Source organism: Arachis hypogaea, chromosome 13, assembly GCF_003086295.3.
Source record: "Arachis hypogaea cultivar Tifrunner chromosome 13, arahy.Tifrunner.gnm2.J5K5, whole genome shotgun sequence".
Lineage (NCBI taxonomy): Eukaryota > Viridiplantae > Streptophyta > Magnoliopsida > Fabales > Fabaceae > Arachis > Arachis hypogaea.
This window is the reverse complement of record NC_092048.1, coordinates 125136623-125208711: the sequence shown is the minus strand read 5'-3', so window position 1 is coordinate 125208711 and position 72089 is coordinate 125136623. Positions and strand designations below refer to the sequence as shown.

Genomic DNA, 72089 nt, shown 5'->3' with positions numbered 1-72089 from the left:
CTACAACTGTAAAGAAACGGGGCACTTCAAATCTGACTGCCCTAAGTTGAAGAAGGAAGAAAAACCGAAGAAAGGGAAGAAGAAGGGACTGATGGCATCATGGGAAGATCTTGAAAATGACTCTGAAGACGATGAAGAATCTGAAACAAAGTCTCAACCATGCCTTATGGCTGACCATGTTGAGCAGGTAATCGTTCCCAACCCTGATACTGAATCTCTTCATCTTATGATAGATCATCTTTCTAAAAAAATAAGATGCTTTTTGCCGGATAATCAAGAACTTGAATAACAAATTATCATCCTTAAAGCAGAAAACGGATTTTTAAAAGAAAAGCTAAGGGAGGCCGAAACTGCTTGTGATCTTGTTGAAAGAAAATAAGCAGTTAAAAGCCCAACTTAGGAGCTGTGAAAGTGACCATTCGGTTGTTGCATATGTTGATTGTTTTAAAAGGAATGAAGAGTTGCTTAAAGAGGTCAAAAGGCTCAAAGAAGACTTAGCCAAGTTCACATAAAGTTCTGAAAATCTGAATCAAATCTTGGCTAGCCAAAAACCTCTTTATGATAAAGATGACTTGGGATTCTATAAATCTGTTGAAAAATCTCATTTTGAAAATATTGCTTCATCTTCCAATGATACAAGATTTCAAAACCCAAGAAGCTTTAACAAAACAGGAACTCCAAGATTTTGTAGGCTATGTAACCGAGATGGACACTTTCCCATACAATATTTTTTTGGTGAAAGGATGATAGGAGATAAAGTTTACAAGGTTGTTTTTTATTATAATGGCTTAGGACATAAGAGATGGTTTAACGTGAAAGGATCCAAGAAAATTTGGATACCTAAGGTCACTTGAGATTATTTTGTAGGTGTGCCTAGCATCCAAACGGAAAGAGAATATGTGGTATATGGACAGCGGATGTTCTAGGCATATGACCGGAAAGACAACCTTCTTCATAAAGCTTGATGAATATGATGGAGGACTTGTCACTTTTGGTGATGATGCAAAAGGAAAAATAGTGGCTGTTGGAAAAGTTGGTAAAAGCTTTTCATCTTGTATAAATGATGTTCTTCTTGTAAATGGTTTGAAACATAATTTACTTAGTGTTAGCCAATTATGTGATTTAGGTTTTGAAGTTATTTTTAGAAAGTTTGTGTGTTTGGTTGTTTGTGAAAAAACTGGGGATATTTTATTTGAAGCTAAAAGGTGCAATAATGTGTATAGATTGACTCTTGAGGACTTGAAAGAATAAAATGTAACATGCTTTACTTCTCTTGAATCTGAAAAATGGCTATGGCATAGAAAGTTGGGTCATGCTAGCATGTACCAAATTTCTAAGCTAGTTAAGAAAAATCTGGTTAGAGGAATTCCAAATATCAAATTTGATAAGGATCTTACTTGTGATGCTTGCCAATTGGGCAAACAAATAAAATTCTCTTTTAAACCAAAAGATGGAATTTCAACTAAAAGGCCATTAGAAATGTTACACATTGATCTTTTTGGTCCAACAAGAACTCAAAGTTTAGGAGGTAAACACTATGGTCTTGTGGTGGTAGACGATTACTCTAGATTTGGTTGGGTACTTTTTCTTGCTCATAAAAATGATGCTTTTCATGCTTTTTCAACTCTTTGCAAGAAAATTCAAAATGAAAAAAATTTAAAAATTGCCCAATTAAGAAGTGATCACGAAAGAGAATTTGAAAACCAAGATTTTGAAAAATTCTGTGATGACTTTGGAATTTCTCATAACTTTTCATGCCCTAGAACCCCTCAACAAAATGGGGTGGTTGAGAGAAGGAATTGAAGCCTTCAAGAGATGACTAGGGCCATGCTTTGTGAGAATGAGACTCCTAAATTTCTATGGGCTGAAGCTGTAAATACAGCTTGTTACATTTTGAATAGGACAATTATTAGAAAAGGATTGAAGAAAACCCCCCTATGAGCTATGGAAAGGAACCCTCCAAATCTTAAGTATTTTCATGTTTTTGGATGCAAATATTTTGTACTTAACAATAAAGAAAACCTTGGAAAATTTGATCCAAAATCCTATGAAGGAATGTTTGTTGGATACTCCACCACTAGCAAGGCCTATAGGATTTATCTCAAAGAGCATAGGACCATAGAGGAATCCATACATGTTACTTTTTGTGATTCTAATTTAATTCCCAGTAATGTGATAGATAATGATTCAGATTGTGAAGAAGCTGGAATAAGTAAAGAACATCCCAAATCTGCTCAAAATGAAGAATCTGCCAGTCCAATTTTGTCTCGTCAGGTTGAAGGAGACATTTCTATTTTATCTCCTGAGTAGACACGAGAAACTGAAACAATGAGACCATCAGAAACTCATCAAAGCTCAACACCACTCTGGAAGCCTAGAGAATGGAAGTCTGTGAGGGGTTATCCTCATGACTTTATAATTGGTGATCCCTCTCAAGGTGTAACAACAAGATCCTCAACCAAAAGGCAATCCGAACCAAACAACTTTGCCCTCTTGTCACAAATGGAGCCCAACAATGTCAAACAAGCTCTTGAAGATCCATCATGGGTCAAAGCAATGCAAGAAGAGCTTGCTCAATTCGACAAGAATGAGGTTTGGACACTAGTACCTCATCCTGATGGTAAAAAAGTTACGGGTACTAAGTGGGTGTTTAAAAATAAACTCGGTGAGGATGGACAAGTTGTTCGTAACAAGGCTAGATTAGTGGTCCAAGGTTACAATCAAAAAGAGGGTATAGATTTTGATGAGTCTTTTGCTCCGGTAGCTAGAATGGAAGCAATTAGGTTGCTTCTTGCCTATGCTACCCATAAGGGGTTCAAAATGTTTCAAATGGATGTTAAATGTGCTTTCCTTAATGACTTTATTGATAGATAAGTGTATGTGGCACAACCCCCCGGTTTCGAACATAAAGATTTTCCAAATCATGTTTTTAAACTATCTAAGGCTCTTTATGGTCTTAGACAAGCTCCAAGAGCTTGGTATGAAAGGCTTAGTGCCTTCTTGTTGGAAAATCAATTTCAAAGGGGTACCACCGACACTACTTTATTTATTAAGGCATCTAATGATGATATTCTCCTAGTTCAAGTTTATGTGGATGACATTGTATTTGGTTCGGCCAATGAGTCCTTGTGTGAAGAATTTGGAAAACTCATGACTAGTGAGTTTGAGATGAGTTTAATAGGAGAGCTTACTTTCTTTCTTGGCCTCCAAATTAAACAAACTTTCCTAGTGGTACTTTTATTCACCAATGAAAGTATGCAAAAGAACTTATCAAAAAGTTTGGCCTAGAAAATTCCAAACCTATGGGAATACCAATGCATCCTAACACAAAACTTGAAAAGGATGATGATGGCCAAGATGTGGATGAAACAAGGTATAGAGGAATGATAGGTTCACTTATGTACCTTACCTCCTCTAGACCGGATATTGTTCAAAGTGTGGGTGTATGCTCAAGGTTTAAATCTCACCCAAAAGAATCCCATCTTTCGGTCGTTAAGCGCATCATTAGATACATTAAGGGAACTAGTGACTATGGCTTGTGGTATCCTAAATCTGATGATTTTTGTGCAGTAGGATTTTGTGATGCAGATTATGCGAGAGATAGGGTGGATAGACGGAGTACATCTGGCATGTGTTGCTTCCTTGGAAGCTCACTCAACATGTGGTCAAGCAAAAAGCAAGCCACAGTGGCTCTATCCACAGCTGAAGCCGAATATATTTCCGCATCTGCATGTTGTTCACAATTAATTTGGTTAAAAACGCAGTTTGAAGATTACAAATTAAAGATCAATAGTATACCCTTATTTTGTGATAATATGAGTGCTATTAATATCTCAAAAAATCCTGTTTTGCACTCAAGAACTAAGCACATTGAGATAAAATATCATTTCATTAGAGAACATGTACAAAAGGGTACTATTGATATTCAATTTGTAAAATCTGAAGATCAACTTGCTGATATTTTTACAAAACCCCTCTGTGAAGAAAGATTCTGCACTTTGAGAAAAAGTTTGGGAATGTTTGATTTAAGTTCCATTGACAACTTGTGAAATTTTGATTATGCTCAGTTTTATCTCGTAGGAATGGACGAGATAAAAATAAAAGTGATTGGAAGGGCTGTGATCAAGGGGGAGACAGTGCCAAAAAATTAATTCTCATGGGCCCCACCAAATTTTCTTGACCCCACTCTGACCGTTTTATTAGTTTCTCTCTCTGAAAATCACAATGTCCTTTTGTTATCTCATCAAATCTTATTGGAAGTGGTTATTATCAAATCAAATCCTTCTCTTCACCTAATCCCTTGATTCTAGAAAACCACCTTTCAATTTATTTCAAATAAAAGAGAAACTCCTTAGGTATTAACCGCCACTTAATAGACATTTAATTCCCTTAATTCTCTCTCCACTTTACATTTATTGCTTCTCTAACCTCCCTCCTCCCTTACTCCATTCGGTTTCTACTCAATCCCCTCATATTCCACTTCTCCATTTTCATTACCATGAAAAAGAAAACTGCTCCCAGGAAAAGCGAACCCATTCTCTTCTCTCAAAAACCGTCCACTCCACAATCTCATACCCACATCCATATTCACTCTACATCTTCCCTCACCTCCCTCAAAGAAAACCAACACCATGCGTAGGAAGGTCATAGCTATAAAAACTTCTTCAAGGAAGAAGAAAGAGAGAGTTCCCGTGGAGGAAGAGGAAGAGTCTCACACATCACCCATTCCGTTACCACCACCATCTCCACAGAAGAAAGCCACACCCGAGAAGAGTGGCCAGAAATCAAAAGGATTTGCTCTGCACAACACCAAGGAACCTGCAAACCTGGAATCTTTGGACTTCAAGAACAAATTCAACAATACACACTCTCACTATGACCCTGCCCGATTCAACTCTTGCGCTTCATATGAATTCCATAAAGAAGTCCTGGAAAAGCGTCATCTCTGTGCAACCTACCTTGTCAACCTGGACTCTCTCACCAGCAAGGGGATAAATGTGTCTCCACTCTTTGAACTGCTTCAATGGACTTCTCTGCTTCACATCCAGAAGCCGGTTTATCCAGGTTTAGTTCGAGAGTTCTACGCTAACATGAGACTTATTGATGGCACCATCCATTCATATGTGAAGAGAGTTCACATCACTCTTAACACTGTCACCATTGGGACGGCTTTGGGCTACAAAGAGGAAGGGCCGAGAGCATACATGGCCGAGAAGTGGGACTCACAGGTCGGCGTCACTTATAAAGTTGTTCTTCAATACATTTGTGAGAATCTCTCTGGTTTGGATGGCACTACTCCTACCCACAAAACTCTCGGACCAACCAACTCCTTACTTCACAGGATTATCACACATATTCTGACTCCTCAAAGTGGCTCCCATAATAGAGTAACACTCTCTGATTCTCTAATCATCTTTGCACTTGTTACATCTATTCCAATATCTTTTGGTTATCTTATGATCCGACATATATGGGAATCGGTAAAGAGCACCAAAAAGGCAAATCTGCCCTATGGTATGTTCTTAACCAACATCTTTGAATACTTTAAAGTTGACCTTTTGAATGAGGCTGTAGAGAACAAAGTGTCAATGATCAAGGGAGGTGGAGCGGTTAAGGGAACAAAGGGCAAGAAATCTGGGGCTTCAGAAAATGATTATGAGAGTCGGGCCGAATCTTCCAAGACGACCGAATCCATTAGGGAAATTCTCACTGAATTTGCAAATATGTCAGAACTCATGACACAATTCCATAAAGCAGGATGCAAGTTAGCATATGAAAATGAAAAGGCTTGGGGAAGATGCAAAGATAAAGTCAGTTTGATACTAGAAATTCTTGATGAGGATCCAGGAATGGCAAGTGACGAAGGGGCTGAAGCATCTGATCTTCAGTTCTCTGATGACTAATCTTCTGTTTAAGTATTTGATATTGGCACACCTAGGCTCAATTTGATACTTTGTTTTGGTTTGGTACTATTAGCACCATAACTCTGTGATACTTTGTGGACACTTTTTAAAATATTTTGGATATTCTATCTGCTTTGTCATATTCTTTTTGCAGGTGCCCCTTGATGCCAAAAGGGGGAGGAATTGGTTCTGAAAATTGAAACTAAAAACAGGGGATGAAACTCTTTTGAGAGTTCATGATCGCCCTTGTTGAAATGATACACTTGATGTTTGATAATGCATGTTGATAATGCATTTGTTTTATCCTGTGATTGCTGCTGTTGATTGATGTTTATCTTGGTAAAATGCTTGGTTGATTATAATTGTGATATATTTGTTTTACCTTGATATAATGATGGTTGTTTTGGGTTTATTTTTTGCAGTTCCTTTAAGTTGGAACATGTACATAGCTGCTATGTTTTGAGATAAACTTGCTTGTTTAACAACTTTTGTTGGTTATGATTAACTTATTCTGATGTGATGATTGGAAAATGTTTATACAACAATTTTTTTTTGTGTGCATGTTTGAGCAGAAAATCATATTATTGATAACAAATGAGTTTTGATTATCATCCATTTCTGCTCATAAATCAAGCCATTCAACATTGCATATTGAATATGTTGAAAAACATTGTTGCCTTAGGTTTGATAAAAATTATTACAGGTATGAAGCTTCCCTTGGTAAAATAAGCATACACTAAGGGGGAGCCATGTGATAATTAGAAAGGGAGAGAAATTCAAATATTCAAAGGGAGTATTCTATACTTCAATCTTTAATTTCTTTCCATTTCAATTTTTATAATGTTTGTCATCAAGGGGAAGATTGATGAGTTTGGAAAACTCCATTTTTAATTTAAGTGATGATCAAACATTATAAATGTGGTTAATTGCAAGATTATTATTTTGATCTTAATTTTCATATGTTGATTAAATAATTTTTTAATGCAGGTTTATATTGGGACAGTTTTTCAGCCTTAATATTAAATTGATGAGACTATGGCTGAAATAATTTTTGTTTCTTGGGCCGAATATAAAAGGAAAACCAAAGGCCTGTATGAAATCAAAATTCAGCCTTATAGGAAATAAATGGTAGCTGAATTGTTTAATTGGGCCAGTTTCTATCAATATCATCATTAAGCCCATATTAAACCAAAGATCCAATGCTTGGTCCGAAACATATTGAGGGAAAGCAATTTTTTGCTTCCAACAGATCTCAATCTTTTACCAAATGGTGAAATTCAAATTTCATTAAAGTAAAGTTAATGCATTGGGAACCATGAGAGAGAAAATGTGATTGACATGATTGATTGCATCTAGCTACACGCTACTCAGCAAAGGGAGTAGAAAAATTAATTCACTTTTACACTCTTTCTTTGTTTCATTAATTGTTAATAGCTTTTCTTTTCTCTCTCTCATTTCTTTCTTCTCTATTCGGTCATTACATAGCAAACCATGGAAGAAAAAGTTTTTCACCGAAAGGAAGGAGATGCACGTCGAAAGACCATCACAATGATGGCAAGAAAAAGCAAACTAAAAGTATGTAGTGGCTGAGATTCTCACCAAGAATGATAAGATTTGGTGAGGTAATCTCAAGCTCTTCATACCCAAAAAGAAAGAAGAAGATCTCGGCCAGCAAGGAGAAGATCCTTGGAGAGGATGGCTTGTCTCTGATTCTGCTCAACCACCACAGGAGGTAGCTACAGTAGCTACGTGATGGAAGAGGCAGAGATTGGAGCAGATGAAGCTATCATCATCATGAAGCATCAAGGGCCAGAAGTTCATCTTGGAGAGCAAGGCAAGAATGAAGGGCTCGGATTGATGAAGAGTGGTAACCAAGGAAGGACTAGAGGTAATTGCATGTTGGGTTTTGCATGAGTTATCTCTTCTCTCTCTCTGGCCGAACCGGTTCAAGTTGAAGAAGAAGAAGATTGGCTTGGTTTGTTTGGTTTCAACCTTGAAGGCTTCTCCCTATAAGTAGGGGTGAACAGTTAGGGTTGATTCAAGGGAGTGAGAGTGCAAAGCATAGGGTTCTCATAGACAGAATTTCTTCTCCTTCAATGTTCTCATTTTGTAATTTTTTTGTTTAATTTTGTCATGTCTTGAGTCTCATTGAAAAGACAAACAGTGAGGTTTGTATGAAAAAGCCATAGAGCGGAAAAAGGCAGAGTGCAAAATTAAAAGAAAAATCCATAGATGTCCTTAGAGTTCCTTTGTACATCTGTGTTGTGTCTCATGATTCTGTGGAAATCCCCTTGTAAGTTGGGTTAGCACTTTACAGTTGAAAGCTTGGCAGTGACCAAGTCAAGTTCAGTTTGGGATTAGATTCTGGACTTGTCCCAGATAGGAAGGGTAGTTCCTAGGGAGAATTGGTGTTTGTAATCAAGGATGATTATAGTGAAATTCCATCATTGTTGTGATGGAGACTGGATGTAGGCTGCCTTGCACTTAGCAGCTGAACCAGGATATATCTTAGTGTAATTTTCTCTCTCTTCTACTTTATTTCTGTTTCTGGTGACCAGAAGATAAAACTGAAAATATCCCGTGCTGACTGACGAGACAAAAAGAAAAGTCTCGTGGCTGGGGACGAGGCAAAAGAAAAAGTCTCGTGGCTAGTTACGAGATAAAATGACAAAAAGTTTCCAGAAGTTGTTTCAAAGGCCAGCAAGCATTGTCAAGCAAAAAAATGGGCTAAGATTCAACCCCCTTCTCTTAGCCACGGATAACCATCATTACCCATTAAGAATGATCCAAAAACTCAATAATATATTTTTAAACTAATGTAAAATCATAAATTTTTTTTTTTTACTAATTTTATCCCACACTCATCCAAATTTCTTCTTCTTCTTCCTTCAACTCACTCACTTTAAACTTCTTCATACAAATATTTTTTCTCAATCTCTTACACACTCAACTTCGTCCAACCTTCTTTGTCAAATGCAAATATAAAGGGCTCTCCAAGCACACGTGTCCAACATGCAACGAAGCTTGATACTGGGAGCCTGAAAAACGTAAATTGCGTTTGTCCCTAACCACCTGCAAAATGCAGAATGCGTTTGGAGAGTTCCAACGAGTCAAAGCCTACTCCGGTCTGCATGCAAAGGACAAAAAAGATACGTTTCGCCTTCAGGTTGGCCTCCCTACCAAACGCATGTTTGGTAGCCATGCACAAAACCCTTTTATCTTCGTTTTCAACATAACACAGGTTGCATTTGGCATACTTACATACCTACAGATCCACATCCATGAATTACACCCCCATGCACTAATATTTTGCATTACACGAATTTTTTTCCCATTACTAAATTAATTTTTGGAAAGAATTCAACATAAACTTTTTTGAAAAATTATTATCAACAAAAAATTTTTATAAATACATAATAAAGATATTAAAAATAAAAATTTTTTATTGTTCTTGTATGAATAGACTAAATTTGTATGAATAGATTTATGATGTACAGTTCATCCTATCTAAGAATAAATTTGTCTACACCTAAGATGATGATATGATGATATAGAGATAACAAAGTCAAATGAGGGATTCAAGGTAGTCTTGTCAACAAAGATACCACCAGGACAAAGGCCGACAGGGCACCAGAGTGGGGTCAAGGAGGACAGAGCAAACATCAGAGGGGTAGCCAACGATGGAGAAGACAATGTCAGAGTCGGAGGCGAGGAAGTGGGGTTTCCAATGAGTATTTTAGTTTATAGCAAAGATATTATAGTCATTTTAGTCTCTATTTTTATCTTAAACCAAATAAAATATTAAGACATAATTTAATTATATACACTTTATATCAAATACAATACAAAAACTTAATTTAATCAGTCTTTTAATTTTTATCTCTCAATCTCTATCTAAACATTACTTTATACATAAATTTTTATATTAAATATTTAATAATTTTATTTTATATTCAATTAAACTAATTTAATCAATTTAATTCTCGTTACTCGTTAGACTAACCAATCTGAATCTCAACCTTTGTTTTTACTTTCTGGACTAGACTATATTTAAGAATTAACATCATTCTATTAAGTCGTATTTCGACATAAATCCTTTGCACAGTTCATGTCCACAGATCTGCGTTTGAAAGGAAGAAAATTAGTATAGCACTATAACAAATTAACAACTCTGAAAAGTTAATCAACAAAATTTTAAAAGAAATCCACAAAACGATCGCTATCATATTAGTCAACGGGAAAAAAAATGCAGCCGTCCGTCAACAATTTCAATTTATGATCTTAAAACTGCAGATAAGATTACATGACCCAGTTCCTCATTGAAAGTAACAACCCAGCAAAGAACCACCTTTGCTGTTGTTGAGATAAATTCTAAGACTATTTCTTAACATCTTTAACCCTTTGTAATGTAAGGTGATGCAATTTGGAGCTCCATCGTCCACGGGTTAAAAGCTCAGAAATGACTAAATGAGTGTTTCTCTGGAGTTCAAATAAACCAACATATATTTTACAAGCAAAATTACATATAAAGTTTACACGCGACAAAAATAAAACTATACAAAAAGCTCTAAATAGTATCATTTAGAAAGCTTAAAACTATCACAGGGAGACTTTGAATCCCAAGTGGTTTAACGTGTACAAGTAGAACATCACTTGAAACCTCACCAATTTGGCGTTACTTTTCAGCTTCCACAAGCCAAGCACTCTTCTCGGTTTGTTAAAGAGCAAACCATCTGTGCCATCTTGGTCTCATCATCCTCCACCTTAGGTTTTTCCTGCATTCCCAACCAAAAATAAATACTTATTACCTGAAATGACTAAATCATATGAATGGAAGATTGAGCACAATGAATCTTTTTTTACTTTGAGGGCAGTGGTGTCGACAGTGAACTTGATAGCATCAGCTGCAGCTCGTGATCGGAGATAATACATCCCAGTTTTCAGACCCTATAAGCCCAAAACCAGAAAGCAACATCAATCAGCAAAAAACTTCGGGTCAAAAATTCCACATTGAAAGAGATGCATTTTCTGAGAGATGAGATTTTGAAATTACAAAAAAAAAAAAAGAAAAGTTGATACCTTGGACCATGCATAGAAATGCAAGGAAGTCAGCTTCCCAAAGTTGGGCTGATCCATGTGAATATTTAAGCTTTGACTCTGATCTATATAACATCCTCGATCAACAGCCATATCAACCAATGTCTTTTGCTTAATTTCCCAAACAGTTCTGGTCATTTCAAACAGTTACTTAGAAAAATAGCTGAGTCTGTGTTAGTTTGAAAAATCAGAAATAACATACTTGTATATGTCTTTCAAGTCCTCGGGAATTTCTGGGATTTTCTGAACTGAGCCATCCTCGTAGATAATCTTATTCTTGATTGTAGGAGACCACATTCCCATTTCAGTTAAGTCATTAAGAAGATGCTTGTTCACAACAACAAATTCACCACTGAAGCAAAAAACTTGGTAAGCTTGACAGGATCACAGGAAAATAATATAATAAGGGACAACATGGGATGGAAATCCAACCTTAAAACCCTGCGACTGTAAATATTAGAAGTATACGGCTCAAAACACTCATTATTGCCAAGAATCTGGCTAGTAGAAGCAGTTGGCATAGGGGCAACAAGAAGTGAATTTCTCACACCCCGGTCTGATATCATCTGCCGGAGTGCATCCCAATCCCAGCGGTTTGAGGGCTTTGCACCCCACATGTCTGGCTGAAGAATTCCCTGCACAAAACAAAAAACACCTAAGCACACAACATATTGGATGCCTAAATTTCAAACTTTAGGCCAAAATTCTAAGTTTATTATATATGTACATCTATGTTCCACTGCAATAGAAGGAAACCAACTAGTCAAGCCAACTACATAACTGGACTTGCATTAAGAACATTAAAAGGAAGAGAAGACATGCATCACAGTTTCATTCATATACCTTGCTTACAGGACAGCCACTATATGTTTCATAAGGACCTTCTTTAGCAGCCAATTCAGAAGAAGTCTTTAGAGCATGGTAGTATATAGTCTCAAATATCTCTTTGTTTAACTGTTGAGCCTACACTCATACAAGCAGACAATCAAATTGAAGATCTAGCCTAAATTTAAGGTATATTAGCTGCACCAAAACCACTGTTTACCTCAGGTGAATCAAATGACATGCCCAACAGTATGAATGTATCAGCAAGACCTTGAACACCAATACCAATGGGTCTGTGCCGTAAGTTTGACCTCTTGGCAGTATCAACTGGGTAGTAATTGACATCAATTATTTTATTAAGGTTCGTTGTCACCAATGCAGTTACCTATAAATACAAAATCAGAACCATAATTCCAGTCTCAATTATTACACCAATAAAAGAGTACACTACACAAATAATCAAGAGCACAACAAGAAACTGCACCTCTCCAAGTTTATCAAAGTCAAAATATCTGTTTCTTGAGCCTCTACTCCCAACAAGCTTAGATGGTTGAGACTCCATGGGAACTCCCTATAATAAGTATAAAACCTTTGTGAATCAGAAAGAAAAGATTGGCAATGAAACCAAATAAACAAGAACCTAAGACATTATGTCTTCAGGAAATTTCCCACCTTCTCTCTGACATATCGTGGTAGTGCAATCGATGCCAGGTTACACACAGCTGTTTCTGTTGGACTTGTATACTCAATTATCTCAGTGCACAAGTTTGATGACTTTATTGTACCCAGATTTTGCTGGTTACTTTTCCTATTACAAGTGTCCTGAGACATGGAAAATGCATTAGTTTTCAATTATAATAAATAAATACAAAATAGATTAAAGAAGACTTCCGAATCAGATCATTTGTAAACCACCTTAAAAAGCATGTAAGGGGTTCCAGTTTCAATCTGCGACTTAAGAATTTCAAACCAAAGATTCTGTGCCTGAACAACCTTCTTTGCTTTCCCCTATACACATGCATATGATTAGAAAATCTGATGCAAGGATCAGTGCAAGAACAAACCAAGACATGCAAAACAAAAAAGACAAAAGAATGTCAAGAACTTACATCTCTTTCATACTTATTGTACAACCTCTCAAATTCTTCACCCCAACAATCTGCCAAACCTGGTGCCTCGTTGGGGCAAAACAAAGACCATTCTCCATTAGACTGAACCCTTTCCATAAAGAGATCAGGCACCCAAAGTGCATAAAATAGATCTCTCGCACGATGCTCTTCCTGCAAAGATAACATTATTAACACAGTAACAACAAAAGACAATTCATCACCTAGCATAGATTAAGAACTAGTATCATAATTCATAATTAAAATATTTGAATAGAAAAAGAATTGTTAGAATTTCATTGAAGACAATTAAATTATATCACACCTTCCCATGATTTTTCCTTAAATCCAAGAATTCAAATATATCAGAATGCCATGGCTCCAGGTACACAGCAAAGGCACCTACAATGCGCAAAAATACACATGAGAAAAGGTAAGTTGCAAATACCAGTTAAATATAGAAGTTATAGAACATGGATAAACTATTACCTTTCCTCTTGCCTCCCCCTTGATCAACATAGCGAGCAGTATCATTGAACACACGTAGCATAGGAACAATACCATTGGATGTCCCATTCGTTCCACGGATGTAGCTGCCAGTGGCACGAATGTTGTGAACAGAAACACCAATTCCCCCTGCTGATTTGCTGATGACAGCACACTCCTTCAAAGTATCATATATTCCCTCTATACTATCATCTTTCATACATATGAGGAAGCAACTACTCAACTGTCAAGCATATAAACATAGCCAATTAAATCAGGCCTCCAATGATCAATTCACCACACCAAAATAATCTTACACGAGTGGGAAAAACCAAAACACAGGCTCACAAAAAGACAGGGGAAACCTTACTTGAGGCCTTGGTGTTCCAGCATTGAAAAGTGTTGGGGAAGCATGAGTGAACCATCTTTGAGACATCATGTGGTAAGTTCTGACAGCGGATTCTATGTCATCCTTGTGAATTCCAACAGCAACCCTCATCAACATGTGCTGGGGCCTTTCCACAACCTTTCCTTGAACCTTCAAGAGGTAGGACCTCTCCAGGGTTTTGAAACCAAAGTAATCATAGTCGAAGTCCCTATCATAGATTATCTCACTGTCCAAACGAACAGCACTCTAAAACCAAATATATTATGATAAAAAGTGAGCAAAATTCAAAACACAGTACCATGGTCATAATCATAAGAAAAATGATATCAACACACATCATGAGCTATGACAAGTGTTTTCAAATCTTCAAGAAGAAATCCACAATAGGCAGGAAAATATGACAAATTGAGGCACATGTGTAAGCAAAGACAATCCAAGACACACACAGAACAAGGAGAGGCACCTTCATGATAATTTCATAAACATCATCAGCAATGAGTGGAGCCTTCAGACCAGACCTCTCGTTAACATGATTGTACATGATCTTCACCCTGAAACCACCAAAAATTTTACTAGTGTCAATGCAAAAAAACCAGAACAAACCAATCAAATATGAACATCATTTCCTTCGACAAACTCACGTCTCAGAGAACGACTTCTTCGTGTTCTTATGCAGATTAGAAACAGCAATCCTAGCAGCCAACTGCACCAAAACAAGTTCAATTTCAATAAATCAGTGACCAAAACTTGAAGGACACATGAACCCTAAGTCATCACTCGATAGTTCTAAAGAGATGAACTGACAGAAGCATAGTCAGGGTGGTTTGCGGTCATGGCAGCCGCAGTCTCGGCGGCGAGTTCATCGAGTTGGCTGGTGGTTACACCCTTGTAGACGCCGGCGCAGACCTTCTGAGCGACGAGAACAGGGTCGCAGTGATCAGTGCTAAGCCCATAACTGAGCTTCTTGAGGCGCGCAGTTATCTTATCGAAGTGAACGGCTTCTTGACGGCCATCCCTCTTCACCACATACATTTTTCTCGGAATCGGAGTGTATTTTTCTGAGTTGGGAATTTCTTCGAACAGTTTTGGCGCACCAAAGTCGGGGAAAGTGGGTTCAATATTTATAGCACTGAGAAATGGAGATTAGGGTTGTAATGTAAAATTGTCTTTATGTGTGAAATGCAATAGTGTGATGACAAGGGTTCCCTCTCAAAATTACGCGCAATTTGAAATTTTCCCGCGATAACGTTTCCTTTTGGATCTTGGAAATTAATGGCTAGGAGCCTGCTTTTTTATTTCATAATAAGGTTCGCTGTGCGTTTGCACTTTGCGTGATACGTGGGTTGGGTTCTGGGGTCCACTATTTTAAAATAAAGCAACACACAATGTCCGCCAATAAAGTTGTATAAGTGTTTGCATGTTATCTTAAATATGTTTTCTGAAAATATCTATAATTTTTATTTATTTTAAATTAACTTATAAACACAAATCAGTCTATTATTAAATTAAATTTAAATATATTACTGAAAACATGTTCTGTAACTTAATTCTCTCTGGGTAATGCTTTTGCTTAATTGTCTTTGAATTTTGTTTGTGCAATTGGCGCCATCTATTTTGGTTTTTCATTTTCCACTCCAAACTTCTTCAACACACTACTATTTAGGTTTTTCATTTTCAAATTATTTGAATCTATCGTTTATTTGGTTAACTTCTTCAACACTCTTTTTAATTTTGAATTCACGTACCTATCATGGAACCAGATATAAAGTAATTGTAAATAGGGCGTTTGCGTTATGTGTTGTATCGATTTTAAGTCAAAAATTCATTTAATTCGAACACTAATTTTATTTGCACTGTGATTTAAATTTGATGTTTTTTTTTTATCTGATCCAATTTTAAGTGGTTTGGACTTGCGATTTTGTAAATTAAAAAAAATTAAATACAAATAACATGTTTCAATATCAAAATTTTAAATGATTAATAATGACATAATAAGTCTCAACAATATTTTAAAAAACCAACAATAACATAACAATATAAATAAAAAGAGAATAAGTTTCTACATCCAAGTCATAACCCTAACAAAGTCCAACCAAGTATTTTAAATTCACGTGCGTACGTTCACTACTGTCGCTTCTTCTTCTTCTTCTTCTCTGGTGTTGTGTCTTCTTCATCTTCTTTTCCTTTTTTGTTATCTTTCTCTTTTGTTATCGTCATTACTAATAACACCAATATTTTGCTAACATCTTTATTGGTTCTGATTTTCTCTTGTGCCATTATTAAATAATTTATGTTTATTTCTTAGTTTATTTGAGGTTTATTTGGATCTAGAAATGAATTTGATGTGTTTTTGTTGATGATTGAGTTTTTTTACTACTTGTTCAAATCTGAACTAATTTCGGTTTATTTGTTAATTAATTGAAGTTCAGTTGATGCTGCTATTAAGTATTGACCAAATTTTTTATTCCTTAAGAAATTTTGATTCATTTCTTAGTTTAATTTAGGTTCATTTGGTTTCGTCTCGCTTGAATTTGTTGAACTTGTTCATGTGTGGATGTTTAGTTACTTTTTGTTTAAATCTAAACTAATTTCGAATCATTTGTGAATTAACTGAGGTTCATTTGATACTGTTGTTAAGTATCGACCAAATTTTTTATTCCTTAAAAAAATTTCGGTTCATTTCTAATTTAGGTTCATTTGGTTTCGTTTCGCTTGAATTTGCTGAACTTGTTCATGTGTGGTTGTTTAGTTAGTTTTTGTTCAAATCTGAACTAATTTTGGTTCATTTGTGAATTAGCTGAAGTTCACTTGATGTTGCTGTTAAGTATTGACCAAATTTTTTATTCCTTAAGAAATTTCAGTTCATTTCTTAGTTTAGTTTAGGTTCATTTGGTTTTGTTTCGCTTGAATTTGCTGAACTCGTTCATGGTTGTTTAGTTAGTTTTTATTCAAATCTGAACTAATTTTGATTCATTTGTGAATTAACTGAGGTTCACTTGATGCTATTGTTAAGTATCGACCAAATTTTTTATTCCTTAAGAAATTTTGGTTCATTTCTTATTTTAATTTAGGTTCATTTGATTTCGTTTTACTTAAATTTCTCCTCCTCATGTTTCACTTTGTCTTCTTCTTTTTCATCTTTTTTCTTCATCTTCTCCTTCTTATTTTATTTTCTCAAAGTTCTTTTTGATTTACTTTCTTGAGAGGAATAAAACCAAGAAGAAGGAACGCGAAGAAGAAGGAAGACGAATGCGAAGAAGGAGGAGGAGAAATGCGAAGAAGTAGAAGAAGAAGGAGGAAGAGAAGAGAAACGCGGGAAGCCAGGAACATTTACGTAGTTGGAGTGTGTATTCACGCTCCACTAATGAAACAGATTTTTGTTGGGTTTGGGTAAATTTGGTTGGACTTGGTTGCCAAAAAAAAACTTGGATGTGTAGCAGCTCTCATAAAAATATAGGTTAGTTAAAATAAATAAATAAAAATAATTTTGAACGTAAAATATTTATTAAATAATAATAATAATACATGAGTAATATAAAAATATATAACAAATTGAATATATTATAACTAAAATTATAAATATAATAATAAAATAACAATATTATAGCACATTATACGGTTTGGATCGGTTTTGAGAAATAGATATGAAATTCGATCCAATTCATGCAGTTTGCAAAAGATAGAATCCATCAAATTCAAATTAGTGTGGTTTTAATTTGTTTTCGATTTGGATTGGATTGAATGAGCGGTTTAATTTGGATCAGTTTAAATTTAAAGACTCCTATTTGTAAGTGAATAAACCGGTTTAATTTAAAACTTAAGGATAGACTTTAATTAAAGGGTAAAGTATATTTTTTGTCCTTGAAGTTTGATAAAAGTTTCAAAAATACCCTTAAGTTTTATTTTGTTTCAATTTTGTCCCAAAAGTTTTCGATTTGCATCAAATATACTCCTAACGGCTAATTTTTCAAAAAATTTAAGATTGATTCAACAACAATTTTATAAGAACAACCCTCAACACAAGCAAATCAATTATAATTTTTATGCATTATTGTTAGATTGGTCTTAAATTTTTTGAAAATTTAGCCGTCAAGGTATATTTGATGCAAATCAAGAATTTTTTGGACAAAATTGAAACAAAATAAAACTTAGGGGTATTTTTAAAACTTTTACCAAACTTTAGGGACAAAAAATATACTTTACCCTTAATTAAATATATGAGAGTACCAGTCCCGAGATCTGCTGCTTCTACCGCCAGCGATGACGAGCACAACTAAGTTCGAGACGGTGGTGACTGACCCAGAGAATGACGATGAGCTTGAGTGCGAGACCAGAGACAATGAGAGAGGTCGGAGACGAGAGTGGGTATGAGCTTAAGTGCCAAAGCCAATGAGCCAAATTCCAGTGAGAGAGATGAGAGAGCTCGAGCTTAGTGAGACTGTGAGAGATGGACAAAAGAGGAAGGGGATAGGGTTTTCAAATTAAAAAAAGAAAAATTAAGAATGACCCAGTCAAATTTATATAAACTGGTCTGGATCGTTAATTTTGGTAAAAAATTGACCATATTAAACCAGATCTAATCACTGTGCTATGTGACCATAGATAATTGGTAGATATAAGGTGTCTTTAAAAAAAGTTATTTTTGGTAACTCAATGTGAGTGGCTCCCTTAAGAGAATGCAAAAGGCGGTAAATGGAGTTTGTTTACTCTGATGGGGAAGGAGAAATGCATCATTCTCATAGCAACCGCATGGAATCTATAAATGAAGCAACAATAGAGAATAAAACGATGAACAAAGACAAATAACCAAATCAAAACTAACTCAGTATTTCAAAAGCAACTGCAATAAGAAATTTCCTAATTGCTCCTCTTCAGTTTCCACACCCCCGACGCGCGATGAGTACTTCTTTTGCTCCTCTCAGGAACCCAACGTAACCCTTCAATGCAGACGACGACTGTGCTGCTCCTCTCTGGCACGAGTTTTGCCAATGACTTGGCAATTATTACCGAAATTGTTAGTCGAGTAAATCTCATCCCAGCTATTAACAATTTCACTAAATCCCTACTTACCTCTTAATGAAAGCATAATACTATTGTGACTCCTACCCATTGTCTCTGACGAACATTTTAGACCTTATGTGAATTTCTCTGGCAAGAGGAGGCAGTGACGATCCTATGAGTAACATTACATTTCTTTGTGTCAGTTATAGTTTTTTCAGGATAGATCGCCCCTTGTCCAATCAGCAAAATGCTGGTGTTTTGTTTGATGCGACAAGGGTTTCATACAAACTCGCTCTTTGTTGCTCAATGGATTTCAAACCCTAGCAAGGAAGCATGAGCTGCGCAGACTAATCGTTAGCTTTGAATCAACATTCATGGAGGTCGTCAATTCTTCCTTGAAGGCTTGAAAATAGTTAGCGCACTAAAATTAATTAGTGCCTTCAAGCCTGGGGTTGGATTGAGGCCTAGAGTTAGAATAAACTAGAGAACTTGTTGTTGTGCTAGAGCTTGTAGCTGTCAATGTCTCTGCAGAAACTTTAATGGTGTTACTTAGTTTGGGAGGTGATGGGTTGGCTATTTTCAGAGTTATATTTGGGTTAGTGACGTTAGGATTTTTGCTGGTAAAGAATTTTATAAAAATAGTCGCGTTGTAGATATAGTTTCTAAACTGACAGAAATCCCTTTCGTACAAACGTTTTGGTTGTCACAAGTAACAAACCCCTAAATAAATTGATAACTGAAGTATTTAAACCTCGGGTCGTCTTCTCAAGGAACTGCAGGGAAGTATGTTCTTATTATTGGTTATGAAGATTGTAAATTGGGGTTTTGAAAGTAAGGAACGAGTAATTTGAATGACAAGTAAAATAAATAAATAACTATAAAACACACTTTTGGCAAGGTATGAGAAATTGGAAGTCCTATCCTAATTATCCTTATCAATGGTGATGAGAATTGAGTCTTACTCCCACTTAGTTAGCCTTTACTAAAGCAAGGGAAGATCAAGTGGATTAATTAGTCTGATCTTCAGGTTCTAGTCAATTCCTAAGAAAGGACTGGAATTATTGAAGTTCAATTCAATTAGCAAAGATAACAATTATCGATCACGTTGAGTTTGATAACTCCTGAGTTACTGATTTCTTATCCAAGACCAAAAGGGGAAAAGTAAATCTACTCGAATAAAAATATCTTCAGGTTGGAAGTAACAGTAACATAAACAAAAGAGAGCAATCATAAACTGAAATACCTCAAATAACATTAATTAAGAGAATTATCTGTAACATAGAAAAGTTCATAAATTAATTTGAGAAGATAATTAATTAAAAGGAATGTTGAACCTGATAAAAAGGGACAATCATGAAAGCAAGAAAAATCCTAAATCCTAATCCTAAGAGAGAGAGAGAGGAGAGAACCTCTCTCTAAAAACTACATCTAAATCATGAAAAGTGAATTATTGGAGACTCTCCTTGAATGGATGTATTCCCCCACTTCATAACCTCTGATCTGTGCCTTCTAGACTTGGATTTGGGCCAAAAAGGGCTTCAGAAATCGCTGGGAGCGTTTTCTGTAATTTCTTGTGCGTGGCCTCTGTCACGCGTCCGCGTGGGTCACGCGGTCGCATCATCTGGGGTTTTCCTTATCACGCGTTCGCTTCGGTCATGCGTCCGCGTCATCTGCATTTTGCTCGTGGCGCGTGATCGCGTCATTCACGCGTTCGCATCGCTGTCAGTTTCTTCAAAAACTCCATTTTGTGCTTTCCTTCCATTTTTTTATGTTTCCTTTCTATCCTTTAAATCATTCCTGCCTTAGAAGATCTGAAACTACTCAACACACAAATCACGACATCGAAGGGTAATAAAGGGTAATTAAAATAATTATTCTTAAAGCATAGGAAACATGTTTTTCACATATCCCACATAATAAGGAAGGGAAAGTAAAACTATGCAATTAACATGAATAAGTGAGTGAAGGATTGAATAAATCACTTAAATTAGACACAAAATATATCATAAAATATGGGTTTATCAACCTCCCCACACTTAAACAATAGCATGTCCTCATGCTAAATCCAAGATAAAGAGTAAGGTTAAAGTTAAAGTGATGGAATCTCATGCAATGCAATCTACTCTAAATGCAACTACCTAAATGAATCATGCAATTCTAATTGTCATTCACTTGTATATAAAACTTACATGTAGTTGAATTAATTCACATTCTCAAGGAATTATATATGCATAGCCAAACCTTAGATAATGTTAAAGCACTTTTACAATTGAGATGGGAAAGAAAAGTATTGTACAAACTTGCAAGACAATTAACAATTTAAGCAGAGATATATGTTGATGAGCTATTGAACCTTCACTGGATTTTATGTTTACTCTCTAGTCACTCAGTGTTGATTGGGTTAATCACTCTATTCTTCTTTTTATCCTTACTTTCTATAACTTTGTTCTTCATCTAACCAATCAACAATTATAGAATACAGACATACAAAAATCATGAGGTCTTTATTTAAGGTTGTAATGGGGCCAAGGTAAAGGTGAGGGTATATGTATAAGGCTAAGTGAGCTAATAAGTGAATCCTTGATTAGTCTAAGATCTCACCTAACCTACATATTTTGTAATTCAAAAGTTTTTTTACCTATTTACCCAAATTTTCTCACTTTGTATTGCAAGCTCATATATTAAATTTAACTTTTGTCCCATGTGCATTGATTCCTTTTTTTTTTTTGCAATTGGGGAATTTTTTGTATTCCCTTTGTTTTAATAAAATTTGTTTATGCACATGGTAATTTAATTGTTTTGATTTCACATGAGCATGCTTCCCAGAACTTTTATTTTGAAATGTTTTTATTCTTTTTAACTTCCTACCTTTGTTTCTATAATCTATGTTCCCATAAGGTTTCCCACACTTAAACAATACACATTTTCTATCTTAAGCTAACCAAGGATTCAACTTGGGATTTTTTTTTGTTTTTCTACTTAAGGCTAGTATTGTGGTTTATAGAACAAGAGGGGATTAAAAGCTCAATGGGGCTAATAAGGGTGATGTAAAAGGTAGGCTAATTTTGGGATAAGTGAGCTAGAATCAAATAATGACCTCAATCACTTTCTTGGTATGTATCTATATTCTATAATTGGACATATAGATTAAAACAAAGTAAAGAACATCAGAATAAAAAAGAAGGGCGGAACACACAGGAATGAAATATTATGATTTGAATGTAACCATACAATTAAGCTCAAAACTCACAGGCTGTGTGTTCTCTAGCTCAAAAATCATATCTCAATTATATATGTCATGCAAGTGAAAAATTAAGAGTTCCCATTATTCTCAATGTAAACTTTAGGGTGGCTTTAAAGTTTTAGTGTTTCTCCTTGATGAAATGTTGTTAACTAACTAACATGTAATGCTATATATACAAGGTGTGGATTGTTTTTATTATGTTAAAGTCTCTAGTTTACTTCCTTTTTATTTTCAATTTAAACCAAACTTATCATATGCTAAAAGGGTAAACTATACTAATTAATCCACATATTATATAACTAATAAGTTAGAATTGCAACTAAACTAACTGGCTAAAATATAAACTAAAGTACAAAATGCAGAAATAGAGTAAAAATACATGAAAAGAGCAATGTATAAGTACTGAGAAATAAAAATAAAGATAAAAATACAGAAAAATAACAAAATAAAATAAAAAGAGTCTGTAGTGGTTCACCAAGAAAAATACGCCAGAGATGGCGACCTCCCCACACTTAATATAAAGCATCGTCCTCGATGCTCACTCAAGCAGGGTGTGAAGGAGTGTCATCACTGGAATGATGTGTGGCCGGAGTCTCTGTGGTGGTGGCCTGAGGGTCTGCCTGCTGCAGAGGAGGTGCTGACTGTATAGGAACCTCTGGGTCTGCAGCCTGAATCTTATGCGGGGCCTCCTGCTGTGGCGCAGCCTGCTTCGGGCCTGCCTGCTCAGCCTCTCTCTGTGGATGGGTCTCCGCCTCATGATCATCCGCCTCCTCCTCAGATGGCTCTGATGGTGTGTCAGGCTCGGAGGGGATGTCGCCGCCAGATCGTCTTTAGGTGCTCATAGCGTCGCTTGCTGCGACGCTCAGATCTCTCATATCGGCACCGGTTGCGGTGCTCCATCTGGTCTAGCTGCTGAAATAGGCGGTGCACGAGGTGATAAACTGGCTCTGAGGCAGGTGGAGGTGCAGTGGTGGTAGTTGGGGTAGCAGTAGATGAAGTGGGGCCAGCTGAAGGTGTGGCTGTCTCATCAGGGGTAGTGAGGAATTGAGGTCTGTAGCCCAAAGCCAGAAAGTTCCTGCTGTGGGGGATAATCTTCTTGCATTCTGCAGCAGGTGGCTTCTCATCAGTATCCTCCCAAGGCACGTCAGCTCGACGGTCGAGCTGGGTAATTAGATATGGAAAGGGGAGAGTGCCTCTGATGTGGACCCTGGCCATGTAGTACCGGATGAATCGTGGCAGGTACAGGTCCTTACCCTCCATCACACACCAGAGGAGGGTGATCATAGCGGCAGGTAGCTCCGTCTCGTGAGTACTCGGCATAACAAAGTTGCTCAGGATCTGGTGCCAGAGCCAAGCCTCATCATTTAAGTATATCCGCTTGATTCCCTTAGGCATGGTGGTGTTCTGACCCACGGGACAGTCGGGTCAAGGGCTATCCTTGCCTTGACCGCATCCTAGTCAAACTTCATAAAGTGCATGTTCTCCTCAGCCTTTTGGTACATCAAGCTTATCGGATTTAGGCTGAAGCTGCAGAATATCCTCAATGGCCTCTTCAGTGACCAGTATCTGCTTCCCTCTGAGGTTCACTGCATCTAGGGAAGTTTTGAAGTAATTGCAGTAAAACTCTCTTACCCAAGAAGCATTAACCTCTGTTAGGTTTCTCTCCAGGAAGAACCAGCCTCTTTGTTTGATTTGATCGGAGGTGTATTGTTAGAGTTCTTCCAGAATTTTTAGAGTCCGCTCCAGGTACAGGTTCCTGGAGGTTGCAAACACCGGATACTTCAACTCGCAGTATCTGTTTGCAAACTTAGTGGGATCAGTGGCAGGGAGTAGCTGGTCAGCCTTCTCCTGCGGGGTAAAGTGTTTCTCCCGCTAGGAGTCATCATGCATGATGTCCAGGATGGACATAGAGGCTTCTCCTCTTTTTCGTTTGCCAGTTGTTGCCTTTCCTTTTCCTTTTCTTTGAGTGTCAGACATCCTGAAAAACAGAAATCTATGATATAATAAAAACAGGGAAACAAGTAGGCAAATAACAAAATAAGCACATAGTGGCAAAGGAGCAGTACAATAATGAAATGAGTTGAATAATGGTGCATTTTGGATTGGTTCGGAATTAAAAAACTGAGATGAGAAATTTCAATCCAAAATGTAATATAAGTAAAATTCATGTTAATTAGGAAAAACCATAAACATGGCTTGAGTTAAAAAGGAAAAGTGAAGAGTGTGTCAAAAAGCAGAGGGGTTGTTAGAAAGGTAAAAGTGGTTTTAAATTGAAAAAGGGGTTAGAAATAAAAAATCAGTGAGTTAGTAAAAAGAAAGTTAAGGTAAGCGGCATGATGATTAGTTTCTAAGTAACAAGAATTTCACAATTTGAAGCAACAGACAACTCATATTTAAGCAAGGAAATCAAGGTGTTGATGATTCATATAGATATACCAATAACGAAAATTTGAAATCAAATCATCAATAATGTGATTTATAAACTGGGGAAACAAAAGGAATAAGAATGTTGGCCCGTGCATTCATGAATTGGTTTGGTGAAAGCTAAAGAAAGTAAAATTGAAAATGCCAAAACCAAGACATAAATGAGAATCAAAACGATTTACAGAAAATTGGGCAGCAGTCCGGCTAAAATTGGATGTTCCCAGAAAATAAACATCAAGCAGAATAGTTCATATAAACTAAAATAAACTGCAAATAGATACAAATAATATGAACATGAAAGAGCAGTCACAATAGCAGCATGAACAATAAGAACATCATATGAATAATACTTAGATCATAGCAACAGCAGAATTGCGAAAATTATAAAACAAGTAGCAAGAACAGCGCAATTAATCAGGCCTAGATCCACTAACCACATCCTAGGCTACCTAACCACCTAGAATCCACTACAACATGTATATCTAACTAGCCTAATTTTGAACATAAACGGAAAAAATATGCAATTAACTACGAATTGAAAGAGTGGCATTTGGCGGAACCTGGTAGGCGTATGAATGAAAGTAGGGCAGAGGGATGGTTGGGGGGTGGTTGCGGTGGCGGCTGACGCGGCGGTGATGGCGGTTGGCGCGGCGGTGAACGGCTGTCCGGTGGCAGAGGGTTCGGATAGGGGTAATGGGAGGGGTAGGGGCTAAGGGGGAAGGATGGGAGGGGGTGTGGGTGGTGGTGGGAGGCGCGACTGTGATGGAGCGGTGGCGGTGACTGTGCGGCGGAGGGAGCAGCGGTGGTGGAAGGGGGAAGAGAAGAGAAAGGGAAGAAATAGAGGGAAGGGAGAAAAAGGGGGGGTGGCGTCGCGGTCGTGGCTGGGAGGCGAGGGTGGTGCGGTGGTTGAAGGTGGCTGGCTGGGGCTTGGTCGTGGTGAGGGGCAGAGAGGGGGGTTGCAGAGAATAGGAAGAAGAAAGGGGTTGGGGGCGCGACAGGGCAGGGTTTCGCGTCACTGGGGGGTTAATGAATTTGAATCCACGCGATCGCGTGGGGCACGCGGTCGCGTGGTTGGGGTGGAATGGGGGTTGACGCGATCGCGTGGGTGGCGCGATCGCATGGAATGGGTAAAAGGATGAATGACGCGATCGCGTGAGGCATGCAATCGCATCGCTGGAAATTGTGCTAAACGCATAATTCCAGCGTCATTTCAGCGCAACTCTCTGTCTCCACTGGGGTGTCATGATATCCGCGCGACGCGAACGCGTCGCTCACGCTATCGCGTGGCATGGGTGTCGTGCAAGTGACGCGATCTCGTCACGGACGCGATCGCGTGGGTTGTTTTGTGCGAAACGCACAACAGCCGCACGATTCTAGCCCAACTTTCTGGGCGTTGGATCTTTACGCCGATTTCCAGATCACGCGGCCACGTGAATGACGCGGACGCGTGGGAGGTGGTTTTCGCAACTGACACGATCGCATGAGCAATGCGGTCATGTCGCACGCCCTCTTATATATATATATATATATATATGTAATTATGCAATTATGCAGTATGCAATGCTAATGAATAATATTCAGGTTCAATTGAAAAAGAATAAAAATAAATAACACGAAATAAAATTGAAAAAGAAACGACCATACCATGGTGGGTTGTCTCCCACCTAGCACTTTTAGTTAAAGTCCTTAAGTTGGACATTGGATGAGCTTCTTGTTATGGTGGCTTATGCTTAAACTCATCCAGAAATCTCCACCAATGTTTGGAACGCCAACAGCCTCCGGGGTCCCAAACTAGGCATGTAAAGCTTCTGAGCAGCTTCAAACAGATTCTCAGGCTCCTGGGGTGACGAATGTCAGAATAGATTCCAGGATCCCAAACTTTACTTTTAAATCCGCCTTCGTTTTGATCTATATTTTTCCATCCGGGCGGTTTAGAAATTAGATTCTCACCAAGATAACCAAACGTTTTTTGAGATCCATTCGATTGAACATGATGCCAATCCGTGCACTTCGAGTTGAAGCGTGAAACCTTATTGAACCTTGTGCACCAGCTCTGAGTGCGAGCCATTTCCCTCTTACTCTTAAAGCCGCAGAGAGCTCTAAGCTGGCCATCTGTTTCAAGCAAACCATATTCAAGTGGAAAAATAAAGATAAAGGTTAAGGATTTTACCCACTTGAACTTGTATTAGGTGGTAATGGCCTTGGGATAGGTGTTTCCAGTGGTTCTATAAGTTCTACTCCCTTGTGATCTTCTGTGAATTCCTCCACTTCCTTGAAGAATTCTTCAAATGCAACATCGTCATGATCAAAGTCTTCTATGTCTTCCTCATCACTCAAGTCGTAAGCTGGAGGTTGAGAGAAATCTACCTCGATGTTATCTTCGTATTCACTTGGATAAGGTTCTTCAGGCTCAAGGAATTCAGTTGCGGATGTGAGTTCGTGACTAGGAGAGCTTGAGGCAAGATCGTCACTGCCCATGGAATCAATTTCTTGGTCTGTTCCGTCCAATTTTTCACAAAGTATATGTTGTGGAGGTTGTGCATTGTCCTCCTTGACATCAATTTCGGATTTCTCAGCGGAATCCTTTATGGCTCTTGATTCCCACGGAGGTTCAGCATCTCCTAAATCTTCAACCACTTATTCCTTTACAACTATCATGGCTTCCTCTACTTGTTCCAGTACAAAGCCATGCTCCTCATTGTCCACCAGGGTCTCTAGTGTCTCCTTCATGCCACGCTCTTCTTTTGATTTTCCACATGCAACTGTGGGAGTACTTTGAGTCCTCAGATATCGGGAAGCTATTAAATTTACTACCTCAGTTACGATAGTAGTGAGTTCCAGTACGCTCTTTTCCATCTTTTCTTACCCTTGAAGAAGAACACGCAGTCTGTTGTCCATAGGAGGTTGGGGTGGGTGTGAGGGTTCATTGGTTGGGAAGGGGGGTTCAGAACAAGAATGTGGTGGTTCTCGGGAGTAATTGGATTGGGATTGTGGTGGATAAGGATCATATGGTGGTGAATGGTGAAAAGGAACTTGTGAGTGTGGCGGTTCAAAGCTACGTTGAGAGGGTGGTCTATAGGCACATGGTGGGGCTTGTTGGTAGTTACAAGGTTGTCCACCATATCTATCAGCTTGGTATGCATTGTAGAATGGTCTTTGTCCATGATATCTTGGAGGGTGTTATTGCCTAAAGGGTTGATCAAATCCTCTTGGCTCCATCCATCTTTGATTTCTCTGACCTTGATGCATATTCCTGTTATAGCTTTCACTCCTTTCAACAATATTAGAACCAAACTCAAAGCGAGAGGGGTGAGAATTCATAGTAGCTAATAAAAATTAAAAGGAGAAAATAAACAAACTAACAAAAAGCAAATATTTACAATAACCAATAACAAGGCACACGTTTGCAATTCCCCGGCAACGGCGCCATTTTGACGTTAGGATTTTTGCTGGTAAAGAATTTTATAAAAATAGTTGCCTTGTAGATATAGTTTCTAAACCGACAGAAATCCCTTCGTACAAACGTTTTGGTTGTCACAAGTAACAAACCCCTAAATAAATTGATAACTGAAGTATTTAAACCTCGGGTCGTCTTCTCAAGGAACTGCAGGGAAGTATGTTCTTATTATTGGTTATGAAGATTGTAAATTGGGGTTTTGAAAGTAAGGAACAAGTAATTTGAATGACAAGTAAAATAAATAAATAACTATAAAACACACTTTTGGCAATGTATGAGAAATTGGAAGTCCTATCCTAATTATCCTTATCAATGGTGATGAGAATTGAGTCTTACTCCCACTTAGTTAGCCTTTACTAAAGCAAGGGAAGATCAAGTGGATTAATTAGTCTGATCTTCAGGTTCTAGTCAATTCCTGAGAAAGGACTGGAATTATTGAAGTTCAATTCAATTAGCAAAGATAACAATTATCGATCACGTTGAGTTTGATAACTCCTGAGTTACCGATTTCTTAACCAAGACCAAAAGGGGAAAAGTAAATCTACTCGAATAAAAATATCTTCAGGTTGGAAGTAACAGTAACATAAACAAAAGAGAGCAATCATAAACTGAAATACCTCAAATAACATTAATTAAGAGAATTATTTGTAACATAGAAAAGTTCATAAATTAATTTGAGAAGATAATTAATTAAAAGGAATGTTGAACCTGATAAAAAGGGACAATCATGAAAGCAAGAAAAATCCTAAATCCTAATCCTAAGAGAGAGAGAGAGAGGTTCTCTCCTAAAAACTACATCTAAATCATGAAAAGTGAATTATTGGAGACTTTCCTTGAATGGATGCATTCCCCCACTTCATAACCTCTGATCTGTGCCTTCTGGACTTGGATTTGGGCCAAAAAGGGCTTCAGAAATCGCTGGGAGCATTTTCTGTAATTTCTGGTGCGTGGCCTCTGTCACGCGTCCGCGTGGGTCACGCGGTCGCGTCATCTGGGGTTTTCCTTATCACGCGTTCGCTTCGGCCATGCGTCCGCATCATCTGCGTTTTGCTCGTGGCGCGCGATCGCATCATTCACGCGTTCGCGTCGCGCTCTCTTTACGCTGGGCATGCGGCCGCGTCGTCCACGCGTTCGCGTCGCTGTCAGTTTCTTCAAAAACTCCATTTTGTGCTTTCCTTCCATTTTGTATGTTTCCTTTCCATCCTTTAAGTCATTCTTGCCTTAGAAGATCTGAAACTACTCAACACACAAATCACGGCATCGAAGGGTAATAAAGGGTAATAAAGGGTAATTAAAATAATTATTCTTAAAGCATAGGAAACATGTTTTTCACATATCCCACATAATAAGGAAGGAAAAGTAAAACCATGCAATTAACATGAATAAGTGAGTGAAGGATTGAATAAATCACTTAAATTAAGTACAAAATATATCATAAATAATGGGTTTATCAGTTAGCAACTGGTGTTACAAAAGAAGTATTGAAATTAGGTACATATAACCTTACAATGGGCTATTTTTCTCTCCATGGTCTTGTTTGATTTGGGTTTTACATTGAAATGTTGTAGTGTAAACTGAGAAAGTGAAATCTCATCTTTTCTTTGTTGTGGTAGCATTAAAATTTTCTTTTTTAGTTGTTTATTCTTTTACTTCTTAGCCTTAGTCTACATGCACAATCAAAAATAAAGTTTAGCTCAAACATGTTTGTCATGGTATTAATGTATTTTATATATATATATATATATAAACAAGATCAATTGCTTCACTTGCCATTGTTGTATCATTTGCCACATCTGGATTAACACCATTTGATTTTGGAGCATTATTAGTGGGAGACACATCTTGAAATTATTTGCCTAGAAAAAAGAGATTATTAAACTCTTATTGACTTATTAAGTAAAAAACTAACCCCCTAAAGATTTAAAGAAGGAACTCTTAAACCAAAAACACCATAATTATAAAACTAAATTGCATCAGCTCTTAGGTGAAACATAGGTACAATTTCATAAGACATCTGCACTAAAGTAACAGTAACATTAAACTAAACTCTAACGATGCAAAGCAAAATTATTTTTAAGAGTAATCAAAAGTTCTAAATTATTTTCAGTTCTTAATTTTTGTTTGCTTAATTTTTAAGCCCTAAAACAAAAAAATTTTGTTGCCCTAACCAAAAAATAACTCACGCTCATAGAAATGCACGCGATAGAGGTAAAGGAGAGGGTCATATAGCAGGACCACACTCACATTACCATAACAAAACGACACATAAACAAATGCTAGTAAACAAAGCAAAGATTTTACGTTAGAGTGTCTCTCGCTAGTGAATTTCTAGCGTTAAAGTGGTGTCGTTAAGGTTCGTTTGTAATTGTTAGTGTGAATAAAAGAGACAAATGAAAAAATTTTGCTTATATAATGGTGCAAAAGTGGAACATAACATTTTTGTATCAAACAAAACTCTAATATTTTGCTTACTATATAGGAGGCAATCTATTCCAAAAAATTTGTTCATTGGCACGTAGGGACACAACATTATACATAAGAACGTAACATTACAAGTAGGATCATCACCGCCTTCTATTGTCGAAGAGTTTTGCATAAGGGCTAGAATGTTTGTCGAAGATAATGGGTAGAAGTCGCAATGACATTATGCATTCATTAGAGGGCAGATAAGAATTTAGTAAAATCATTAGAAGTTGGCATCAAGTTTTACTCATTATTGGTCAAACTATTATTCATTCATGTGAACTATTTGCCACATGTCTTTTTTAGATTCATTATCGAGTCTTGGCCGCATTAGCTGCCCGACTATTACATACATACATACATACATATAAAGGAGAAACCACCTTGCAATTATTGTAATACATATGACTTGATATAAAAATATCATACATTTTTTTCCTAAAGTTAAAAGTAAGACTCGAATCAAAGATTTATAGGTGAAAATGAGGAGATTATGCCATTTAAACTATAACTCATTAACATAATGGTAATAAAATGCAATATTAGATTTTTTTATTTTTTTTATTTTTCTTTTTAGCAGTTTGGTACAGTGATATAAATGTTTACATGATTATTATGACTTATACGGCAATAAAATAAAAATCAATTTTTTTTGTATTTAAACATATATTATTTCTTTAGTCATTTATTTTAAAATTATAAATTTTTCATTTTATTTAAATATAATTTTTTGATAATATTTAAACATAGACATTATTTGAGTATTTATTCACCCTATCATTATTGAAATTTTCATTTTGATTAAAAATATTTTTAAAAACAAGCATAAAAAATACAAATTGGAACCCATGTATTATGTTATTTGTTATACAAAAAATTATATAATATAATACAACCATGTTAGATGTATATTAAAACCAATTACTAAAATTAACCACTAATATAAATATATGTTACAATATAAAATATGCATTAAAAAAATTAAATAATATATATATTTATACACAAATACATATGATTTTTTTGGAATAAAATAAAAAATATTTTATTTTCACGAAAAAATAAATCTCACGTTCTTTTTTGAGATACATTTTTTTGGCAGCGGGGGCAAGTTCACCGCTCTCTTCGACAAATCTCATCATTTTCACAAGGTTCGCCGCCCTTGGCGAATTTCGCATAATCCATGAAGTTCGCCGCACCTCTCGGTGAAGTTTGAGAAAGTTTGCCCAAATATATAAACCCGTGGTCTCCCTTTTCACTTTTCATTTTTCACTTTTCATCTTCTCTTTTCTAACTTTTCACTTTTATTCTATTCAGATTTCCAATTTTCGCAATTTATCGACTCCAGGTATTCTTCTAATCATTTTTTTAAAAAAGTTCTTATATTATTTTATAATTTTAACATATTTATTTAGTTAGAACGAATTTTCATATATAAGTAGTCATTATAGAAATAATTATTTAGATAGATAATTAGATCATGGCTATATAGTTAGTTTAGATAGTATTATATTATTAGTTAACTAAATAGTGTTATATTTAACTTAAGTCATGTTGTATTAGATAATATTAAACAATTATATAGTTATGATAGGGGGATTAATAGATGTTAGTTTATGCAAAATTTTATTTAGAGTTAAATTATTATAAGTGTACTGTATCCCTCATATATCAGAGAAAACAGATTATACCTTGGTAGGACTAAATAAAATTCAAATTAATTAAACTCTTTATCATAACAAACTTTTTCCCAAAAATCTCGCAACTAGTCAGCCAAGACTAACGGACTGACGAATAATTTAGCTATAGTGGCTATAAATCAGAGGAAAAGCTGACGATAAGTAGGCAAAAGATCAACAACATAATAAACGATATAATACTCGCTCTCTTAGAGATATTTTACTGACTTGAGCGTCAGGATCCTTTTTGCAGGTACCACGCTTGGGTTAGAGTTCACGGGGATACTTCACTTCTGAGCCAGAAGCCACAAGAGTCCTCAAAGGCAGTGTGAACCCGTCCTATAACGCGGAAGAGTATCCTTGCCAGAACATTTGGCGCCCATCATGGGGCCGAGCCTCATTTTTAGTTTGACCTAACGCTTTACCAGTTTTTCTTGTGTTTTCTTTTCTTCTCAGAGGTTGAGTCATGACAGAACATTCGGTAACTCCTCAACCCCCTCCAACTAATGTCAAGCTTTTGGCAGCAAACGCCACTCTACAAGCGGAAGTCCAATGAATGGCCAAGCTATTAGTGGCAAAACAGAACAATGGCAACGAAAAAAGATGATCACAAGAAGGTTAATGACGACTTTCACGAAGAACACCAATCTGAGTCAAACGCAAAGACAGGCGGAGCACCTCATAAAACAGAAAGGCGGAGGATTGGTCCCATCTCCGAAGAAATAACAAACTTTGAAATGCCTAAAAATTTTACGCTCCCAATGACACTGGCACCGTACAAGAGGATCAGATATCCTAAAGTTCATGTTACAAAATTCAAATCCATGATGTTTCTTAACAGTGACTCTGATCCTATCTTGTGCCGATCTTTTCCCACTTTTTTAGACAGAGTTGCTTTATTGTGGTTTTTTAATTTACCTGCAAGTTCAATCTCGAGTTTTGTCAAATTCACCAAGTTATTCATAAACAACTTTGCAGCGTCCAAAATTTACGTACAAAATTCAGACTACCTCAGTACGATCAAGCAGGGGCAACATGAGAGCCTAAAAGACTACATGACATGTTTCACAACAACAACCATGAAAATCTGAGACCTCAATCCGGAGGTACACCTGCATACAATAAAAAGTGGCCTCTGACTTGGAAAATTCCAAGAAGCAATAGCAGTGTCAAAGCCGAAGACATTAGAAGAATTCAGGGACAAAGCAACCAAACAAATTGAAGTCGAAGAACTAAGGGAAGCTCGAAGAATGGAAAGATCACCATCCCGAAAAGAGGAAGAAAGGCCGCATAGATCTCAAAATAAGGACCTTGAGAAACCTTTCAGATTGACACCAAATTTTGATTCATATACCAAGTTCAACACCAAGAGAGAGGATATAATTAAAGAAATTTTACACAACAAACCTATAAAGCCGCCAAGCAAAGTCGGAACATATCAGGATCAGAAGTATGTAGCAGGAGCAATCACTGTGCATTCCACCAAAAGTATGGCCATATAACTGATGAATGCATAGTAACCAAAAACCTATTGGAGAGGTTAACCAGACAAGTTTTACTGGATAAATATGTCACTTCCAAAAATCAAAAGAAAACAGCCAGGGACACTGACAAGTCGAGCCATGGTTCAAATCATAAAATAAAGGAACTTAGCATGGAGCAGTCGAAACTCCTACTTCGAAAGGAGTAATAAATTACATTTCAGGAGGTTTTGCAGGAGGAGAAGCAACCAATACGGCCAGAAAAAGAAGTTACCGAGTCATGATGACGATGGATGGATCTTGTCAAAAGATAAACACTTCACCTCCAACGGAACAAATCGCCTTCGACGTGTCTGACTTCAAATCACAGTATCCGAACTTGGACGATCGAGTGGTGATTTTGATACACATGGGAGAACTAACAATAAAAAAGGTCCTACTCGACCCCAGGAGCAGTGCCGACGTGCTGTTCTACTCTACCTTCAAAAAGATGCAACTCAGCGACAAGGCCCTGCAACCTTCAACCGGAAAATTGGTAGGATTCTCCGTAGAAAGGGTACCCGTATCAGGTTATGTATGGTTGAGAACAACATTAGGAGAGTCCCCGATCTCAAAAACCCTATATATCCAATTTTTAGTGGTTGATTGCATTAGTCCTTATAATTTTATTTTAGAACGCCCGTCTCTTAACTCTTTTGGAGCTATTGTTTCTACAATTTACCTTTGTGTAAAGTTTTATGTGCAGGACAACATAGTGGCAACAGTGCATGCCGACCACAAGGAAGCTCGGCAATGCTACAACGTAGGCTTAAAGACTATTCCAAAGGAAATCATCCCAAGAGTCCACTCTATCTACAATACAGAGAGCATTCCAACTTTGGCCGAGCTGGACCCTCGGAACAATAATAGTCGATCCGCCCAACGGGCAACCTAGAAAGGGTACAATTAGGGGAAGCCGACTGACGAACTGATTTCTGCCGGTAAAGAATTTTATGAAAATAATCACGTTGTAAGTATAGTTTCTAAACCAACAAGAATCCTTTCGTACAAAAGTTTGGTTGTCATAAGTAACAAAACCCAATAAAATTTATAACCGAAGTATTTAAACCTTGGGTCGTCTTCTCAAGGAATTACAGGGAGGTAGGATTTATTATTGGTTATGAAATTGTATATTTTTTGGTTTTTGAAATAGAAAAGAAGTAATTTAAATGGCAAGAAAAATAAATTAATGATTATAAAGAAAACTCTTGGCAAGGTATGAGAACTGGAAATCCTATCTTAGTTATTCTTATCAGGTGTGATAAGAATTGTTATTGCTCCCACTTAGTTAACCCTTACTAAATAAAGAAAAGTCAAGTGGACTAATTAATTTGATCCTCAAGTCTTAGTCAACTCCTATGGAGAGACTAGCTTAGAGAGATCCAAATCAATCAGCAATCCCAATTTTTAATCAACTGTTGAGTCTGATAACTCAAGTGTTACCAATTACTTAACCAAGACCAAAAGGAGAAAATAAATCATAAATTAAATTGAAAGCATAAAAAAATAGAATAAAACAATCATAAATCTAAAATACCTCAAATTATATTAAATAAAGATATCAATTCTAACATAGGAAAGTTCATAAATCAAATTGGGAAAGTAAATAAACTAAGTGATAAAGTAAATAAAAGTAGAAGAGAAATTAAATTAAAGAACATTGAACCTGTGATTGAAGAGAAGTAGTCTAATCATAATAGAAATCCTAAATCCTAATCCTAATCCTAAATCCTAAGAGAGAGGAGAGAGCCCCTCTCTCTAAAAGCTACATTTAAACCTAAAATTATGAATTATGAATGTTGTATATGTTGTTGTATGAATGGATGGATTCTCCCACTTTATAGCCTCTAATATGTGTTTTCTGAGCCAAAAATTGGGTCAAAATAGCCCAGAAATCGCCCCCAGCGATTTCTGGTACGTACAGGTCGCCGCAAAGTGACGCGGAAGCGTCATCCACGCGTTAGCGTGGATTGGGTTTTTGCTAGGTCACGCGTTCGCCTGATCCATGCGTTCGCGTCACCTGGCTTTGAAACAGCTATAGCAAATTATACATTTTTGAGAAGCCCGAATGTTAGCTTTCCAACGCAACTAGAACCGCGTCATTTGGATTTTTGTAGCTCAAGTTATGGTCGATTTAGTAGCAGGAGGTCAGGCTGGACAGCTTTAGCAGTTCCTTCAGTTTCTTGTATTCCTTCCACTTTTGCATGCTTCTTTTCCATCCTCTAAGCCATTCCTGCCCTGTAATCTCTGAAATCACTTAACGCACATATCACGGCATCGAATGGTAATAAGAGAGGATTTAAACATAGGAAAATTTAAGACCAAAGAAACATGTTTTCAATCATAGCACAAAATCAGAAAGGAAAATGTAAAACCATGCAATTTATATGAATAAGTGTATGAAAGATTGATAAAATTCACTCAATTGAGCACAAGATAAACCATAAAATAGTAGTTTATCAACCTCCCCATACTTAAACATTAGCATGTCCTCATGCTAAGCTCAAGAGAAGCTATAAAAGAGTGAAGGGGAATGGTAGAAAGTATGAAATGCAACCTATCTATATGAATGCAACTACATGCAAAATGCTTTTACCTACTTGGTGAAAAGTAAATAAATCTTTTAAGAACAAATATGAACTGGATTTCACTAATTCAAATCACAAAAATGAAGTACAAGTAAACTTGTAAAAGAAAATAGCTCATGAAAGCCGGGAACAAAGAATCGAGCATCGAATCCTCACCGGAAGTGTATGCACTCTAATTACTCAGGTGTTTAAGGTTCGATCTGTCAGTTCTCTACTAATCTTACTTTCTAAGGCTTGCTCTTCATCTAACAATCAACATAAATTTAATGCACAGATACACATATCAAGAGGTCTTTTAAGGGTTGTAATGGGGTTAGGGTCAAGGTAGGATTGTATTTGGTCAAGTGGACTAAAATCTGAATCCTTAATTAACTTAAACTTTTCCCACCTAACTTAGGACAATCCATGTAATCATAATACCACATCTAACTATCCATTAACCATGTTTTCCACATATTCATGCATCCTAATTTCGAGTACAGTACATATGCATTGCTATCACCATTTACTTTGGGGCATTTTGTCCCCTTTTATTATTTGCTCTTTTTTTTTTCTTTTTCTCCTTTATTTTTTTTTCTTTTCTTTTTTTATATATGCCTTTTTTTTCTTTTATTTTTCTCAATGCATATGATTAAATTATTGAATGCATGAATATGTCCTAAACATTTCTTTCACATTTTCATAAAGTTATATAACACCCAATTCTTAAACCGAACGTTTCCAAACCCACTTTTCCTACACTTAATTCATGAGCACTCTCACTAGTCTAAGCTAACCAAGGATTCAAATTAAGGACATTATTATTTTCCACTTAGAGTTAATGATGTGCTAAAGTAAAGAATAAAAGGGGTAAAATAGGCTCAAATTGGTTTGCAAAGAATAATGAACGGTTAAGGCCATATGGGTATGTAAGCTTAGTGAAACAAGGCCTCAATCATATAAGTGCATGTATATATCAAATAATGGAAATATAGAATCAAGCAAGACAAAGATTACAATTTTAGAGAGAAAAACACACACACACAAAAAATATTGGTTGATAAAATGCAACCAATCCAAATAAGCTCAAAAATCTCACAGGTTTTGTGTGTTCGAGCTCTAAACCATGTTTCAGTATAATATTTCTTCAAACAAGTTTAACAAAAAAATTTTATTCAAATTAGTGAAATGCTATAAAAAGTTTCTTGGAAAAGAAAATATTACTTTAACCAAGTGGTGGTAAAATATGCACAAAATCAAACAAATATGCAATTAAACATGCAAGTGTAACAACTAACAAGGAAAATAAAATATTGGTGTTGAGATAGGAAGGTACTAACCTACGGAGATCGGTATCGACCTCCCCACACTTAAAGATTGCACCGTCCTCGGTGCATGCTGAGATGTACAAGTGGATGGGTTGTTATACTGATGCTTTTCTCCAAAGATTGTGCAGATGGACTTGTTTGTTGCCCCATTGAAACATTTTCTGTTTTTCTTCTTGGTGGCCATCCTGAAAGAAGAGGAAAAAGAAGAAAAGTAACCCAAGAACAAAGATAGGAAACAAATAAAATATGGTTGGGTTAATGCCAAATAATGAGAGTCTCAATTACATGGAAGTTACAACATGCAAGAGAGAAGACAGTAGAAGCAAACGGCATATCAATAGTGCAAAAATTGCAACAAAGGGGAAGAGAGTGTGGGTAATGCAAGACAGTGTGAGTGCATGTCAATGCAAAAGGAATACCAGTATCATAAAAGAATAGCATTGACTTATGAATAGTAATACCCAATCAGAATAAAACAAGTCATGAAGCACCAAAAGAATACCAGAAAAGATACAACAGTTGAAAAAGAAAATTTAACACCAATGGAAAAATAATAAATTTAGAAAAGAAAATAAAAATATGCACAAAATTAAAATACAATGAATGAAAGTATGCAAATAAATTAAGTAAAATAGAATGGAAAAGAAGAAAGATGAAAAGTTAAAGGGATGAAGAAGAAGAAAGTAAGAAAGGAGGAAGAAAGAAAAGATAAGATATCAGGCGCTGATCTGGATAAGCTGTGCGTCGCATGTGACGTGGACGCGTGGTGCATGCGATCGCGTGGTTGGCGCTATTTTCAGATGACACGGACGCGTGGGTGACACGTTTGCGTGACCTGATTTATGCTATTGGCGCGAGTGCAGCCTCGCATACGCACAACTCTCTGGTTCATACTCTCATTGCCAAATTTTTGGGTGACGCGTTCGCGTGGATGCCAAATTTTGAAAACGACGCGGCCGCGTGGGGTACGCGGTCGCGTGGTAGAGCTTGTGCTTCCAGCATCATTCCAGCCCTACTCCACCATAACTTGCTGCCATACACCTCTTTACGTCGATTTTTGCAGGGCCACGCGTTCGCGTGGGTGACGCACACGCGTGGGAAGGCTATTTCGTAAACGACGTGAGCGCGTCAGTGACGCGGTCGCGTGGGCATATTTGTGCCTGACGCACGCCTCCAGCCACACTTTCGCGTGACTCTCTGCTTCGTTTCTTCCTAGTTCTTAATGCACCATGATGTGGACGCGTCGCGTGCTTTTTTTTTTTAATGCAAAATGCAAATGCACATGCAAACTATATGCAGATGACTATGCTGAAATTATGAATGAACACGAATGAAAGATAAAATAAAATAAAACTAAGAACAAAAAGGAAAGAATATACCATGGTGGGTTGTCTCCCACCTAGCACTTTTAGTTAAAGTCCTTAAATTGGACATTTGGTGAGTCTCCTGTCATGGTGGCTTGTGCTTGAACTCGTCTAGAAATCTCCACCAATGTTTGTACTTCCAGTAACCTCCGGGGTCCTAAATTAGACGCATAAATCCTTCAAGCAAGTGAAAACAAGTGACAAGGCCCCAAGAGTGTAGATTGCTAGACTGAATTCCGGGGTCCCAGACTTTGCTTTTACACCCGTCTTCTTGTTGATCATCATGATTCCATCCGGGTGGCACGCAATTTAAATTCTCACTGAGACATCCAAACAGCATCCTAGACCCATACAATTTAGTATTCTTCCAACCATGATAATTCAGTCGTGAGCTTCCTACCACAATGAACCTAGGATTGTGTTGCCAGCCACTAACCATCTCCATCTTAGTCTTATAGCCACAAAGAGCTCTAAGTTGCCCATCCGTCTCAAGCAAAGCATATTCAAGTGGGCTAATTAAGCTTAGAGATGAGAGATTTACCCACTTGAATGAAGGGATGGATGGTGATGGCTTTGGGGGAGAGGTCTCCAATAACTTTGGCAATGTGATTTCCAGCTCCATTCCCTTGAGCACTTCTTTGACAACTTCCACCTCTTTGCAAGTTTCTTCAATATCAACCTCTTCCTCTTGGTAGCTTTCTTCCAATTCGATCTCTTCTTCATTGTTCATCAAGGACATGGGAGGTTGTGCTTCTTCTTCTTTAATCTCCATGTCAAGTCCAATGGGAGAGAATTCAAATATAGATAAGAATTCCTCAATGATTGAATCCATCTCTTGATCATCCCGTTCAAAGTCTTCAACCGTGATATGCTTTGGAGGTTGTACACCCTCCTCAATATCAAACTCCTTAGAAGGGGGTTCTATGACTGGGCTTTTCCATGGACGTTCCGCATCTCCTAAATCTTCGACCACTTCTTCCTCTTTAACGATTACAGCTTCCTCCAATTGTTCCAATACAAAGTCATGCTCCTTACTGTCCACCGGAGTTTCTAGTGTCTCCTTCATGCTGCGTTCTTCATTAGATTTTCCACATGAAGCCATGGGGTTTCCTTGAGTGTCCGAACGTCTGGAAGGTAATCAATTTATCGCTTGCTCCAGTTGATGAAGGGTTGCATGAAATTGATCTACTGTTTCCTTGAGGCGAGCCTGTGATTCTTGGGTCGATGGATATAGACATGGTGCATATGGAAGTGGTGGTCCTTGGGGGTAATTGGGTTGGAATTGGGGTGAATAAGGGTTAGGATCATATGGAGGTGAATGGTGTAAAGGGGCTTGTGAGTATGGTGGTTCAAAGGTATGTTGGGGAGGTGGTTCATAAGCATATGGTGGGGCTTGTGGGTAACTACAAGGGGGTCCACCATATCTATCATCTTGGTACGCTCCTCGGAATGGCTCTTGACCATAGTAACCTGGTGGAGGTGGTTTGTCACGGAGGGGTCCACCATAACTATTGTCTTGGCATGCATTGTAGGATGGTCGTTGTCCATGGTATCTTGGAAAGTGTTGTTGCAGAAAGGGTTGATCAGATCCTCGTGGCTCTTTCCATCTTTGATTGTTTTGACCTTGATGCATGTTCCTGTTATAGCTTCCATTCTTTTTAACAACATTAGAACCAAACTCAAAGCAACGGGGGTGAGAACTCATAGTAGCTAATAAAAATTAAAAACAAAAATAAATAAAAACAAATAAACAAGCAAAATAAAATATTTACAATAACCAATAATAAGGCACACGTTTGCAATTCCCCGGCAATGGCGCCATTTTTGACGAACTGATTTCTGCTGGTAAAGAATTTTATGAAAATAATCACGTTGTAAGTATAGTTCCTAAACCAACAAGAATCCTTTCGTACAAAAGTTTGGTTGTCACAAGTAACAAAACCCAATAAAATTTATAACCGAAGTATTTAAACCTCGGGTCTTCTTCTCAAGGAATTGCAGGGGGGTATGATTTATTATTGGTTATGAAATTGTATATTTTTTGGTTTTTGAAATAGGGAACAAGTAATTTAAATGGCAAGAAAAATAAATTAATGATTATAAAGAAAACTCTTGGCAAGGTATGAGAACTGAAAATCCTATCCTAGTTATCCTTATCAGGTGTGATAAGAATTATTATTGCTCCCACTTAGTTAACCCTTACTAAATAAAGAAAAGTCAAGTGGACTAATTAATTTGATCCTCAAGTCTTAGTCAACTCCTATGGAGAGACTAGCTTAGAGAGATCCAAATCAATCAGCAATCCCAATTTTTAATCAACTGTTGAGTCTGATAACTCAAGTGTTACCAATTACTTAACCAAAACCAAAAGGAGAAAATAAATCATAAATTAAATTAAAAGCATCAAAAATAGAATAAAACAATCATAAATCTAAAATACTTCAAATTATATTAAATAAAGATATCAATTCTAACATAGGAAAGTTCATAAATCAAATTGGGAAAGTAAATAAACTGAGTGATAAAGTAAATAAAAGTAGAAGAGAAATTAAATTAAAGAACATTGAACCTATGATTGAAGAGAAGTAGCCTAATCATAATAGAAATCCTAAATCCTAATCCTAATCCTAAATCCTAAGAGAGAGGAGAGAGCCTCTCTCTCTAAAAGCTACATTTAAACCTAAAATTATGAATTATGAATGTTGTATATGTTGTTGTATGAATGGATAGATTCTCCCACTTTATAGCCTCTAATATGTGTTTTCTGGGCTGAAAACTGGGTCAAAAACAGCTCAGAAATCGCCCTCGCTGTAAAGTGACGCGGAAGCGTCATCCACGCGTTAGCGTGGATTGGGTTTTTACCAGGTCACATGTTCGCGTGATCCACACGTTCGTGTCACCTAGCTTCGGGGCATCTATGGCAAATTATATATCATTGTGAAGCCCCAGATGTTAGCTTTCCAACGCAACTAGAACCGTGTCATTTGGATTTTTGTAGCTCAAGTTATGGTCGATTTAGTAGCAGGAGGTCAGGCTGGACATCTTTAGTAGTTCTTTCAGTTTCTTGTATTCCTTCCACTTTTGCATGCTTCTTTTCCATCCTCTAAGTCATTCCTGCCATGTAATCTCTGAAATCACTTAACGCACATATCACGGCATCGAATGGTAATAAGAGAGGATTTAAACATAGGAAAATTTAAGACCAAAGAAACATGTTTTCAATCATAGCACAAAATCAAGAAGGAAAATGTAAAACCATGCAATTTATATGAATAAGTGTATGAAAGATTGATAAAATCCACTCAATTGAGCACAAGATAAACCATAAAATAGTTGTTTATCACCGACCAATTTACTAACACCGATTCTCTTTTTTTCTGTAGAAATAAAACAACAACTCATCAAACTATTGAAATCCAATTCCGACCTTTTTGCATGGACACTTGCCGACATGTCAGGAATTAATCCAAACTTTATATGTCATAAGCTAGCAGTCAATCCCAATGTCCACCCTATACGACAGAAAAAAAACTTGGACACAGAAAGAAGAAACGCAACAATAGCAGAAACACAGAAATTGCTCTATGTAGGCTTCATCCGAAAACTTAGATTTTTATCTTGGTTTGCAAATGTGGTAATGGTTAAGAAGAGCTCGGAAAAATGGCGTATGTGAGTAGATTTTTCGGACTTGAACAAAGCATGCCTGAAAGATTCCTACCCACTTCCAAACATTGATAGATTTGTAGATGATACTTCAGTGTTTCAAGTACTTGGTTTCATGGATGCTTATTCCAATGATGAGGACCAAACAACATTCATAACAGATCAATAAAATTTCTGTTATAAGGTCATTCCTTTTGGGCTGAAAAATGTAGGGGCCACTTACCAGCGATTGATTGACAAGGTTTTCAAGGATCAGATTGGCTGAAACATTGAAATATATGTTGATGACATGGTGGCAAAATCAAGCTCAGAAGAACAACATAAGACCGACCTTAACGAGGTATTCCAGCAACTTCGACAATATAACATGAGGTTAAACTTGGAATAGTGTGCATTCGGAGTGCATGGAGGCAAGTTTCTCGGATTTTTGTTGACACACAGGGGAATAGAAGCCAACCCTGACAAATGTTAGGTTGTGATTCAGATGCAATCACCTCGGTCAATCAAGGAGGTATAGCAACTCACAGGTCGCCTGGCCGCCCTGTCACAATTCCTACCCGCAGCAGCTGCCAAATCATATCATTTCTTCAACACCCTCAGGAAAGCCGAGAAGTTTGTTTGGACAGACGAATGCGAAAAAACTTTTGCCGAATTCAAAAATCTTCTCGGTTCACCACCTATACTACAAAAACCACAGCAAGGTAAGCCTCTTTTCTTATACCTTTCAATTTCCCCTAACATAGTCAGCCCATTTTTTTTCTTAAATTCCAAAAACTACCTTCCTTGTCAGCATAGAAAAACACAAGTCCAAAAGGGTCAAAACCAGAAAAAAAAAACTACCAACATGAAAAAATTACAAATTTAAGACCAATCCATAGAGAAAGCATACAAGGCAGACTAAATAATGAGCAGAATCTTTAAAATCAGTGAGCAGCATCAAACAAAAGCACAAGCATCAAGCTTTACCTTCAGTGACCACAAGCACAAAGGAGGAGGCAACCATCAAACAGATTACTGCCAAGCAGAGCAACGACGCACCACGACAGACGGAGAAGAACCGAGATGGACTAGGAGAGCACCATTCACATGTACTAGCAGAGGAACAATGGACCACCAGCAACGCTAGAAGGGACGAAGAATATAAAGCACCGACAGCAATGAATATAAAGCTTAAATCCTAAATCAACCAATGATAAACCCTAACTACCTAAATCAGAATGACATAATGACACAATACTACTTTATATGTTGAAATTTCAAAACCACACAACACTACTTACCTTCTCAATGATGCAAAATTGATGCACACATCAGTAGTAGGATGCGCAACACAAGCTGCTTCAATGCTGCAACAGAATATGACCAAGAGACAGTAACTTAATTTGCAAACACAGTTCAACTAATGGCATTCGAAGCATCTCTGGATATGAAATAAGTAGCAATTATAGAAACATTTATTCCAGCCTGAAGCATAAACTTCTTACGTTGTATTTCAGCTTAGAGCCATAAAACAACTGACTCAATCATATAATTCATCATATGCATACTTTATCAATCCAGTGTTACAAAAGAAAATAGAAACTTCGTTCAATGTGCAAAAACAAGCAATTATAAAATCAGGTAGAAATAGCACCAACAAACCATAGTACCGTACACTTAAACATCAAATTGTCTCAATATTTTGAATTAGATATGTGATCTGATATTTAAACCAAGTAATATTCCATCAAACTTGTTTAAAAACTATCAGAATTGCTAAGCAGCTTTTTGTTACCATCATAATTCATAATTATCAAGATTTTCTTATAACTAGCACAGTCCTTTGTTGGAATATTTTCAGATGTTATTGAACCTAATCTTGAAAAAACTTGTATAGTTTAAAAAGAAACTAACCATAAATTCTTTAGTAGCAACAAACTCGACTGTTCCTCTACATAGCTCAGCCCTTTCATCAACATCCCTACGCCTACCATCTGGACCCAAATTGCAGTGGTAGTCCCGCGGAGTTTCATCACTAAATCCTATCAAACAAATACATGGTCATAAATTAATGGTTGGCCATGCCATGAAAAGCAAAACAATGCATAATCCCACCATATAGGTACAATTTGACTTAGGTTGAAACTACTGCATAAGGCTTTGACACATAAGCACAGTGTTTTTTCTTTTCTTTTCTGATTCACACATAAGCACATCGATTGTTAACAAGCTCTGCTCCAATGATATTTGATGATGCTCACTCATTTACATTTATTTATTTTACTTTTCTTTTTCTATTTAGGAGGATCCCTTATCCTATAATTTCTTGTATTCCCTTATCTCTCTTAAATAAGATTTTTCTTTTATCGGAAAGAGATAGTTTCATGAGCAACAACAATCACATTTAAAAGTAAGTTATAGATAACTAGTGCATCAAACAACATGCATGATCATTCAACAAACAATTCACAAAAATTTATTCCAAACACATTCAAAAAAGCAAAACTTTTCTAGACCTAATTCTTCTACAAACTATGTTCAGCCTACCTAACAACCTAGAATCCACTACAACATGCATATCTAACTAAGTCTAACTAAGCAAAATTAACAGAATTGAAAGAAAAATGTAGTAAATGACCGGGGAATGTAGAAGCAGAACAGGGGAAAGGGGATAGGAAGAAATGGTGGTGAGGCAGCAGCGTCGGTTGCGGATGACTCCCTTCCTTTCTACAAACGACGGCAACATAAGCTTCGTTGCCGGTTAGTGTGGCTCGACGGTGGTGATGGGGATGACTCCCTTGCTTTCCCGTCGTTCTTCCTCTTCTCCTCTGCTCAGATCGGCGTCGACGGCGGTAAGGGGGAACTTCAGTGGCATCGCGTGTGACGGCAGCAGCAGTGGCTTCAACGGCAATGGTGGCAAGTTCCACGAACAGTCATGGTTCGAGCTTGATGGAAGGCAGAACGCCGATGGCAAGGCACGAACGGCGGCGACTCTGGGCAGCAACCCCTCCTTCGCGAGTTCTCCCTCTCTGCGCGAGCTCTCTCTTCTCGACAGCAAAGCAACGACTCTCTCCTCTGGGCTTGACAGTTCGGCGGCGGCGGAACGGGCTGGGCGCGGCGGCAACAAGCTAGCGGCGCTCTTCTCTTCTCCTCCCTCATTGATCTTTGCGTGGGTGTGTTTGTTGTGAAGTGTGTGTTACGTCTAAGGGGGAGGGTTTGTAGGGCTGAAGGGGCTGGGTTAGGGGTAGGGAAAATTAGGGGTTTTTTTGGTTTAATTTGAAGATTTTCGAATTTAGGGTTAGAAATTAAAGATTTTATAAAAGAATAAGGATAAATATGAATATATATTTTGATAAAATTAGAAGGTAGAGTAATTTTAAAATTAAATATATTTTATAAAAAATATTTAAGAATATTATTTATCAACATATTATTAAGTTTAATTAATTATTTTTAATTTAAATTATAAAATAAAAATATAAAATAACCAATTATAATAAAATTTATAAAAATATTAATTAATTTAACTCTAAATATTCATAAAACTAATTTAATTACTTTAGATTAATTTCTAACAATAAATAATTCAAATTAATAAAATAAATCATAATTTATTCATAATAGAAATTACTTAAATTAAACTATATAATTCTTCTATTACTGAATTTTAATCTCTATCATGAAAAATATTAAATTATAATAAAATTACATAAGAATCTTGATTAATATAAAAATCAGCCAAACAGATGCTTTGCGACAATAATTCTTATATTTTGTGACAAACAAATAACTTGTACAAACAATATTGAATTTTGTGACAAATTAATTTTTTGTTACAAAATAATTAGAGTTTTTGAAACAAATGGATATTTTGTTACAAAATATTTTAAACTTTTGCAACAACTTCATCTTTTGTTACAAAATATTATAAAATTTTGCAACAAAATACCGATTCGTTACAAAAGCTAATATAATTTGTAACAAAAAAAATAAGTCGTTACAAAATAATAAAATATTTTGTAACAAATTATATTGTTGTTACAAAACATTATTATTATGTAACAATTACTAATTTTTGTTACAAAAAAAGTAATTTTTTGTAACAATTTTAAATTTGTTACAAAGTTTTTGTTACAAATGTTTCATTTTCTTGTAGTGGTGTTTGAATGACCTCGGTTGTTCATTGTTTGATATTTCTCCAGTTCTTAAATACTGAATGTATGGATTTCGCTAGTCTTCTTCCTATGACATACTTAAAACAGACTTGGCATCTAAGCTTGGTTTTGTTAGTGTAAGATGTGACATTAAATCTGTTGAGTCGGTTATTCTAGAAGTAGCTAATTTAGATAAAATATCGGCTCTATAGTTTTGCTCTCTAGGCATATGTGATATTTCAAAATTTTGAAAATGTTATATCATATCTTTTACTGAATTTAAATATTTTTCTAAGAGTTGATCTCGTACTTGAAAATGACCAGTTACTTGTTGCACCACAAGGAGAGAGACACGATATACCTTTAGGTTTTTTATTTCGACTTTTCATGCTAGTCTTAGCCCGGCTAGTAGTGCTTCGTATTTGGCCTGATTATTGGTCGTTTAAAAGAGAAATTTTATTAACTCCTTATCATGCACACCGACGTTATCGTTTAGTAAGATTCTGGCTCCGTATCTACTTTCGTTTGATGCACCATCTACATGCAGCTCCCATTCGGTGATTGTACTTTCTAGTTTCTATAGTGGTGAATTCTGAAATAAAATCAGCCAATGCTTGTGCTTTGGGGATCCTCGTGATTGATATAGCAGATATCAAATTCCAAAAGTTCTATTGACCACTTTGTGAGTCGTCGTGCTAGATCTGGTTTTGCCAATATTTGACGTAACGGTTGACTAGTACGAACTATTATCTGGTGTGTTTGGAAATAGTACCGAAGGCGCCGAGCTGTTATGATTAAGCCGAATGCCAACTTTTCTATTGTTGGGTACCTCGTTTTGGCATTCTGTAGTACCTTGCTCACGAAATATACTAGATGCTGTTCTTTTCCTGTTTCTGTTACAAGCACAGAGGATGGCAGCATGGGAACGCATAATGAGGGATCATTGGTTTCATTGAAGGTATGGAATCATTGTGAGAAACTTTGTGGTGATAGTTAGCCGGAGTGGATATTTGTTCCTGCAAATGAGCAGGTAGATTTTCTCATTGCTATATATTAGTCAACATTGAACTGAAATTATTTAGTTATTATTTTTTTAACCTAAATGGATGTATGAGAAGTGACTCATTCATTCCTTTTTAACCTGGCCAAAATTTCTCAGGCACACCTAAATATGTGCAAGAGAAGTGTATCGTTCATTGCTTTATGTGTATGTGTCTCTATAGATATATATCTCATTTGGTTACACAAACTTTTGTCATGAACCTTGTATGAATATTTTTTGGCTTGTATGCTATAATTTTTTGCTGTGTTGTCACTATTTTGTATTACTAGGAACCCTGCTAGTAATTCAATGATGCTCCTGTTTTCTCGTTTGTTGCTTTGGCCTTTTGAGGTTCCTCATTGTATGACAAGGTTCTTTTGTGATGAAAAATAGGTCTCGATGGTTTATTTTAAAGGAAGCACCACTAGGAATATTGGTAGCTTTTGTGGCTGTGATGGAGCCCTTTTGTCATAGTTTAAGGAACACTGATATTCGTAATTTCTTAATTTTTTATTGAAATGTGTAGAACATGCACTTGAATTGTCAATTCTTGATAATTTGCATCATTGATTGGCTAGTTTTGAACTTTGAGAATAGATTCTTAAAGAATTAGTTAATTTTAACTTGTAAGTTCTAACTTAATTTTTACTCTGATGACGATAATGTTATGTGTTGTTTTTTAATTTTGATTTTCATTGTTCATATTTGCAGGGATACAAAATTAATGCCAACATATAGACTTTATATTGACCGAAATATGCTAGAAGAGTCAAGAATTATAAATTCAATATGATACAATTTTATGTTAGGAAAAAGTTGTGTTTAGTTGAATTTGTAGAACTTATTTTATTGTAAAAGAATCTAAATGACATGTAAGATATTTTAATTATCTATATGACTATATATTATCTAAATGTCGAGTTAGCATGTTTAGAAAATTAATTGATAATTTAATTATCAATTATTTAATTAAATATTTTAAAAGCAACTTTCTACTTTTGTAACTAAAAGAATAAAAATATTACAAAAGTAAGTAGTATTTTGTAACAAAATATTATGACACAAAAATCTAAATTGTTACGAAAAATATTTTAAAGGTAAAAAAGTGTTGCTACTTTCGTAACAAATTTTGGTTTTTGTATTAAAAAAATTTGTTACAAAATATTACTTTGAATTGTAACAATTTCATTTTTTGTTACAAAAACTTTTTGTAACGAGATATACTGTAACGACCCCCTTTTTTTGTTACAAATATTGCTTTTTCTTGTAGTGCACAAAGCAAGCCATTACACTATCATGGGAGATGACCTGTACAACGGAGGTTCTCTCGACCATTACTGAAATGCTTCGGCCAATCAGAAGCAAAAGTTGCCATTGCCAGGGTTTATGACAGCACTTGTGGCCACCACACTGGAGGTAAGAGCTTGGCCACAAGAATTTTACGAGCAGGGTACTATTGGTCAACCTTGCGTAAAGATTGTATGAACAAGGTGCAGAAGTGCGACGCATGCTAGAAATGTGCACCACTCAATCATAGTCCGGCCGAATTGCTGCACACTTCAGATATTAGTTAGCCTTTTTACAAATGGGGATGGACATTCTTGGACCATTCCCAGTATCACCAGGACAAGTAAAATTTTTAGTAGTAGCAATTGATTACTTCACTAAGTGGATAGAAGCACAACCACTTGCAAAATTAACCTCGGACAAGGTACGCACATTTATTTGGAAATGAATCGTATGTAGATATGGTTTGCTTAGAGAAATTATTTCCGATAATGGTCGCTAGTTCATTGATAAGAAAATTGCATCATTTTTAACTGACCTTCACATTAAGCATTGTTTTTCCTCTGTGGAGCACCCACAAAGTAACGGACTCGCAGAGGTACCTAACAAGATCATCTTGCAGGCCTTAAAGAAAAAATTAACAGATGGTAAGGGACGTTGGGCCAAGCTAATACCATAAATATTGTGGAGCTACAACACAACACCACAATCCACAACTAACGAAACCCCATTTTAGTTAGTATATAGCACAGATTGTATGATTCCCATAGAAGTCAGCCAAGGTTCAACCCGCACCGAGTACTTTAATGAAGACGCCAATATGGAGACAAGATCAGCCGAACTCGATACAATAAACGAAGAACGATGCCTGGATGAAATTCGACAGAAATCTATACAGTTAGCTATGCAAAAGCAATATAACAAAAAGTACGACCAAGGACGCTACAATAAGGAGATTTGGTGTGGAGACAAATAGAAGAAGTTCGAAAATCCGCAGGTCATGGAAAATTAGCAGCTACCTGGGAGGGCCCTTTTCAAGTCTACAAAGTCATCGGAAAGGGGGCTTATTGCCTCAAAACATTAGATGGGATGACCCTACCCAACACCTGAAACATTTCATCGTTGAAGTTTTATTATAGTTAATTTTTCTTTGTAAACAAGTTGGAGCGGCTAGGTACTCTTTTTCCTGATCACGGGGTTTTCTCTTAAGGAGGGTTTTACTCGGACAGGTTTTAACGAGGCCGACCACTCCACGCCTTTCAAATTCGAAAAGTCTTTTTCATATGACAAATAAAGCGCATTCTTTTTCTTTATTTACTACATTGTTCTATCTACAAAGTCATTTCGTTCAAACCAATGCAAGTCAAAAAGTTGGAATCAAAATCTAAAAGCAGCATGCAATAAACATTCAAAGTTCAAACCGACATCATAAGTCGGATAAGTAGTTCACAAAAACAAAACGACACAAAATCTAACCACGGCTTTGCTCTATCCCTCACAGCAAATGGGAAGAGCATGAGTTTGTATACCTCAGGATTCACTCCATTGGTCTTCACAGTATCACAAATCTGCAGGAAATTAGAAATAAACTGATTTGGATCTTCCTGATGGAGTCCATGATACAAACAGTTAGTCTAGCTTGTTGCAAACGCCGCCTCAAAGTCCTTTCAGGTTTAGGATCAAAATCTATAAGAGGTTCCTTGTCCCTGTTCCTGCTCATAAACAGACAGAAGACAAGAAAAATGGGATTCTCTATGTCAGAGTGTAGAGAATTCCAGTGAGGTAACCTGTGTAAAGAAATAAAATAAAACTACTTACTAATTAAGGCTAAAATTTTCGAAAATAATGACCAAAATCAAGCTAGGAGTTTCGAAATTCAATAAGAAAATTAAACAGAAAAATCAAAATAAAATTAACTAGGTAACACCAAACATAATTTCAAAAATTAAGGAAAAATACTAGCACTAGAATTCGAAAATTATAAGGCAGAATTAAATAAAATTTAAAACTAAAATGCCTAATCTAAGCAATCAAACAACTAACAGTTGTTAATCACAGTCAATCCCTGGTAACGTCACCAAAAATTTGGTGCGAAATTTATAACCCACAAACTAACCGGCAAGTGCACCGGGTCGTACCAAGTAGTACCTCAAGTGAATTAGGGTCGATCCCACAAGAATTGATGGACTACGCAACAATGGTTAAGTGATTTACTTAGTTAGACAAACAAAAAAAGAGTGTTGAGAGTTCAAATGCATCAAACAGTAATTCAGAGAATCAGAAAAGCAAGCAATAAACAAGTTGTGAAGTATATATGGAGAAACAGTTAAGGCATCAGAGATATCTATCTTCCGGATTGACTTTTCTTACTAACTATTTTAATCATGCAAGATTCAATTCATGCCAAACTATATATGACTAAACCCTAATTCCTTAGACCTTTTTACTCTCCTCTAACCTTCATCAACCGCCAATTCCTTGGTCACTTAATTCCAATTAGAGGGTGAAGTTCAATTCTAGTTTATATGCAACAGAAACTCTAATTACCTAAATATAAGAGGATTATATGTCATGTATCTCATTAAGTCCAAATAATTAGAAATTTAAGAGAAATTGTTTTCAAGCTGTTGTTCAAGTAAAGAGCTCTTCCAAGTTATACAAGAACTCAATTAGAACAAGGGTCATACTTCCGTTCCACCCAGATTCATAAGATAAAGAATGAAAATAATTCTTGAAATAGAAATCAGTACATGAATTAAAATAGAAAAATAATAGTATCAATCCATACAATAAACAAAGCTTCTAACCTTAACAGTGGAGGTTTAGTTGCTCATGGTTCAGAGAGAAAACTAGGATTCCAAAAACTGTAAATTGCAGAATAAGGTAGAAGAGAGAAGAGATCCGAAGGGCTGATTCTTTTCCCTTTTATATCTAATCCTAATTAATGTAAATTATATTTCCTAAAACTAAATAATATATTTTTCTATTTTAAAATAAAATAAAATTTAAATCAAAATTAATTTAATTCGTCTTGTGCAGCCTTGTATGTGAATGGGGACCACTTGAGTTGCAAAGTTTGGCGCTTATCCTTGCTGGCGCCAAACTTGAGTAACTTCAAGTTTGGCTTCAGGAAGTCAGTAAGCACTCCTTCAGTTCTTCTTGGTTGAAGCCAAACTTGAGGTTTCTCAAGCTTGACTTCAGGTGACCTGTGAGCATTCTTTGATTCTTCTTGGTTGAAGCCAAACTTGAGGTATCTCAAGTTTGGCTTCAAACCACCCGCATACATTCTTCAAATCTTCTTAGTTGAAGCCAAACTTGAGATATCTCAAGTTTGGCTTCAAACCACCCGCATGCATTCCTTGGATTCTTGAGTGTGGTGCCAAACTTTGGGGCCGTAAAGGCCGAAAGCAAAGGGTGATTGTGAAGCACTCCTGGCGCCAAACTTGGGATTTCCAAGTTTGGGGCCACTTCCTTATTCTGCTGTGGCTTTGTTTCTTCACGCAAATTCTGTCAAATTCGACTGAAATGCTACCTGAAATAAACAGAATTGCATACAACTCAAAGTAGTATTCATAGTGGCTAAAAGATAATTAAATCTTGATTAAACTTAACAATTCAAATGCAAATTCACTAGGAAAAGATAGGAAAGATGCTCACGCATCAAGCACTTCCAACGATTTCTCATAATCAACCCTTTTTTCTATTCGGAGAAGGATGAGGTCGAGCAGTGATATGAGCGGCATTCCCACCACCTTCTTTCCCTATTCCCAACCCACTGCCAACCTTTTGATTTTTCTTTTTAAGTAAAGATTGCAGGCGAGAAGTTGACAAATTAGGCACTCTACCACTTGCAAAACAAATAAAGTGCTACGTTAACAATTACCAACCAACCAGCAAAAGAAAAAACTAAAATACAATACCTATATAAGCCTTTAAACCCTCTTTGTCATTTTCTTTCTCAAAATCCAACAACTCTGGGATCCACAGACATTCACCAGCAGTAAAACATTCTATTAAAAAATCAAAAAACATGCACTTATCCTCATTTCTCTCTATAGCCTCAAGAATTTGCATTGGCTCCGGACACTAATACAAAGGAAACCTCTCCATCAACTCATCATCTAGATAAAAAGGGTATTCGGTCTCTAGCAACCGAACCTTCACAAATATCGACTTGGAATTTTTAAAAGAAGATTTATATAACTGGAAGAGGGAACGACTTGGAAAGCTACTAAGGTAAACCTACAAACCTTTTCGCACCCCCTTAGACAGAAACAAAGAAAAGAAAATATTTAACGATGCAGGATATTCCAGAAAAGCCATCAAACATTCAAAAGCTCGCAGAAAAGCCCAAGAGTTTGGGTGTAACTACGAGGGAGCACAGTTCAGTTGCGTCAAAACTTTGCACTCAAAGCCAGTAAAAGGAAATTTCAAATAAAGTTTTATAAAACAGGGGATATACATGTAGAAATAAGCCCAATCCCCCTTTTCTCAAAAACCCTTTCCTCATTGCCACAAGGGAGGAGTTCAATGCCAAAACCCGAATCCTCTTTGGTCAGTTTCACAGCCCTAAGCTCTAGCAATGACTCGTTATCGCAATAAGCAGACAAACGAGTTTTAACATCAACATGCATCTAGTGATAGGGATTTTCGCTTTTAACCTCAACTACTTTTTTGTTTTCTTTTTCTTTAGCCATTGTCGAAAAACAAAAAATATAGACAAAGAAAAAAAAAAACTAACCTCTTGAAGTCATGTCTCTTTCGCGAACTTAAGCAAGAAGAGTTTTCCAAGATGAAAACGGTAATAAAGCATCAATACTACCCACTAACTTAGTGGGTAATTCAAAAAGTAACTGTTCACATACCATGACAAAAAAAACGGTCCAGATCTCATCCAAAGAAACAAATGCGAATTTATTACATCCCGATTCACAAGGTACAATAATTATTAATTGCCAAGTTTTAATTACTGTTGCTATTATTGCCAATATTTAATTTGTTTCAAAAACTCAAGCTTGAACAAAAGCAACCACGTTGAGCTTGGGGGATAACATATTCGTCGACAACCGAGGTATAATTGTATGACAAAAGCTCAACTTGCTAAAACGTAAGTTGGACAAGTCAAGTTTGGAGGCTATGTACCGTATCCCTTATACTTCGGAGAAAATGGATTATACCTCAGCAAGACTAAATAAAATTCAAATTAATTAAACTCCTTATCATAACAACATTTTCCCAAAAAATCTCACAACTAGTCAGCCACGACTAACGGACCGATGGCTATAGTGGCTATAAATCAGAAGGAAAATCGACGATAAGGAGGCAGAAGGTCAACAACACAATAAACAATATAATACTCACTCTATTAGAGATATTTCACTGACTTGAGTGTCAGAGTCATTTTTTCTAGGTGGTATGCTTGGGTCCGAGTTCACAGGGATACTTCACTTTTGAGCCAGAAGCTACAATAGTCCTCAAAGGTAGTGTGAAGCCAACCTATAATGCGGAAGAGTATCCTTGCCAGAATAATAAGTATTTATATTTATTTCTAATATATTTGGTAAAAAGTTAGTTAATTTTAAATTATTTTGTTCTAGTTTATTTTATTATAGTGTAGTTTGATGGCACAAAACGTGTTAAGCTATGAGGATACCCTGTATAGACGAGATCGGATTGACCATATTACTTGCAGACTTAGCCAAGTGGTATATCTTATAATTTATGTCTTTTATGTATTTAAAATTTGTCTTATTAGTTGTGGCCTCAATTTTGTATGAATTATTGATTATTTTGTTAGGGTCTTCAGATCTTACATACGAGAAGGAATTTACTACCATGTTCGTTCGAGGAGATCAGGACACACTGGATTTGAGCATGTGGCATATATGTTAGAGTGGGACCATGACTGGTACTGGTCTCTGCTTTGATCGAGAAATGGTGTCCTAAGTCTCATACGTTTTACCTGCCCTGTGGGAAGATGACTATTACCCTGCAGAACATGGCATATCAGTTAGGACTCAATATTGAGGGAGATTCAGTAAGCAGTTGTATTGGTGGGTGAGGGTAGCTCTATGAAGGACGTTCTATTGAGGACCTCTATTAGCAGCTGTTAGGTGTTGTGCCAGGACTCAATGACAGATAGTCACAGAGCAAGTGGACTGTCAATCTTGCATGGTTTTGTGATACTATTTGTGGACAATTAGAGGCTCAACCGACAAAGGATCGCCTGCTGTAGTACACCAGAAAATATATCATGCAGATAATTTGAGGCATTCTATTTCCGGACGGGTCTGACTTTCGCGTTCACATGAAGTGGCTACCTCAATTGGAGGACCTTGATCGATATGGAAGGTTGTCTTGGGGTTCAGGTGTGCTGGCATGGCTGTACCGCCAGATGTACCGTGCCACGAATTATAGGTAGTGGAACGTGGATGGATGTTGTGGATTGCTTATCTCTTGGGCATATCATCATATACCCTTGTGTCAACCTAAGGGATTTGACCAACACCAATTTTCGGTGATTGAGAGGTACTCTTACCTTGTATGTTCTGCTTTGTTATTTCTTAAGTTAATGTTTATAATTGTGTGATTTCTAAATACTCATGATATTATAAGTAGGTGGGGTTGGATCCATTTAATGATAGAGTAGAGACGAGGCTTCGACAGTGGAGGCGTATCCTCAATGGCATTGGTATTTATAATGTAAATAATATTTGAACGTGCATTTAAATATTATATCATGTTTCTTTGTGTATATAATGTTTTTTGGCATCTATCAATAGGTTGACTAGACGCCATATTCTGACCCACTCATCCAGGATATCGTTCCACAGAGGACCATTGAGGCTAAAGCCTCTACTGTTGTAGTGTGCTCGTTGTTTTGCTTTTCTATTGTCAAGCGGCACCAGATAGATCGCATGGTTAGACAATTTGGTGGCCTGCAGCGCATCCTAACCAGGGCACTGAACATCGACGAGATGCACGGGCACGATGGTCGATTCAGCAGAGGTAAGTGGTACCTTGAGTTATTGGGGGGTTAGTATAAGATGTGGGCAGCTAGGGGTGACCATCGACTTCAGATACATCATGCGTTTGACCTGCGCCCATCACAACCATATTTGAGATGTATTTCTAGTGGGCGCACATAGAGTTGGTTGGTTAGGGCAACCAGAGCTTCGCGGTGGGAGGATACATACCCGAGGATCTCTCGATTCATTGTTCAAAGGCTCCACAGTTGAATCAGCCCGAGGATGGAGAGCTTCCACCAGTGCGACCTCATGGAGGGAGACGAGGTAGAGCTTGTCCTAGGTGTGGGGTTGCTGCGTGTCGCTGGGATAGAGCGTCTGTTAGCCCACCTAGAGATAGACACCAGGCACATGTAAGTTCCCTAATAGTAGAGGAGACTATGGAATAGGTTGTTGGTTAGATATCATGACCTGTTCTTGGAGACTATCTGACACTCAGACCACCCTACACTTCACAACCATCAATACGGTAGAGGCAGGGACTAGTCAGTTGTGGGAGATTCCATTTGATTCGTTGCTTAGCCAAATAGATTTTGATGTGGAGCTACCCTTTTGTCCCACTTTGCAGACACAGGACTTGGATGTAGTGCCTGGTAGTTGGCCATAGTGGATTCATACTTTACTCGACTCAGATGCTATGGGTTTTCAGGGTGATATGATCGGGGGAGTTCAGACACAACCATTTGTACACAGGCACACGTCTCCACAGCGAATAACTAATGAGGAAGCTCGTTATATAATTCCTCTCAATCTCCATATATCATAGCAATGACTCTTTGCTTTACAAGCTAAACTTTTGTGTACGACACCTTGTAACCAAAGTGATTATCCACACCTCCTTGCAGAACTCTTATGCTGATGGTTGGGTCAATTTTGACTATTTTGAATATGTACTGAACAATTATCTTCGAGTCCAACCTTCCATAGTCTTGGCCCATTGATGTTTGTATGCAAGTATGAGGACCATTGTATCTCTTTACTTCCCATTTTCCTGCTTTCGGCGATAAGATATGTGTATGTTCCATTAACAACCAAACCCAAATTGAGTGCAATATACAATATACTTTAATTGACCACTCTTTAGTATCTTATACTCTACAACCCTCCTAATGCTATACATCTTAACTGCCATAATGACTTTTTCCTTGTTTTCATACTGTTGCTCAATCTCAAACTCATTGGTAGGATCATCTTTGGGGCTTCCCTGACTAAACAAACAATCTGGAGTCATTGCCTCGAAATTCAATGTAAAAAAGTGATCGAATCGATCATATGATTGGAAAATGGCAGGCTGTGTCAATGTGATTTGTGTGTCAGTGAAGTAGTTCATCTCTTCCTCTTCCTTATCTGGAATTTTCATCAGTTCAGCCTCTGCATCTTTAATCGTAGAACCCTCATGGCTTTCAAAATTTGCTTGCATCATGCAATCATTAGAATTCTTGACATTTGATGCCTCTTGACTACCCTCAGGTGGCATATTTAGGTCAACTATCGTCCTTCTAATATTTTTTCTAACTGTCCTACTTAAGGGGGTATCATTACCAGTATCCACAGAGATCCTTCCATACAAGTCGACCAGAAAAACAAATAATTCCAACAGATGGACATTTGCCCAATAGTTGTGCCAAGCTCTTATAAAATATATGTCTTTTTCATCACGTAATCGATACTTAACTCACAAAAAACATAAAACCTTATCAAAATTATGATTAAATAATAAAATAATAATATGTCCAAGATGTCTTTCTAGTCAGGAATCAATTTTATATTATATTTGAGATTGTCTGAAAGCTCAACTTGTATGTCATATGTTAGATATTTCTTGTCATCCTCTAAATTTAAAGAACTAATTATTGTATCATCATAGAGAGCATCCATTCAAGTTCTTTTCGAGACTTGGTGGATATGGCGAGTACGGAATAATGACATCTTTAATCCTCATGAGACTTGCCCTGTGAAAAAAGTGATTTGTCTGGCTTTAACTTCCGAAAAAGAGCTTAGGAGTGTTTTTTAATTACAACGTATCCTCCCCTCTATTCTAAGTGGTTGTTGGAATCGTCCATCTATAGGTACTTTCAAGATAAATTGTAATGTTAGTTATTCTGATTTTGGTGATAGTGTTGATTTTGCTTGTGTGATCAGAGATTTTAATGAGTGTTGGCAAATGGGGTGTTTGATAATGATTGAGAGTAATAGTATTTTTCAAGGATAATTGTTTACTATTTGGAGATGTTATCTCTTTGCTTGGGATGTGGGTCAACGAGATATTATTTGTGAGACGGATTGCGTGGAGGTATTTAATCTTATTACTAATCATCAAAATGGTTTTGAGTTTATTGATTCGCAGGTGCTCAAAATAAGGGATATCATGCATTAGAATTGGTGTGTTGACTTCGTTTAATTATGAGAGATGCAAATACAGTTGCGGATACCATGGTAAAGATGACGATGAAGTTATGATTTCATCAAGTGGAGCTTCCCTTTCCTTGGGAGAAGTTTGAGAATAATCTTAAGTGAAACTACCCATCTGTTTAAGCAGTTTCCTGTCCTTTGTTTTCTTTTTTTTTTTTAGCTTATTTATGTAAAAAAAAAAGATGTGATATATTAATAATACGAATATATTTTTTGTAAAACAAAGTGTTATCTATTTCTGACATATATCTATAAAATTCTTTAATGTTATTAAACTTTTTACTTTAAGTGGCATATATGCAAATATTGATTACACATAATTAAATATAATAGATCCATCTTGATCATATACTATTTCACAATCATAATGAATAGACAATAAAATTCTAAATATTTTATAGAGAAATAGAAGATGAAAAAAAATATTTTGTGATTGTTCAACTTCGGTAAATATACAAACACCTTATATAAAATGGTGAGGTTTACAGAGGAGAGCGGTGGCCAAAAAATTAAGTCTCAGAAAATAAAATGAGATTTATTTTTTTTTTTAAATAAAATATTTTTTATTTTATTCTAGAAAAAAATTCCAAATATATGATGATTAATTTTAGTTAATGCACATAGTATTCTTGTATATTTTTTAATTTGGATAGGAATTCAAGCTCTTCTAGATTACACAGCCGAGGAGCCAACCAAACACCCTTTTTGGCTCTTTCCATATTCCAATTGCCAAGAGAAGAAAAAAGCGAAATAATAATAATAAAAACCAAAACCCTAGAATTCATAGTTGACAATAGAGCTGATAGATAGTTCTCCGTTTCAGCGGCACCATTCACTGAGTGTTAGAGAAACCCTAAAAAATGGACTTCGACGAGTACGAATACTTGGAGAAGACAGTGGAGGACCACGACGACAAAGACTCCTCTAAGCTCAAGAAGAAGGACTCCACCGACAGAACAGATAGGTCTTACCGCAAGCGTGACGTCGACGACGATCTCGACGCTGCCGACGACAAGCGCACCAAGCGCTCCAGGCACGACGACGACGACACCACTGCCTCCAAGAGGGACCGTGACCGTGACCGCGAACGGTCCAGCCGTGACAGGGAGCGCCACCGCAGTGAGAGGGAGAAGGATAGGGATAGGGACGGGGAGAGGAGCAGCAGAGAAAAAGAGAAGGAGAGGGATCGGGATAAGGACAGAGAGAGGAGGGACAGAGACAGAGATAGAGATAGGGACAAGGAGAGGGAGAGGAGAGATAGGGAGAGAGAAAAGGAACGCGAGAGAAGGGAGAGGGAAAGGGAGAGGGAGAAGGAAAAGGAGAAAGAGAGAGAGGAGAGAGAGAGATCCAGGAGGAGCAGGAGTCGTTCCGAGAGAGACAGAGACAGAGAAAGAGAACCAGATTTCGAATCTCGCGATGGCCGGTAATCTCCAATTTTTGTGAATTAGGTTTTAATGTTTCTACTCGTATCAATCAATTCACTGGTTACTCTTCAATTCTCGTTGCTATTTAACTTAATATGTAGCTCAGTAGCTGTCCCTCTTCAGCTACTTGCTTTCGTTTTAGATTTGTTAATGGCTGAATTCAATGATCACTCTCCTTTTCTTCAATACTCCTTGCATTAGCTACTTTCATCCCTTTAGTGTCACTGTTTCATGCAATCCGTATTTCTCCAGTGGTATTCAAGCTGCATGTAGATCTCACTCATATAGTTACTTTGGTCAGTATTGAGTCCCTCTTACATGCATTAGATAGGTGACATTTTAACATTCAACAGCATTCTTCAGGGAGGTATTGTATCATTGCTTTATTGGTGTCGAGAAATATATTTGAAACAGCTTCAAATGATCTTATATAAGTATCATATGTAACTATCACGAGCTTTGTTATTTACTTTCCCCCCTCTCCTTCCTCCTCCTCCTCCTTACGGATGAAGTTTAATTTAATTTCAGGAGGTTTAGGGATAAAAAAGAGGCTGCGGAGCCTGAGGCAGACCCAGAAAGGGATCAGAGAACTGTTTTTGCCTATCAGGTTGATAGGATAAGCCCCACTTCTGTCAGTTTTTAAATATTACTATCAATATCAATCTTAAAGGTCTAGCATACTTGAATATTTCATCTCTTTTCCCGTTGATTGCTTATATGCTATATCTCTGCATGCAGATGCCCTTAAAAGCAACAGAGAGAGATGTATATGAATTCTTCTCAAAAGCTGGCAAGGTTAGTTGTTTTCAATTTTTTACATTTCTTTGCCTTTGGAACTTTGAAGACTTCCGACAATCTGGTGGCTTGTATTCTAGATTTCTAGTATACTTTATATTAAAAGTTTCAGTATATAGATGCTCTTATCTTTTCCCCCTATGATTAATAACTACTTTTGTAGATTCTATAATTGCTAGTTTGTTAAGAAGGACTAATGCATGTTGCTGGCAATTTTGACCTGCCTTAAGTTTTGAGTAGTATAACAATTTTACTGTGTCCCAACTTTTCTGTGTCTGTCTTCCATGAATAAGATGGGGCATCATGAGGTTTTCAATGCAACAAAGTCGGTATTTGAATTCCAAGGCTGACATGTCAAGCATATAAGCATATATGTATCTTTGTATGATGATTCTTGTCGAATGAAATATCATCTAATGTTACTTTTATTTTTTGCCCTCCTAGGTTAGAGATGTTCGTCTGATCATGGATAGAAACTCAAGACGTTCTAAAGGAGTTGGGTATGGCTTTATTTTCAAATAATTTAACATTTATATGCATGTGCTATTGTGGTACCAGGATACCAACTTCTAAGAATCATGTTTAACTGTATTCTTAAATGAACTAGCAATGCGATAATGATGAGGGATGGTGGGAATACCTTGCACTCATGTTTAATCAATTCATGCTGCGTACTCAAGGTAGACAACATACATAATCTTGGTTTTCTGCTTGGTCCTATTCCCAATTTTCTTCCTCTCAGTTTGTATACAGTGATAATTTCATTGGTATGCTGATAAGCCCTTTTAGTTTATTCCCTTCTGATTTTCATTTTTTGGGTGGGAAAAATGCCATTGGTGTCTAGATGAGATGCTTATGGATTTGGTTCTGTTTGTCTTCTAGAGCCATTTGGCAACTGAGCTACCTTACTAATCTTTACAGCAGTTGACAACTGCCAAGGTTGAATATTCCCCATCTCCCCCCCCCCCCCCCCCCAAACAAAAAAATTGAAATTGAATTGCTACCTAACCTCCGCATATAAAAGAAGCAAAGTAGATGAGTTTCCGTTGCTAATCCTCCCTGTCTTGGGTTACCTGTATCTTCATTCTCATATGGTCTTCCCATTTCTCTCCATTGAATTGGCAATTTTAAATATGCCTTAGCTTTGTATTTTGATTATGACAGGCTAACGTTTTCTGTACACGAGTCAGATACATCAAAAGAAACCCAGCTTGAGCTGTCTGCACTAAAGTTTTTGTTTCCACCAATCTCTTTGCTGTGTATGCTTTGTAAGTTTTGATTGCAAATTTTGCATATCTAGTTCTGAAATCTTGATGCAAGTTCATGGGGAGGCTGCAGGTACATTGAATTTTATGATGCAATGTCAGTGCCAATGGCAATTGCTCTTTCTGGCCAGCTTCTTCTTGGTCAACCTGTAATGGTGAAACCTTCTGAGGCTGAAAAGAACCTTGTTCAATCTACTGCTTCCACTGGAGCTGCTGGCGTAGCAGGACCATATGGTGCCATGGACAGAAAGCTGTATGTGGGCAATCTTCATTTCAACATGACTGAGAGTCAGCTGCGAGAGGTATTTTAGCCATTTATCGCTTGTCATTATCTGGTGTGTTCTGGATAACAATATTTGGCCTCGATGAGCCACTGCCGCGATCAGCGCTGAGTGCAGATTGAACATCAATAAATTGGCAGAGTTTGTTTCTCCATAAAGATCAACCATTTAATTTTTGTATATTGGATTACTTTCTGTAGTTTGTTTGATGTCAATAATTATAATCTTGATTGGATACTGTGCCATTTATCGTATTTTAACATCTTTTTTTTCTTCAAGATTTTTGAGCCATTTGGGCCGGTGGAGGTTGTACAACTGCCTCTTGACTTGGAGACAGGACACTGCAAGGGTTTTGGGTTTGTTCAAGTTCGTTTCTAACACTCAACTTTGAATAATACCTGTCCTGTATATATTGGTATTCATGTTTCTTATTTGTGTTGATTGAATTTGGACAGTTTGCCCATCTTGAACATGCCAAGGCAGCACAGAATTTAAACGGAAAATTGGAGATTGCTGGCAGGACTATCAAGGTAGGAATAGTTGTGTTGATTTTTTCTGTTTCTTTATGGTGTATGTTTTCAGTGATGATCATGTGGTTCTCTGAGTCTGATGTTTGCCAAATCAGGTTTCATCTGTAACTGATCATGTTGGGAGCCAAGATACAACTGCAAAATCTGCAGATCTTGATGATGATGAAGGTGGATTGGTAAGTTCAAACCTGGTATACAGAATATTTAAAAATTTAGTTTCCGGAAAAGTCAAGAAATTTGCATTGCAGCATAATGGTTGCTGAAAATTAACTAAATGTTACTAAAAGTGTAGCTTAGAAGCAGTTGCTTTTACTTCTCAGGTTAATTATACGAATTTCTGTTTGATTCCCCCCTGCCCCGTCCTCCTTTCCTCTTTTCTCCTTATCTTTCATCGTTCCAGATTAGTCTTATTGATGTATGAAGCTGCATTTCTTTTTATCTGGGGGATGTCCTGAACTTCTGCCTCTTTTATTCTGCCCTTATATTGCTATTTGATTTTATTGGCCACTCTCTTATTCGCAATGAGTTCCTTGCTCATCTATTATGCGTTTTTGGGTGAAGGCTTTAAATGCACAATCAAGAGCATTGCTTATGCAGAAGTTGGCAGACCGCCATGGCCTTCCTGGAAGGTTTGTGCTTTCTCTATAGTATTTTTGTCTTATATATGATGGATCTGTTTGCCATCTTCACGGATTCCAATAATGCAGCAATGGGGTGCCTGCTGTGAATGGGGCTGTTCCTATTCAGCCAACCATGGGTTTGCCTATTGGTAATCCAGGTATAATACCTGCACCTGCTCTCCCAACTCAAATTTTGCCTACTCCAGTGGCAGAACCTGTAGGGAGCCCCAGTGAGTGTTTGCTGTTGAAGAATATGTTTGATCCTAGCACCGAGGTTTGTGACTAACTGACTATATATACTTTATGCTTACCATGTACCGTCATATCAAATAAAGTACTGATGACAAGTATTACAATGCAGACTGAGCCAGATTTTGATATAGACATTAAAGAGGATGTAGAAGAAGAGTGTTCTAAATATGGCCGGGTGAAGCATATTTATGTTGACAAGTAAGTTTATAAATGCATGACATGGTTCCTTTAATTATGAAGAATAATTTTACTTCGTCTTTTTTTATGTCAATTTTAATTTTCACAATTTACCTGTGTTGAATCAACTCTACTACTTTGCCATTTATGCAGAAGAAGTGCGGGTTTTGTATATTTGCGGTTTGAAACGGTGGAAGCAGCAAGCGCTGCACAACGGGCAATGCACTTGAGATGGTTTGCACGCAGATTGATTTCAGCTGTGTTCATGGTACTTATTAGCCTTGAGTTTCCTTTTGCTTATTTATTTTCTTCAGATTTGATAAATTTTTAAGATCAGACATAAAATGGCACATTAGAAATTTTAGTCCCTATAATTCTGTACTTGTTTTTTTTTTTTTTTTTTGTTAACTACTCTTATCTTTGACCGTCCAAACATTCTCTTGCCCTCAAGGGTCCAGTCATGTTTGACTGCAGAAATTTTGCAGCTCTAGATATTTTAAGAAATTGTTTGTGTTGCAGCAACCTCAGGTCTACGAAGCTAAGTTTAAAGGAGAAGACTGAAGTAGTGCATACAGGCCTTGAGAGAAGGTACTGCCGTACTATGGATACAATATTTTTTGTGGGTCTGAAATATCCGGGGATACATTCTGAATATTTTGTTGGGTCTAGGTTTTCATAAATTAACAGTTTATAGGTTGATTCCTTAGTTGTGTTAGGTGTATGATTACAGAAATTGTAATGTGAGGATGGTATATTTGAAATCAGTTTGCCATCGCCCATTTCAATGTATTTTAACCCTCGTACCCTTTGTCTTTCACCCTGTTTGTAATGTGGAATGCCCTCAAGGAATACTTTATTTTTCTTTATTATTTGATGATTCTAGGCTTAAGGAGTTCTTTTATTCTACTAGGACATAAATGTCTGTCAAAACTCAATTTGCAAGACAATAAAATGTTTTCCAGTATAAAATATTTAAATTAATAATGGGCGATAGGTTATTCAAAACAATTAATGTTTTCTATTATAAATTATTTTAAACTAAAATGATAATAGGTTATTATGTTTACCTCCCCAATCATCCTAGTTAGTTTCCAAAGTATATATTTAGCTTAGATTAATCAAGGTTGGCGAACAAAGCAGCGAACCTGCTAGCGGAAGTTTCTACACTTGGAATAGAGAGAAGGGCGTTGGAATAAGTGGGATCAAGCTTCTTGTGACATTCTGCACATATCCATCAGGATTCAAGATAGATAGGGCAGTTCTCTTGCGCGTAATTTGAAAAAAAAAAAAGAAAAAATCTAAAGCCAACTTTCGTTTCTGATCCTTATGTTGCCAAAACTAGAATGCACTCATTTAAGTGGGAACTCAAGTGAATGACCGTTTAAAACATATGCGCTCCCGGAACCCAAAAAAAAAAAAAAGGAAAAGTCTAGGGGTCAACAATTTTGTTAAATTTTGGTCAGTATGTAACTAGCAAAGAAAAGTGAGCTTGGATGAAATCTTACATCAATCTCACACCACTAAAACCATTATTGATGGTTATAAATCATAAAAGTTGCTGGCCCCTAGCATTCTTCAAAAAAAAAAAAAAAAAGCGCTGCTAATGTACTCAACTGAAATCTTATGAAGGAGAAACAGGAATTGGGAGATAGATATTCAGAGATAGAGATTATAGATTAAATTAAATTTTTATATTGTATTTAGTATAAAACATACAATATTGAGTTATGTGTTAATAATATTAGAGAAATAGATTTAGAATCTAAAAATTCAAATAAGAGTATTTTTGAATCTAGTGTTAGTTTTCAGACATTGAGACTCAGTATTGTGTTTGGTAGTCCGAAATTGAAATTAAAATTTTAGTCTCTGTAGGTAGCATTTGGAAGAAAGATAGAGACTTAAAGATAGAAACTGAAATAAGTCTCAATATTGTGTTTGGTGTAAAGTGGGAGATAGAAATGAAATAAGAATGAAGCTCTAATTTAATTTGCATAAGGGTAGAATTAGAATTAATTAATTAAAATGAGAGTATTTTAGATATAAAATGTTTTTAAAATTTCAGTCTCTGTTCTAAAAAATTTTCAGTCCTATGTATCCCCATTTTTAGAGGTACTAAAATATTGAAATTTTGGAGATAAACACTGAAATTTTAGTATCAGTTTGTGGGCTAACAAACATGATACTAAGTCTCAGTCTCTCGATTTCTATTCCATTATCTCTAGAAAGTGGAGACAGAAGGAATAGGGGTGTTCAAATCCAAACCGATCCAAATTAAACCACTCATCCAATCCGATCCAAACTGAAAATCGATTAAAACCGCACTAATTTGGATTTGATTGGATTCTATTTTTTGCAAACTGCTGGATTAGATCGGATTTCGGATCTACTTTTCATAACCGATCCAATCCAATCCAAACCGCATAATATGCTATAATATTATTATTTTATTATTATATTTACGATTATACTTATAACATGTTCAATTTGTTATACATTTTTCTATTATTCATGTATTATTATTATTTAATAAATATTTTATGTTCAAAATGTTATTTATTTATTTATTTTAACTAACCTATAATTTTATTTCTATTATGTTATCGTTAGCTTTTTAAGATATTGTTAAAACTTGTTATGTCATTGTTGATTATTTAAAATTTGATGTTGAGACTTGTTATATGTATTTAATTTTTTTTATTTAAAAAACCGCAAATCCAAATCGATCCAAACCGCTTATAATCGGATCGGATCGAATTTCCAAAAACAATTTCATCCAATCCAAACCGCACCGCACATAAATTAACCGTTTGGATCGGATGACTTTTTCTCTTAAAGCCGAACCAAACCGCACCGTAAACACCCCTAAGAAGGAACTCTCTTTAGTATCTCTAGAAAGTGAAAAAAAGAGAGGACTTAAACTTTAATATTTCTTTTTTAAAAATACTCTCATTTGCTTTTTTAAATTCCATACATAATATTTAAACATAATTTTAATCCAGTATATTTTACACTAAATACAATATAGAGACTTAATTTAGTCTCGGTCTTCCTTTTAAACGCAATCAAAGGAATTGAAATTGTGTCTTGAGACTGAAATTTCAAGATTGAAATTTTAATTTTAGTTTTTTAATTACTAAACAGAATACTCAGTCCTAATTTTCTAATTTCAGTTTGAGTGTAAGTTTTTTTAATTCTCATTAATATATGAAGAAAAGCATCGATTCCTGCATTAAAGTTCCAGATGTGCTTGAAAAAATGTTAAAGCTTCTAAACAAAATTCGTAGGAGAAAAGCAGAAAAGTACAGTACTCTACAAATTTACGTTGAATAGAATGTGGACTCAAGGTCTCAAGCTAACAAGGATATGTAATATGTAATCTTGGTTAATGTAAGCTTTGGCAACAACAGTCCATGAAAAATATAAAAACATTTTATACTTCCAATTTTTGAGAAGGGTTAGGCCACGTCTGAGCAAGCAAGAGAATTAGAAAAAGTAAAGATAGACAATAAAAATATTAAATAATGTGAACAATTGATATATTAGATGTTTAATTTATTAGGTGTGTAGATGATTATCCTAATATTAAGATTTAGATGAGTAATTTGAGGTGTAGTGTATTTTTTATTTTATTGGACTAATTTTAAAACACATTATTCACATTATTTACAAAAATCATTGTCTACCCAACAAAATTATGAGAATTAATATGTTATCCGATAGCATTTGTCCTCCCTCTCCGTACAGAAGTTTCGGAGAACAATTTTAAAAAAGACCAAATAATACATTTTTTTTAAATAAATAAAATAATTATCAATATATGCAAACGTAAAAAAATTTACGTTTTTATTCTATCTAATAATTTACTGATAGAAGAGTTCAAAATGAAAAATTAACAGTGGCATTAAGGACTTTATCAATATCCCAATACTTTCATTTTTCAACCCATATGCACAACTTTCCTACTTTTAAACTTGTGTTCCCTACAAAACTCGACACCTCTATATGTATTATAATCATCTCCTACAATGTTGAAGAGATTATCCTCCTGCTTCAAAGCCCCAATGTAATACTGACAGAATATGAAATAAGAGATAAAAAAAAAAGATAAGGATAGAAGTTGAATAAAAAAGATAAATTATATTTGAAGGAAAAAATAAAAAAGATAAATTAAAATTGAATAAAAAAATTATTCAATTTGATATTATGAACAACTTGACCATAGTGAAATAAAATGTCGTTTGACCCATATAAATAATAGATCCGATGGTATGTAAGTCGAAATGTCATAACACATAGGTTGTTGTTCTATGAATAATGTTAGCACAATGGTTCGACTTATTATGGAAGGAGGGTTGAGTTAGTAGCTTTAAAAATCGAAATGAGATAATCACATGTGATATTATCCAGAAGTGTTACACAGAACGTGGGATTTGGAGATCTAAGGTAAGAGAGGATGTGGGATGTCAGATTTGGGAGTAGTCAAGATTCTTCATGGTCAAGATAAGGTCGTGGGTTATGAAAATTCGGAGAAAAAAAGAGAAGCTAGATCGTGTCTACAGCTCACTTCTTGTGGTCTATAAATAAGAGAAGTTCAGAAGAATTCAGGGGCTTCAATCAAAACACTTCACAGTCACACAAAGCTTTGCAAAAATTTTCAGTCTCAGCAATACAACGGAAGATCCTAGAGTACAAGTGTAAGTGAGTTTCTAGAGTTAATTTTCTTTCTTTGTTCATTTTATTGTTTTCTTTTCTTTTCTTTTTATTCAGATATTTATTTTGTCTTAATCTCAATTTAATTCTGTTTGTTTCTTTTCTGTTGCTTTGATTCAGTTATTTGTTCTGACAACTCCGGCAACCGAGCTTGGCGGTGATAGCAACCACCGCAACAACACCTTCCGTCGCGACCTTCTCCCTCGGAGTCTCTCTCGTCGCGCCTTTATCCTTTCCCTTAGCTCAGTTCGGCGACGGACTCAACCGAAGGTCTTCCACGCCTACGATAGACACGACGGCGGCGTGGAACTATCCTTTCCTCCCTCTTCTCTTTCACGCACCTCCTTCTCTTCTTTTTGGTCCTCTAACTGTCCAGCCACGACGACGACGATGGCGGCGGAGCTCTAGCCGGTATCGTCCTCTCCTTCCTTCCCCTCGTCTTCTCTTCTCCCTTTCTTCCCTCCTTCAATTACTCTCTTTGATCAGTGTTGTGTGTGTGTGACGGCATTGCAGAGAGATGGTGAGGGAGTGTGTGTTAATAAAAATGATGATTAATTTAGGTAGAGGTAAATAACAAATCGGTACCCGAAAGATTCTGGCGCTGACAAAATGGTACCTGACTTTTGTTATTGACAAAATAGTCCCTAAAAGATTTTAAAATTTGACAAGCGTATCCCCGAGCTTGCAGGAGCAAATCTCCGGCAAACACAATGTTGACATAGCCACCGTATTTTGGTGACATGGCAAACCACCCCCAAACCCTAAGCCCTCCCTCCCCAACGCAGACTCCCCCTCCATCTCCCTTCCTATTGCAGCCCTCCCCTACCCAACGCAACCCCTTCCCCCTCCCTCCCAATCGCAGCCCTCCCCTACCCAACGCAACCCCTCCCCCTCCATCCCCATCGCAACCCCCCAACGCACACTCCCCCTTCCCTTTCTCTCCCCATCGCAGCCCTCTTCCCTTTTCCTTCCCATCGCAGTCCCCTTCCCTCTCCCTCCCATTGCAGATCATATAAAGGCACAGATAGAAGCATGTACAACAGAACACAATATCACAATTCAAATTACAATCTACCAATATCATTTGTGTTTCTTTCCAAATGTATTACACTATTCCATCAATTACATTAAAAAAATAAGAAAAAAAATCCACCTACAAACCCCCCAAATTTCTTACCAAGATGATCATGTAAAGCACTCTTATCAATCCCTTGGTGATGGTAACTCTTGCAAATATAGTAGAAAACGTTCTGCGCCAACAATCCCACCAAATTCATAATGACCAACACACCCACAATAACCGTGAAAAACTACAGAAACGAGTTCTGTGTATCAATTGCTATAATAAGCAAAACCAAGAAAATCACGAAGATAAAATTACAGATGAACATCAAAAGCGTGACCCAGAGGCAAGTGATGAACAAATGCTTGAAGATTTTGGGGATTGCAGAAATGATGGAGGAAAAGGAGACATCTTTGTTGGTGTAAAGGGAAGCGACGGTAAAGACGGCGGCGGCGGTGGAGAGGAGAGAGAAGGCGAAGAGGAAAAAAAGGTAGCAGAACTGGATTGTGAGGAGAAGGGTCCATTCATGGTTAGCTTAGGAAGAGTCCTGATAAGAGTTCTGGAGGTGAGCGAATAGTGGGTGTGTGAATAGTGAGTGTGCGAGGATGGCGGATGAGAGAGGAAAAATTAGGGTTGGGGTTATGAGGTAGAATGTTTTCGGTGGTCTCTTTGGAATTGAGATGATTCTCTCAAGATTTCTTGGATGTTCAGGAATTGTAGCTCCTCTGGTGCTAGATCCATTATTCCTTCTTCTTCTTCTTCTTCTCAAATTCTCGTTCCGTTCTTCTCTGATCTGAGAGAGAGAGAGAGAATCAAAAGTTTTGGTTTGTGGTTACTTTGAAATGATAGAATTTTGAGATATTAGATTTTTGTTCTTTTTCATTGCAGAAATGAGATGAGATGAGATGAGATGCTATGAGAGGGAGGGAGAGGGAAGGGGGCTGCGATGGGGAGGGAAAGGGAAAAGGGGCTACGATGGAGAGGGAGGGGGAGGGATTAGGGTTTGGAAGGTGGTTGCCAGGTCACTATGGCCATGTCAGCATTGTGTTTGCCGGAGATTTGCTCTGGCGAGCTCGGGGATATGCTTGTCAAATTTTAAAATATTTTAGGGACTATTTTGTCAATAACAAAAGTCAGGTACCATTTTGTCAGCGCCAGAATCTTTTGGGTACCGATTTGGTATTTACCTCTTTGATAAAATTGGAGGGTAGGGTAGTAATTGAAAACTAAATGTAATCCATTAAAATAATTTCAAGAACATTATTTATTTATCATCTTACTAATTAGTTTTCAAATAAGTACTCTAATTTAAAATTAAAAATAATGTAATTAATTTTCTTTTAGTTCATAATATTAACTAAAAATTTCAATTATTCAAATTAAATTATATAAAATTCTCATTATTTTTTAATTACTAAAATTTTTTATTTTAACCATGAAAATTATCCCGTTACTATAAAAAAAAATCTCTGAGTACTAAATTTAAACTCAATTTATCAAAACTTGATTTAATTACATTAGATAAAAAATAATTTGTAATAGAACTTCTAAAAATTCGGGGTCTTACACAAAAGGCATGCACCTATTCAAAGAGTCCTCGCCTTTGACTTATATTCTATAGTCTAGTCATGGCCATTCAAAGGATGGGCTCTCGACTTAATAAGAATAATTCACCCTCCTTCGACTAAGGGGCATAAGTTTATCTTGGTGATAGTCGACTACTTTACAAAGTGGGTGGAAGCTGTGTGCCCATGAAAGAGGTTACCCAAGCTAAGATAATCCCCAAACTTTGACCACAGATCAAGGGACCAAGCTTACAGGTCGATAAATGAAGGGGTTTGTTGAATCATGAGGTATTAAGATAATACACTCGACTCTCTATTATGCACAAGTTAATGGCCAAGTCGAAGCCATTAATAAAATTATAACAAGTTTAATTAAAAAATATATAGGGAGACAACCTCGAAATTGGCATAATACTTTAAGCCAAGTACTATGAGCATATAGGTGTTCACCTAAAAAGGCCATAGGTTCGACACCTTATGAGCTAGTATATGATCATAAAGTTGTTTTATTACTTGAAATAAATTTGTAAACTATTAGAGTGAAGAAACAAAATGATTTGCCATTCGAACAATACTGGTCAAGTATGATAGATGAATTAGATCAATCTCGACTAACTGCATTAGATAGAATGATTCGACAGAAAGAATTGATAGCTAAGTCATACAACAAGAAGGTAAAGAATAAAATATTTGTAGTTGATGACTTAGTTTTAAAAGTGATACTTTCCACTGAGAAAGTTAAAGAAAAATGGTCACCTTTATGGGAAAGACCTTTTCAGGTCGAAAAATATTTGATGGCAATGCATATGAGCTAAGAGATATAGAAACCGATCGACAAGTAGGGTATATAAGTGGCAAATATCTCAAGTTATACCATTATTATTAAATCAAAAGATGAATTCTATAGATGAAAAGTTCATACAAAATATGGTCGAAACATCATTAAAATTACATAAGACACAAAATTAAAATTCAAACACAGTCCTAAACTTA

The 72089-nt window shown here is 36.6% G+C and overlaps 2 protein-coding genes and 1 pseudogene across 2 annotated transcripts; 1 reads left to right on the top strand and 2 right to left on the bottom strand.

The window, feature by feature from the left end:
- Positions 1-10162: 10162 nt before the first annotated feature.
- LOC112733176 (ribonucleoside-diphosphate reductase large subunit) lies at positions 10163-15145 on the bottom strand. The gene is made up of 17 exons (XM_025782046.3): positions 14610-15145; positions 14447-14508; positions 14269-14356; positions 13788-14051; positions 13421-13661; positions 13257-13333; positions 12935-13105; positions 12741-12833; positions 12498-12647; positions 12310-12396; positions 12046-12210; positions 11844-11963; positions 11433-11635; positions 11203-11352; positions 10983-11130; positions 10767-10850; positions 10163-10678 (listed from the first exon to the last, which is right to left on the bottom strand). The coding sequence occupies exons 1-17, from the start codon at positions 14835-14837 to the stop codon at positions 10586-10588; spliced, it is 2424 nt and encodes an 807-aa protein (XP_025637831.1). The 5' UTR covers positions 14838-15145; the 3' UTR covers positions 10163-10585.
- Positions 15146-58952: 43807 nt separating this feature from the next.
- Positions 58953-64647, top strand: LOC112733175 (uncharacterized). Its single transcript, XM_025782045.3, has 13 exons — positions 58953-59837; positions 60367-60445; positions 60577-60633; positions 61078-61133; positions 61972-62200; positions 62459-62545; positions 62635-62709; positions 62805-62885; positions 63271-63338; positions 63417-63603; positions 63691-63779; positions 63912-64026; positions 64278-64647. Exons 1-13 carry the CDS (start codon positions 59275-59277, stop codon positions 64317-64319), a joined length of 1728 nt encoding a protein of 575 aa, XP_025637830.1. The 5' UTR covers positions 58953-59274; the 3' UTR covers positions 64320-64647.
- Positions 64648-67695: 3048 nt separating this feature from the next.
- On the bottom strand, positions 67696-70272 carry LOC112735361 (uncharacterized; annotated as a pseudogene).
- Between the last annotated feature and the right edge of the window lie 1817 nt (positions 70273-72089).

What these genes read in the sequence shown, in the direction of transcription:
- LOC112733176 (XM_025782046.3), bottom strand. Translation starts at nt 14,837, where the DNA reads ATGTATGTGGTGAAGAGGGATGGCCGTCAAGAAGCCGTTCACTTCGAT. An exon ending in CCCCTTACATGCTTTTTAAG is followed by an intron (nt 12,648 to 12,740) that starts GTGGTTTACAAA and finishes TCCATGTCTCAG; the next exon opens with GACACTTGTAATAGGAAAAG. An exon ending in TACAGTCGCAGGGTTTTAAG is followed by an intron (nt 11,353 to 11,432) that starts GTTGGATTTCCA and finishes TTTTTGCTTCAG; the next exon opens with TGGTGAATTTGTTGTTGTGA.
- LOC112733175 (XM_025782045.3), top strand. Translation starts at nt 59,275, where the DNA reads ATGGACTTCGACGAGTACGAATACTTGGAGAAGACAGTGGAGGACCAC. An exon ending in AGACGTTCTAAAGGAGTTGG is followed by an intron (nt 61,134 to 61,971) that starts GTATGGCTTTAT and finishes GGGAGGCTGCAG; the next exon opens with GTACATTGAATTTTATGATG. An exon ending in TTGCTGGCAGGACTATCAAG is followed by an intron (nt 62,710 to 62,804) that starts GTAGGAATAGTT and finishes TTGCCAAATCAG; the next exon opens with GTTTCATCTGTAACTGATCA.